At 50.3% G+C, this 67,884-nt stretch overlaps 8 protein-coding genes and 2 long non-coding RNA genes across 21 annotated transcripts in view; 6 read left to right on the top strand and 4 right to left on the bottom strand.

Moving 5' to 3' along the window:
- Positions 1-719: 719 nt before the first annotated feature.
- Positions 720-2,199, bottom strand: LOC6900769 (uncharacterized). Of its 4 annotated transcripts, none has more exons than XM_015187832.2 (3): positions 1,498-2,199; positions 1,307-1,428; positions 720-1,238 (listed from the first exon to the last, which is right to left on the bottom strand). In XM_015187832.2, exons 1-3 carry the CDS (start codon positions 1,592-1,594, stop codon positions 1,029-1,031), a joined length of 429 nt encoding a protein of 142 aa, XP_015043318.1. In that variant the 5' UTR covers positions 1,595-2,199; the 3' UTR covers positions 720-1,028. The 4 variants fall into 4 exon arrangements, with proteins under 4 accessions (XP_015043318.1, XP_002135128.2, XP_015043320.1 ...); XM_002135092.3 differs by having other exon boundaries at positions 1,506-2,199; XM_015187834.2 differs by having other exon boundaries at positions 1,307-1,447; positions 1,498-2,194.
- A 420-nt stretch (positions 2,200-2,619) lies between these two features.
- LOC6900768 (uncharacterized) lies at positions 2,620-3,919 on the top strand. Its single transcript, XM_002135091.3, has 3 exons — positions 2,620-2,988; positions 3,076-3,653; positions 3,720-3,919. Exons 1-3 carry the CDS (start codon positions 2,823-2,825, stop codon positions 3,849-3,851), a joined length of 876 nt encoding a protein of 291 aa, XP_002135127.2. The 5' UTR covers positions 2,620-2,822; the 3' UTR covers positions 3,852-3,919.
- A 10,944-nt stretch (positions 3,920-14,863) lies between these two features.
- Positions 14,864-16,503, bottom strand: LOC26533112 (uncharacterized). The gene is made up of 3 exons (XR_004470011.1): positions 16,313-16,503; positions 15,944-16,247; positions 14,864-15,849 (listed from the first exon to the last, which is right to left on the bottom strand). It is a non-coding gene; the product is annotated as an uncharacterized lncRNA (long non-coding RNA).
- Positions 16,504-16,580: 77 nt separating this feature from the next.
- Positions 16,581-25,443, top strand: LOC6900761 (ubiquitin-conjugating enzyme E2-17 kDa-like). Of its 5 annotated transcripts, none has more exons than XM_033382989.1 (3): positions 16,581-16,739; positions 16,797-16,930; positions 16,961-17,877. In XM_033382989.1, the coding sequence occupies exons 2-3, from the start codon at positions 16,800-16,802 to the stop codon at positions 17,709-17,711; spliced, it is 882 nt and encodes a 293-aa protein (XP_033238880.1). In that variant the 5' UTR covers positions 16,581-16,739; positions 16,797-16,799; the 3' UTR covers positions 17,712-17,877. The 5 variants fall into 5 exon arrangements, with proteins under 5 accessions (XP_033238880.1, XP_033238879.1, XP_033238878.1 ...); XM_033382988.1 differs by having other exon boundaries at positions 16,797-16,960; positions 16,991-17,877; XM_033382987.1 differs by having other exon boundaries at positions 16,797-17,877.
- On the bottom strand, positions 20,385-21,886 carry LOC6900764 (ketohexokinase). Its single transcript, XM_002135087.3, has one exon. The coding sequence runs from the start codon at positions 21,857-21,859 to the stop codon at positions 20,675-20,677; it is 1,185 nt and encodes a 394-aa protein (XP_002135123.1). The 5' UTR covers positions 21,860-21,886; the 3' UTR covers positions 20,385-20,674.
- LOC4813134 (ketohexokinase) lies at positions 22,016-26,819 on the top strand. 2 transcript variants are annotated; one of them, XM_015187837.2, is made up of 2 exons: positions 22,016-22,133; positions 25,886-26,819. In XM_015187837.2, the coding sequence occupies exons 1-2, from the start codon at positions 22,050-22,052 to the stop codon at positions 26,783-26,785; spliced, it is 984 nt and encodes a 327-aa protein (XP_015043323.2). In that variant the 5' UTR covers positions 22,016-22,049; the 3' UTR covers positions 26,786-26,819. The 2 variants fall into 2 exon arrangements, with proteins under 2 accessions (XP_015043323.2, XP_001353917.3); XM_001353881.4 differs by lacking the exon at positions 22,016-22,133 and having other exon boundaries at positions 25,726-26,819.
- On the top strand, positions 22,374-23,997 carry LOC6900763 (constitutive photomorphogenesis protein 10-like). Of its 3 annotated transcripts, none has more exons than XM_033382986.1 (3): positions 22,374-22,507; positions 22,565-22,698; positions 22,729-23,997. In XM_033382986.1, exons 2-3 carry the CDS (start codon positions 22,568-22,570, stop codon positions 23,477-23,479), a joined length of 882 nt encoding a protein of 293 aa, XP_033238877.1. In that variant the 5' UTR covers positions 22,374-22,507; positions 22,565-22,567; the 3' UTR covers positions 23,480-23,997. The 3 variants fall into 3 exon arrangements, with proteins under 3 accessions (XP_033238877.1, XP_033238876.1, XP_033238875.1); XM_033382985.1 differs by having other exon boundaries at positions 22,565-22,728; positions 22,759-23,997; XM_033382984.1 differs by having other exon boundaries at positions 22,565-23,997.
- Positions 26,820-31,225: 4,406 nt separating the features above from the next.
- On the top strand, positions 31,226-32,190 carry LOC6900759 (uncharacterized). Its single transcript, XM_033383015.1, has 4 exons — positions 31,226-31,404; positions 31,502-31,620; positions 31,676-31,757; positions 31,809-32,190. The coding sequence occupies exons 1-4, from the start codon at positions 31,227-31,229 to the stop codon at positions 31,904-31,906; spliced, it is 477 nt and encodes a 158-aa protein (XP_033238906.1). The 5' UTR covers position 31,226; the 3' UTR covers positions 31,907-32,190.
- Positions 32,191-60,242: 28,052 nt separating this feature from the next.
- chrb (charybde) overlaps positions 60,243-67,884 on the top strand; it is an 8,552-nt gene continuing 910 nt past the window's right edge. Inside the window, exons 1-4 of one of the 2 annotated variants that reach the window (XM_001353879.4) lie at positions 60,243-60,462; positions 65,044-65,656; positions 65,721-65,831; positions 65,896-67,884. The exon at positions 65,896-67,884 is cut by the window's right edge and continues 910 nt beyond it. In XM_001353879.4, the coding sequence (XP_001353915.1) occupies positions 60,396-60,462; positions 65,044-65,656; positions 65,721-65,831; positions 65,896-65,974 (870 nt within the window). In that variant the 5' untranslated portion in view covers positions 60,243-60,395 and the 3' untranslated portion in view covers positions 65,975-67,884. Of the gene's footprint in view, positions 60,463-61,535; positions 61,688-65,043; positions 65,657-65,720; positions 65,832-65,895 lie in introns of those variants that run through there. The other variant, XM_033381793.1, reaches the window with a different exon arrangement.
- Positions 60,670-61,404, bottom strand: LOC117184432 (uncharacterized). Its single transcript, XR_004469784.1, has 2 exons — positions 61,005-61,404; positions 60,670-60,922 (listed from the first exon to the last, which is right to left on the bottom strand). It is a non-coding gene; the product is annotated as an uncharacterized lncRNA (long non-coding RNA).

Genomic DNA, 67,884 nt, shown 5'->3' with positions numbered 1-67,884 from the left:
GACTTCTTCATGGATCAGATTTTTAGAAATGGAGCTTGCAAATAGTGTGATCTATTTTCCATATGATTCATGATGCATGATGAGCGGAATATCGGGCCTCTTACAGGCCGACGAAAGTAGGCCAGCCATCAAATGCATCCGAATGGTGCAAAAATTCCAGTTTCTGGGAGACCCCCCCGTCTAGACCCCCTCCCGAAAGCGAGGGGGAACGTTGTGAACTGCTGCTGCGACCGCACATTTATACCCGATACTTAGTCAGTATGGCTCTCCTCCGGCAGACGGCCCTAGTATTGAAGGACGACGAGGGCGTGCGAGAGAGGCAGAAAATGAGTCAGGAGGTGTCGTCGGGCGCTGCGTCGGGCGGTCTCTGCAAATCGATTTGTTCCTTTTTGACGATCTGATCTTTCGACACCAACAAAGCCTTCAAATTCTTGAGGAAGTTCCGCAATGCCTGCGCCAACTATAGTTGGAATCCTCAGGAGCTCGTCAAGAATGGCTCCGAGGTCATTCACTCACTCACTCCTTTCCAGAAGTCCTGGTTCGAGGAGGTAAGATGCTAGAGCTATGTTTCACTTCTTTGGCCCACAGAATCCACAAACAGGAGGTGCGTACGTGAGGACAAGACGAGCCCAGGCCCAAGGACGAAGCTTAACCGAAGTCCAATCCAAGACGTCCCAGGAAGACGTCGCAAAGGAAGCCAAGACCAAGCTGCCAGCCAATTACTACCAATTATGAATATTTTTATTGGTGAATTGGTAAAAATCAAGTGAAAAACTATACTACACTATAGTATATACCACCAATAATACACACAATGGCAACTGGCGTCCCTCGTGATTACGCACACCCATCCATTGGTGTGGGCAAAGGGGCATCAACAATCAAGACGTAGCCACGTTCGGGGGCGCCCCCCCGGGAGGGAAGGGAAGCCAACGAACGATGCTGTTTGGCGAATCCAGCCGAAATTATTAGCGATAATCGACTGAGGCCACTCGATAGTGTGACCAGGCTGGACTGATCTCACAGACCTATGAATAGGATCTCACAGTTCTCACAGGGCGGGTCCAGCGAGCAAGAACAGGTGGGTAGGTTATGTTTAGCGCAGCTCCCGGTACACCCTTGGCGTACGTCTCATCCTTTGACAGTGGACGGGAGGGTATCGATGTTTCATTGACAGCATTGACGAGCTGTTTCTGGAACAAAGAACGCATGGAAAACGGCACATCCTCTTTGGAGACCTGAAAGAGAAGAAACACAAATGTTATTTTAGACACTCTTTTGGATAATCTCTGATTTTAGGACCCACCTGCTTCGGTGCAGCCTCATATTCGGTGGCTAGCTCCACGATTGTATCCTGACCTACATGCATGCTTTGGCTCTGGCTGGGCATACCTTCACATAAGTCCGAATTCATTTTATCCATGGGATCTGATCACGGCAGGATCATCTGTGGTAAAATGTACACTGTCAAAGAGCTTTACATCTATATATATCTACTTTTATACTCGGCCAAGCCATTTTCCAAGCGTGTCAAGGTGACTCTTTGATCCAGAAACAGCCAATACAGTGTGTCAATACAGTCAATCATGAACATCGATACCCTCCCATTCAGTGTCAAAGGATGACACGTGCGCCAAGGGTGCCACCAGCACCTAGTTGCTTACATAGCTGTTTGTCCCAGGCACTGTCTTTGCACGCTGGACCCGCTGTGCGAGAACATGTGAGATCCTCTCCACGGGTCTGTCAGAGCAGTCCAGCCTGGTCACACCATCGCCTGGCCTCAGATCGCCAAGAATTTCGGCTGTATTCCCCAAACAGCATCGTTCGTTGGCTTCCCTTCCCTCCCGGGGCTTGGCTTCGTCGTCATCGATCCCGGTTTGGTCCCAGGCCATGCTCTCCCGGTAGCTGCCCACCGCAGATCCCCAGGAGGCTGCCCAGAGGCGCAACCGAGCGTGACTACGTCTTGATTGTTGATGCCCCTTTGCTGGTCGAAGATTTCACTCGCAAAAGTAATCACGAGGGACGCCACTCGCCATTATGAGCCGAGCAAGGGGAGAATATAGTTTTTCTATGACAATTTTCACTTGATTTTTACCAATTTGGTTTTTTTTCGTTTCGTTGCGTTGGTATTGGTGAGCTTCCGTCAAGTGACGTCGAAATCTAGGGATGGAGAGTGGGAGTGCTAAAAATTTCAGTGTAGGATAACCACACTTACACGCCCAGGGCTGCAATCGCATCATAAATAAACGAAATACCGATTTTCAAGTCTTAATTATGAACATTAATTGTGTTCCAATTTGAATACATTTATTTTGACGCTCGATTATTCGATTGCTCGGGGCAATGCTCGGAGTGAATGGAGTGTGAGACAATGGATGGGTACACTATCTAAGGTGGATAGGGGACTGGGTGGTATGAGTATTTTAGTAAACAATTTCGCATTATCTCAATTTACATGGGATGACAGGTTAATCCTTTCGCGATGGGCAGAGAGGAGAATTATATATAATTTTGGTGTGACCGAAGCGCATGTCTCGCGATTCGGTATATCTCAAATGAAAAGGGGGTGAGAGGGAAATGGAAAGGGGGCTCTTGAGCTTAAACTGAATCTAATCCCAATCGAATGGGAGGATTCTTTGTATACGAGAATTTTGTAATAGGTGCAATCGGAATGGCAATCGATTATTTGATATTGTTTCAACTTCACTTGCGATACACCTTCCGATACTATTGTTGAAGAACTGAAGAACAGCTGACGCCGCAGACATTCCTTATTGAAAAAAAAAGAAAAGCGGAAGAGAGAAAAATTGAAAATTGTCGAAATGTCGATCAAATTCGCGGAGGCGTTTGATAAGCTATTAGACAAAATACCCAATTTAGAGGAGTCTTGGTTGAAGGAGGAGGAAGAAATTACCCAGAAGATATATCAAGCATTCCACGATACAAACTCCATTTTCAAGGGGACACTGTCCCATTTGAAGGAAACCAGTAAGTATAATAGAGAAAAAAAGCACATGCATTTATGCTTTATATCCTTTACATACATATATGCTTTGTAATATGTATATCCCATAGATATTCAAAAGAAGAAGTATCAGACATGGATTCAGGTGACAATGCCATTCCCGATTTATCCGAATAAACTGTGGGAAAACACAGCCTCAGCCCTTTATAAGCTGAGGGCTCGCCGGAATCTACGCCATCCAGCTGTTAAAAATGCATATCTAGTGCCAGAGAGGTTGAGATCTTTGTTTGACACCGACCTGAAAAGAGCTGTTGGCGGCATTGGTGAGGTCACTTGCCAGAGTGGCAAGGTCTTCACTCTCAGTGCTGAATCGGAAAAGGGGGACATGGACCTTTATTCAATTGAAGCCACTGGGCCCGGCAATGGTCAGCTTAGCTACTATTTTCACCTTGCTCTCAAATTTTCGAATGATCCGAAAATCTACATCCCCTTTTTTGGAGAGCACCTTGTCAAGGGGGCACAGTTCATGGTACTAAAGGAGCAAATCCATCTTGATGAGTTCATCGGAAAAACGATGTCAGTCAAAAAATTCCTGAATCATTTGGGAGTAGACCACAACGAAGAGACCAAACAACCTTTCTTTCTAGAAAACATTGAAAATCAAACTGTCAGCGATGCAGTGCTTAAGGTAAGTGTACTTACAGATACAGATACAGATACAAGCATAAATAATCAACTTAAATCCATCTCTTAGACTCTGAAGTGCGTGATAATGCTCTCCGAGAATCCCGAACGGTTGTCCTTGATTTACAATAAGCTGCAGCATTTCAAGCAAGTGGACAGTGTGGAGCTCTCTGAACTTATGGCACTGATTGATCTCAATTAAATATTTAATACCCCTTCGAAAATGTGCTAATAGTTGTGCACCTTTCGTTTAATAAAGTGTGAGGACACACAAGGATAACTCGTATTTCTCGAATTAAGGCAAATATTCATGGACTCGATGGATTCGTGATGGATTCGTGATGGATTCGTGCCATGGATGGTTTGAGGCTTGAGGCTTGAGGCTTGAGCCTTGAGCCTTGAGGCCCCCCAAAAGCAAGCGAAGCGACAGCCACGACATACCAAAATTGGTAAATGGAACGGAATGGATTCCATTCCCGGCGACGAACAGAAGCCCCACGAGAGAGCGAAGGCATTGTACAAGTGCCGACAGCCGAGACGAAAATATTTCATCAACGAAAGTTAATCATAGAAACGCATTCAGTAGATTTTCGCCGGGAAGCCGAAGCCGACGACGACGACGACGATGACGCCGACGCTGAAACAGAAGCGGAAGCCCCACAGTGTCATCGGGCTGAAAGAATGGGGTGGGGTGGGTCGGGGTGGGGTGTTGTAAGATGGGCGCTCTCTTACTTTGTCAGCTGTGTGTTTTTTAAACAATTGAACAGAACAGCTCACAACGCCGATTGGAAGGCGTCCGGGGTGCGTTAATTGAATTAATTGTTGCGAGTCGCCACTGGCCTGCTCTACCAACAGGATGGGGGGGGGGGGGGGGGCATCTCTTGCAGGCATTGGCCAAGGAGATGGATGGTTCAATTAGGTGTCTACGTGTCGCCGATCTGCTCGAATGTGCTCTATGAAATGCATTGCAATGACAGCTCCGATGTCGATGTCGATGCCGCATAAATTAATCACAAACTAATTAAATGCGTTCAATTGAAGCTGAAGCTGAAGCCGCCGAGTAACCGTGTACACTGGCAATCGAGTTCCATCGAGTGGCCACAAATGCGCTTTCAAGTTTTGGGCCATTTCGATGCTGTGTCCAGGTCTAGGCTCTAGACTATAGAACGATGCCTCGGAGATCCTCCTGCCAGATGTGGTTCTGTTGATGCCTTTACCTAGTAGGTAGCTTTTGCTGCTCCTCCTCCTCCTCCGCATACATTTGTTTGCCCAAAATGTTTGCCTGTTGGACTTTACACTCGTTATTTGTATGCTCTACTGAAGAACGGGAGTAGAGTGGAGTGGAGTGGAGTGGAAATTTTCCATAAATGTTTCTCTTGCAAAAACCCCTTTCCGCCTTACCAACAATTATAACAGCTGACTCAGCAGCTGACTGACTGGCGATCCCAGACGATCCCAGACGAAACCAAAGCCCAACTTCAGCTCCAACTCCAACCATAGCCTGGCTATGGCTATGGCTATGGCTCTGCCGAACCGAACCGAACCGAACCCATCCAAATGTCTCTGCCTCCATGCCCCCCAAGCCCCCCCCTGGCCCTAGCCTACCTCAGCTGGGTAAAAGTCGCTTTTGAGGGCCAACAAACTCTTACCCTGGGCAGAGCTGTTGTTGTCGCTTGTGTCATGTCATGTCGAGAGTACCCGCATAATGACACACATATAGCCAGAGAGACAGAGAGGGAGTGGGAGAGGGAGTGAGAGAGGGAGAGGGGATGGATAATTACCGCTGAACCCAAGCGGACCGCAGCAGAGCTCAGAGCGATCTCCGCTTGACAGCTGACGCTGGTACCGAGAGCGTTGACTGATTTATGAAGACACTTTTGCAAGTCGCCCAACTTGATTTTTCACGAAACCGTTACACCGGCTCCCATAGTGTGGCACGGCCCGGCCGCCACCGGCGATTGGATGCCCTATCTATGGCCCCAACCCGTTGCTGGGCCACGATACGAGTGGAGTGGATACTGTACGGAGAGAGCACATCACGCCCACTTCTCCCCCGCTTCTCCGGCGGAAAGGGCATCTGCTGTTCGTTGTGGCACCTTTGGGGCGGTGGGGCGGTGGGGCGGTGGGGCGGAGGGGCTTCTGTGGCTCGGTTCGGTTCGGTTCGAGGTTCCCTCAATTTTGTCTATTACACGAATCCGAATTGAAGTGTCTTGTACTGTCTTTCGAGCTGGGCTGTGTTTGTTGCCAAGCGCCCAAATGACTGGCTGTCTGACTGGCCGACTGGCTGACTATCTGGCAGGCAGGCAGGCAGGCAGGCAGCAGGTTTGTCTTGTCTTGCCTTGGTCTGGCCCGGTCTGTCCGCTCGGCTGACTGGCTGGCTGGCTGCCTGGCTTGGCTTGGCTTGGTTTGGTAATCATGATCGCATGATCTTCCAGCTGCTTTTGCAGAGAGCTCTAGCTCTGGCTCTGGCCCAGTTGCTGGCTCCGGCACTGCCACTGGCACTGGCACTGGTTTGTGTGGCGGGGTTAATCGCCAGCGTAATGGTAATGGTCGTGTTTGTTGCGCCAAATCAGCTGATTGCTGATGCCTGATAATGATGAGTAAGCGCTTTCGATGCATGAACCCCACCATGCCTCTCCACACACTTTTCTGTATCTGGTGTATCTTCGTCTCCCCACCGACAGATTCACCGTCTATCGGGGGGGGGATAGTCCCCCCGAACAGATCACAGATCAGTGTCCAGTGTGGGGCATAGAACATGGAAGAATACCTCCCATTGTGGACCCAAATTCTGTCTATGGCGAAGACCTATCTGGGCATGCAATGCGGATAATTATTTCGGCATGGGCGCACACAAGACGCATAAATAAGAGCACTGCACCCATTTATCAGAACAGAAGGCCCACCGCTTTGCTGTGGAGCTCGTTGTGTCTTTTTGTCGCGTTGTTGGCGGAGTCCCTCTCGGGGGATTGGCTTCCCTGTGACACCATGTGCCAGAGATACAATGCAAAACGCACACGTTTTCGGCTTTGGATCCAACAGATACTCAAAGTGGACAGCCCCTGCCCCTGCCCCTGCCACTGACGGTGGGGTGGGGTGCCACAGAGGCACTGGCCACTGGCTACTGGCCACTGGCTACTGGCTACTGGGACACTGGCAATTGCAATGCAATGCAATGCAAAGCGAAACGAATTGCAGCCAGCGGCTTTTGTAGTTCATGAACGGCCAGCGAACCCCGAACAAGTACGAGCTGATAATACTCGCAAGGGGTGGGGAGGGTGGAGAGGGGGGGGGGGGGGGGACCAGCCACCATGCACCGGTAACTTTTTGGAGCTGCGCCTAGGATTTGAATCGGCCGTTCGGTCACGTAAGCAGCGATTCGGCCAGGCCACTGCTTTGTGGCAAGCTGGGATTGGGATTGGGGCTTGGGGTTGGGGCTGGTGTTGCTGCGGCTTACATAAGCCACCGTTTGGTATTGGCAACGCGGAAGATACGACTGCGAGTCGCTTTTCGGGAGCAAGTGTTGGGGCCTCAGTCGTCAATCGAGGCTCGCGGCGGCCACGGGGCACAGGAGCATCAATCAGAAAAGGATCAACGAACAAAGAAAGCGACTTCCAATCCCCCGCCCCCCCCCAAATGTTGGGAATGCCTCCACGAACGGAATGGAGTCGGAAATGGTTTCTTCTGGTTTCCACAAGGAAACCCCCTGCGAGGGGGATCCCTGCGAGCATACTGCATCTATTTGCTGGAACTATTTCGAATTCGTATTGGGGAGGGGAGGGGACTGTGCGCCAGCGGAAAGTGGAGCAAACGGTTTCCTTTATGGATGAGTATATAAAATTTTACGAACCATTTATGGCCATGGCTGAGAAAAGGCAAGCGAAATGAAATCAAAGAAAACCAGAGAGAGAGAGAGAGAGGAAGAGAGAGAAAATGTTGAAGCGGAATAATAATAATGGAATGACAGCACAGAGCCATACACTGGCCATACACTGACTGTTCCAGCTGCCGGAAAGCCAGCCAGCACTTGCAAAATTATTATTATGATTGCCACACAGCTCCAGCATGAGGCAGCAGCTCCAGCTCCAGCCCCAGCATCAGCTCCAGCTCCAGCTCCTTTGCTCCAGCCAGAAACTGCAGCTCAGCGGAAAGTGGCCCATGCATCCCATCCCATCCCATCCCATCCCAGCCATAGAACTGGGCATTGGGTCAGCATAAAGAATCACACGCTGAGTGCGTCGATGCCCCCCGCCCCGAGGAGAGTCTGGAGCCGCTACAATCATTTGAAACGAATGAAATAAATTGGAGGCTGCTGCCATCGAAATCGCACACATATTAACGGAGAGAGCCGGCCACAAAGTCAGCGGCGACCAAATGGAAAAGCGAACGATGTCATTGTGCTTACTCAGCTTCAGCTTCTGCTTCTGCCTTTGATTTAAGTGGAGGGGAGTGGAGGGGAGTGGGGAGTGAAGGGGAGGCAGTGAGGGAGGGAATGGAGTGGCTAGATATGTATATAAAGCGATAATACCCAAAATAATAAGAGATGTACGGATAAAAGATAATCTGGGACACATGGATAATATTTTAAAGTGCTTCAAAGTACAGTGGAAGCATCCCTCTCAAAGCCTCTCCTTCTGATCGATTGCTCCAGACCCCGAATCCCCCCCCTTGAGTCCCCCCCCTCAAAGTGCACCGAATGGGTCGCGGCTCAAATAAATTAAAGAAATGCAACAAGCCGACATTGTTGGCCGACTCTGGTGGCGACTCTGTGGCCAAGTCGCAAGTCGCATGAGGAGACAAAATAAATTAAAGACTCGCCGACAACGGGGACGCTGGCGAACAGGACGTCGACAACGGCAATGGCAACGGCAACGGCGACCACATGAAACGCCAATCGGCTCGAGCCCAGGCAGGCAGGCAGGCAGGCAGGCAAAGAGATACTTACTTTGAGAAATTAATGGCACGGCCAGGCAATTGATTTAAGGCGAGCGCGAGAGCGAGAGCTGGAGCCCAGCAGCAGCAGCAGCAGATACACACCACTGACCAGAGCACAGACCCCAGACCAGATCCGAGTAGACCTGGGCAGATCTGAGACCGGGAGGAGGAGCAGAGTAGAGCTCCAAACGGGTGATAGATACTGAGGCGCAGATAGCGAACATCAGCAGTCAAGAGATACGCGTCTCTGCACTGTGTTCTCGGTGCCGATGCCGATGCCGATGCCAGTGTCGGTGCCAGTGCCAGTGCCAGTGCTGGGAAGCTGCTGTCTGTCAGAGAAGGGAAAGCTGCTGCCGTGCACATCCGTATCCATGAGATACCCAAGCTATTTAGTCGCACAAAATGTTTCTAATCTGTGCCGCCAATAAATACGACTACTCGTACATCCCGAGAGCTACTGTCATTCCCGTTCCCGTTCCCGTGCCCGTGCCCGTGCCCGCATTCCCATTCCCATTTTCATGGCCGTTTGCCATTCCCATTCTGATCACATCGCAGCTCCAACTCCATCCCAGTCACCGTCACCGTCCCTCTCTCTCTCCCTCTCTCAGTCTCGGTTCGTGTTGGCTAGATTAAATTTCAATTAACACCGTAGATACTCGTACTCCGGCAACCGACACACGCACAACTATGGCAGACAAGGCAGACGAGGCAGACGAGGCAGACATGGCAGCCAAGAGGCGCAGTCCGCGTATCAGTTCTTCAATTAGATTTCGCATTAATTAAACGAACACACGGCAGTCGTCGAAGACAGCAACACGAAACGACGATGACGACGTTGCTGTCGCTGATAATGACGTTGGAAGGAATCTCGAATCGAAATTAGTAGCATCTCCTCTTCCTACGCAGTGCACGCGGAGCCTCCGCTAACAACTGAATCTGGATCTGCTACATCTCGCTCTCTGTCGCTCTCTCTCTCGCTCTTCTCCCACCAAGACCGACCGTTACATCCCGCTTCCCGCCGCCAGGGGGCACTCACGGCACTCGCGAAGAGTGAGCACTTCCAAGGGAAAACTGAATACCGAACTATCCCATCTTTTTTCTGGGTTATCTTGATTCCATAGTCGATGAACATCCCTTTTCGATGGCGTATTATCTGTTGATTGGCCCAATCGGACGAAACAATCTTCAAGCACTGGCCACTGGCCACTGGCCACTGGCAGGGCAAACAAGGGGGGGTAGGAGGTGTACAACTGGCACGCCCCCGTGCATAACTCAGGCCCTCCCTCTCAGCACAGCGGCTCAGGGCCGGTCATTAGTTGTTTTTTGCTTTAAATTTCTGCGGGGACAACTCTGCTACGTGGTCTACGATAAGTATCTTTCCCGCGTGGTCACCCCGAACGGGTGACAGCTCCGCCGCTGCGGTGTGTACTTCCGGCCAGCACACACACACACACACACACACTGGCACACGCACCGGGCATAATTTATATAGCATACTTATTGGCCGTGCCGTGCATTCTGCGACGAGCAGCAACACCCAGACCCCCAGCCACAGCCACAGCCCCAGCCCCAGTCGGGCGATCCGACCTGGCATTGTCATTAGAGCATAAAAACCGAAACGAGGATGGCCGTGGGTGCGGGTGGTGCGGGAAAGAGGTGGAAAACGGAAAAAGGAAAAAACGAAAATCGTTAAATTAACATGACAAATGACAAAAGGAGCGATAAAGGCTCCATGCATGCATGGAGGAATGGGCGTGGGGTGGTGGCGGTGGCGGTGGGGCGGTGATGGTGGGTTGCGGGGTGGTGCAGCGACTCGAAATGGCAGTCAACACTATAATAAATCCGTAAATATAATGGCTAAGGATACTTTGGTAATTGGGCGAGCTTATGCTTAACGGCGCTTTAATTTATGCCCAGGGCCCACGGCCCACGGCCCAGGGCCCACAACCCCCACTGTGCATCGTGGGACGGGTATTAGCCGCTATCCACACAGCCACAGGCACGGGCACAGGCACAGGCACAGGTCTAGCTATAAAATGTCGCGGTCGCCATCACTAGTTTACGATTATGACTGTGTCTGTGTCTGTGTCTGTGCCGGGCCTGTGTGTGTGTGTGTGTGCTCAGTGGGGCCTTCGAGTGGGCATGGGGCATGGGGGGCATGGCGTGTACGCTAAATTTTAACGGGTTTGTACATATAAAAATACCAGCATGGTCATACCCCGACCACGGCCCCGGCACAGTGGAACAGACTGACCGCAGAGTAGCCATAGAGAGCAGCAATCATCACTTTCGGATGAGCGAAAATCCCAGGAAAACGCGCTGCAGGGCCATGCCAAATCTGTGGAGATCTAACGTGGTCTCTGGTGCCCCAATGACCACTGTAGCCTCTGCGGGGGGCTGCGGGGGGCGACGGCATAGCCGTTGTCGATGGCCATGGCAATGGCGGAAGCGGAAGTTGGAACACATTTTGTTGTTGTTGGCTGTTTTTGGTGTTTTTTGGCTGTTTGCTGTTCTCTGTTTGGTGGGGCACTCGTGTTTTTATTGCAATATTTGCCGCTGCGCGTTTTATGATTATTTTGCATATCGTTAAATTGAATGTACGAAAAATGTTTACGTCCCTTCGGACTCTTTATAGCATTCCTCTTTTTCGGGGGTCTCTAATATCGCCAGCTAATTCGAGCCGAGAGCTTTAAAGTCCTTCCCACACACACGCACACATTTTCCCTTATCCCGAATCAATTAAAAGTCAACCACCAGCCGAAAAACTCATTAACTTGGTCAAGTGGTGCCCCCTCCGCCTTGGCAGCACTGGCGCACCGTTTCCACATTGTTCTGTTTGAGTGGCGGCAATTAAATGGGAGACGATTGCTTTATTACCTCCGCCCCCCCCACCCCCACCTGGCCGCCTGGCCGGAGCCCTGCAGCATGCAGCATGCGGCAGCGTCCAGTCCTCCGTCGGAGGGTAAGTGTGCTTAGTAGTTTCGTGTTCATACATAAATTATGTTAATACCATTCCAACGAGAGAGTAACTAGCCATAAAAACACTAAAATACGGAAAGGTGAGCGAACAGGACCAACAGGTTGTGGCGGAGGGAGGCGGGGGGAGGCACCACTGCTTTACGAGGTCATTAAAAGGTCCCAGGTACAGACCCTTAAAACCCATGAACAAAATGAAGTCCCCTACCCGGGGACACGGCGACCTGGAGACACTTTAGACTTGCAACACTTGAGGACGATGGCCAGGATGGCCAGGATGTCCAGCACGGACTCGAATCGATGCGTGGAATTAGTCATCTTGCATGATTGATATCCTTGTTAGCGGCGAGCGTCAAATTAAAGCCTCAAAAAGTTCACTTTAATGCATTTAAATGGCTTTTCTTTCGGGGAGCACGCACCAGCACACTCCGCCCCACAGTCCTCCAGCACACTCCGCCCCACAGCCCTCCAGCACACTCCGCCCAACAGCCGATACCTTCATCAATCATTTCCTGTGAAAGCAAACACTGTCACACCGGGGTCCTGTGGGGGTCCTCTGGGGCTCGGGTCGCGACTGCAGTGGATTAGGCAACAGCAAAGGACGGAGACGGAGATGGAGATGGAGATGGAGACGGTGACGGCGTCGGAGACGGAGTGACAGACAGCTTCGTCGTAGTCGTCGTCGTCGTCGTCATCCTTTCCGGGTTAACAAATGAATTTCGCGCGTTTTCTCGGGGTTTGCCGGGGACTTGAAAAGATTTCAACGGATTGAGCAGCAGTGGGGGGTGGGGGGTGGGCCATGACTTTTACCCCACGTGAGTCCCCCCGGCCCGCGGCCCCCGCCGTACTCCGTCCTGTATTCGTTTCCGTCGAACTGTGAAAAGGCACCGAAGCACAAAAATAATAACAAATCCTGGCCGAAGGGGGGGAATGGGGGGATGGGGGGAAAACTGAGGTGCACTCGTAGTGCGGGCACAGGATAATGTGAGCTGGAATGTGGAATGTTTTCCCATTTAATGAGCGTAATAATCAGAGAGAAACATGCGGAAGGACTCTCCACCGATTCCGCTGATTGATTTCACCCCAAACCCCATCCCCACCCCACCCCCATCCCCAACGCGATCCAATCCGCACAGACAGTACTTCCTTACGGGTTAACTCTTTCTTTCGCTGAATCAAAGGAAAGCCAGCTCCCTCCCGATTATTGGTTTCGTTTAACTCTCGAAACTCCCAGGCCTTCCCTTCGACCCTTCGGGAGGGCATTGCAGAGCCCTCAGAAAAGTAAAGTAAACTTGCTGCGTGTTATTTATGGAAAGGTTAATCTTCCCTTCCTGGTCTCCACTCTGAACCACTCATGTGATGGTGCTGCTGTTGCTGCTGCTGCTGCGCCATAGATAAATAAGAATAATGTGCGATCCAGGGTCCCGAGGAGGAAGCCTCCATAATGACCATGAAAGAACAGTTTATGGTTAAATAGAGGCGCAGCGGCAAAACTCCATTTTCTAGACACTAGACACAGCGGCAGCCATTCCCGGTCTCCTGCCCCTCTGCCCCCCTTCGCATCCGCACAGCTGGAGACCCTCTCGGTCTGGTTATGCAAAGTAATGCAAAATTGGCGACGGCCAACAGCAGCAGTAGAAGCAGCAGCAGCGGTTCCATTGCAAGTGGTCCACTTACACACACCAGTCCCGCACAGTGGGGCAGAAGCCATGGAAAGAGCAACAGGAACGATCCAAGACTATTCCCAGAAAGAAGCGCCAAAGAGCAGGCACGATGGATAGCTATGGCCCAGATGGTGACTATTCAGATGGTCTCCCAGTCTCCCAGATGGAGACTCCTTTAGACTCCTTGCAAGAACCAGGTCTAAAAAGGCCTATAAGGCCTTGTATATAAGTAGATCGCCAGCCCAAAGGCCCTGCCTCTTGGTAGTACAATTACCAGCTATCTGAGAGTGTATATCCTTCCAAGCCTGCGCCCGAGCAGATGATGGTGTGGCACCACGGTGCAGCATCGCTGTTTCTCCAGCTGTGCGCCCGGCTCGAGTGTGTGTGTCTGCCTTTGTGTCCGTCCGCATGTGCATGTGTGTGTGGCAGTGTGTGTGTGTGTTTTTTTTTATTGGCCCAGCTTGATAACGCATATTTTTGGCTTATTTTGCAGCTTACTGCTGCGGCAGCAGTTTTGCCCGGCTGCCTTCTCCATCACGGCGACACTGAGGATGAGAGGGGCCTATTCCATGCCCTTACCGAAAACGAGTGGCACCGATCCTTGGCCAGGTGGGAGAGCCGTCTCGTCTCGCCGAGGGGCCTGGGCCTGGGCCACATGTAGAGCATACCGCATTCGACCTGCAACCGGCTATTGGTTCGACACACAATCATTTTTTGTCGCTGCGGTTTTGCCCTTCGCTGCTGCCCGTCTGCCGATAATCACGCCATTGCCCCATCAGCCGGAAACGGGCGCGCCGCCATCTTGTGTCTGTGCCCATGTGTGTGTCCCGATGTGTGTGTGTGTGTGTCAGCCAAGCCAAGCGAAATATGCGTGCAAGTGGCATAAAGTGGCAGCCAGGCGGAGGCCAGGCGGAGGCCATCTTTGGGCCAGGATCCGGGTGATGGGGACTGGGGGACTGGGGATGGGCTGTCGAAATTGCAGTCGCTGCGGTCTGTGCTGCCAATCTGCCTGCCTTGCTGCCTGCCTGCCAAAGTGCACAGCGTATATTGGATTTGCCAATCATAAACTGAAGCCAACTGCATAATCTATGCACCAATGCAGTCGCCGCACAGGCCCAGCCTTTGGATTGGATTGAACCATTTCCGATGATGGCTGGAGCGGGCTCCAGCTTCAACGTGAGATCCATCTCTGAGGTGGAAGGGAAGAAGCCTACCCCTTCGATGGGGTCCGGGTTCGGCTCCCACCCGCAGCTTCATTGCTTCCGGCTTGCTGACTGCTTCGACGGTTCCCGGGTTCCCGGGCTCCCGGCTTCCCGGGTTCCAGCTCCGTTCTTGCATATCTCCGGCGCTGCATTGCATTCCGCTCTTCCGTTTCTGGTGCTGCTTCTGCTTCTGCTCCTGCCACATAGTCGTCGAGGCCCGGGCCCCCGAAATAATAACAATAACTATCTACTATATCTGCTTAACAGCCAATGTAGTTAAAAAAGCAAATGTTTCTCCCCATTGCCCATTGCCACTGCCACTGCCACTGCCATTGCCATTGCCATGAATGTGTGGCAGTGGCAGTGTGGCTGGCTCTTGTTTTTGTGGCTCTCGTGCTGCCCTGCTGCCTTGCCGGTTGCCAAAAACAATTTCCCTCTGAATTTTTACAGCCGAAATAATTTGTAATTTACATAAATGCCGGTCGCCCGAGTGTGTGCCTCGTTGGCCCGTTGGCCCGTTGCTCTTCGCTCTTTTTGCTCGACTTCTTGCATGCAGTCGAGGAGGAAGAGGAGGAGGAGGAGGTTCTGCTGCTCTCCCACCGGAAGTCCCATCCCTGGCCCTGCCTCTGTCCCTGTCCCTGGCTGGTTCTTTATGTGGGCGGGAGTGCGGGTCTGGGTGGGCCAGGGCTTTATTCAGTTGGCAGCTGCACATTTTCGACGCATAATACCGGCTCATACGAGTATACGGGCGGCAGCAGCTCCAAGTGTCCAAGCCGATGTCTTTATGGCGGAGGCGGAGGCGGAGGCGGGGACTCTGGACTCCGGAACAAGTTTTTGTGCGTCCCCGCAGAAGACTCGAACACTTATCGATTTGTTGGACACGGAACTGGCTCCTCGTCCTCGTCCTCGTCATCGCTGGTAATCCTCTTCTAGAGCTCGCCAAAATTGTCGTCATCGCTCATACGCCGTGTGGCCCATGGAAATGTATGAAAATTGTCACTTATATTCGTGGTAATTGTTGTTGTTGTTGTTGTTGTTTTTGTTGTTGTTGCCGCCGCCTGTTGTCCGAAATGATAAATGACCGAAGCACCAACCGCCTTCCTCAGCTATGCACAACATTTGCCCAGCGTCCTGGAAACGGTCGCCATCGCCATCGCCTGCGCCCCGTCCCCGCCTTCAGCCTCATAAATGTATATCTATTAGCATTTATCTTGGTCTTGGTCTTGGTCTTGGTCTTGGTCCTGGTCTCCGTCTGACTTCAGAATTAATCATGTGGCAATTATGCTGTGGCAACAGGGCCCCGTCCAGTGCTCCTTCCGCCCATCGACCGAATACATAAATACAGATATTTTCTCTGGCCAATTCGTCCCTGGGGTGAGGTCCCTCCGGTGCCATACATATTTCGGAATGGTCTGACGCCTCTCTGAAAATATCAAATAAATCAGTGCAAGGCGCAAAATCGGCAACAACAACAGCAACAGCAACAGCAATGGATAGCCAAGGCTTTAAACATTTACCGAAGGTTCTTCTTCCGTCGGAGGCTACTTCATTGGAATTGGAACCTCGTTCATGGAGAGGTCCGGTTGGGGCTACTACTACTTCTTGGAACTGTTCGATATCGCCGCACACCACGCTGTGCCCGTCCATCCCAGGGCGTCGGGAATGGGGACCAGCATTGGCCGTGGAGGGGAACGATACGGTAATGTATCGAGCCCTGGTAACCGTAAGCCCTTCTCTCGCGGAGTTCTCGGCGTAGCTTCTCCTCGCCAACGCAAGCGTCGAGGAAAACACGTGACAGCTGCAGTTTCAGGCTCAATTTTCCTGGAATAAACCTGATATTGTAGTAAATCCCATTGGCATACACAGAGCTGATGCTGATACGATACCCATTGCTTAGGAGAAGCTCAACATCTGCCCAAGGGACTGTGCAGATCCCTGGAGAAAAAAGATTCGTTCGTTCTGCAGAATATCTCGACCATGATGTAATTATATAATCCACACAAAACTTAAAAGAGCTCCCAATTCCAATCCTGTGTATTATTGCTGGGGCTATACAGTACAATATAATTATTTGACTGTATTCAATAAAGAATCGCATACGGCGGGGGAAACGTGAAAGTTCAAATCAGAGAAACGGCAAACGGCTGGGAAAAATGTAGTGTTGGAAACCGAGTCAAAGCAAGCCGTGCTGCAGTGCTGGAAACCGAGTCGAAAGAAACTGCTGGAAAACATACCTCTCTCTCTCTTTCATTTCGTGTGCGACGTTGTAAGTCGTTCTGGCAAAATAAAAATCACATTTTCAATAATCTGAACGTAAGAAATTATTGTATTCTCCGTAAAACTGTTTCTAAGCTCTTTGCCGTCTTGCAGGTAATGGCGCCCCGCAGAAGTGATCGAATTTTGGCGGCCAACCCGGCGTCCCCTGCCGCCCCGCCCTTGACCCGACGCGCTGCGTTCCTCCGCGCAGTGGAGGCCATATCCATATCCGTTCACGGGCGCCGCAGGACCACCACCACTGCCAGCCAGCGCCGCAGGACCACCACCACTGCTAGCCGGCGCCGCAGGACCACCACCGCTGCCAGCCGGCGCCGTGCAATCCAGATCGCTCCCAACCAGCCGCCCGCTGAGGACCCTCCCGTTGTCAACCGCCGCGAGACTAACAGCGCCCGCGTCAACGTGTATTTGGATGGTGCCTGGCACCTCATAGCCCGTGGGAACTTCGAGATGTTATTCCAACAGCGTGCCGATCTTGAAATGCCGGATGCTATGACCGCTGGCCGTGGAGCTGCGGCGCCAGAAAATGTACTGGAAATGGGCACTGAATTAGGCGTACGCCGCCTCCGCACGGAGATGGCGAAAATGACGAGCGATCCGACGGACGGGTGCACGGTGGAGTTAGTGGACGACTGTATCTACGTCTGGAAGGCCGTTATTCTCGGGCCCTTGGGCACGCCCTACGAGGGCGGCCACTTTGAACTACGCCTTCACTTTCCGCAGACGTACCCGGCTCGACCACCGGCTATACTGTTCCGTACAAGGGTGTACCACTGCAATATTTACCGCCAAGATATCTGCGTGGATATTCTTCACTCGGCTTGGTCGCCCGCCCTGACCGTGGAGAAGATACTTTTGTCCATCCGGTCGCTGCTGTCGGACCCCAACCCCGAGAGCCCCTTGAACGGCGCCGCTGCCCAGCTGTACAAGACGAACCGCGAGCAGCACGACCGCAGGGCACAGGAGTGGACCGCCCGCTACGCCCAGCCAGTGGACTCAACGTCTGAATAATCCCAAACATCTCATCCACGGATACACAGCGTTTTCCAAATTCTTTGAGCATCTTTGTTGGTATCTGTCACTAAACACACATGAACATGAGCTACATGGTAACATATACATACAATCATTTTTTGACTGAAATAAAGACGTAGGCTGTGAAAATGTTTCGTAGAAATTTCGTGGAAATTGCAAAATACTTTCGTCATATCATCCGCGAGTTCGTCAAGACGGGGAGCAGTCGGACGGAAGATCGCCGGCCATGATCACTGAGAATCTTATTGTGTTCATCAGACGTCTATCGCTGCCGGCGGACCCCAATCCCAAGGCACGACAGTGGACCGCTCGTTACACCCGTTACATATTTCTTTAGAATATGGATCCAGCACTTTAATCGAATGTATCCAATAGAAACACACACAAACACGTGTATGGCTGCTCGGACTAATTCCCCATTGAGCGTTCGTCCAGCAGCAACTACCATCATTATTTTCCACTTTTTGTTGCTATTCAAATGTTGACTTAAAACTTTATTTTTCAAGCAAGATGTGTTTCAGCATGTACACGATTTGAATTTGTGCTATGTGCCCGCCGTATCGCATCGTTCCCATTTCAGGCGCAAAACTTTTGAAAATAAAGCAGTTATTGTGCCAGTGGGATTTATAATCCACACAAAACTTAAAAGAGCTCCCAATTCCAATCTTGTGTATTATTGCTGGGGCTATACAGTACAATATAATTATTTGACTGTATTCAATACAGAATCGCATACGGCGGGGGAAACGTGAAAGTTCAAATCAGAGAAACGGCAAACGGCTGGGAAAAATGTAGTGTTGGAAACCGAGTCAAAGCAAGCCGTGCTGGAAACCGAGTCAAAGGAAGCAGTGCTGGAAACCGAGTCGAAAGAAACTGCTGGAAAACATACCTCTCTCTCTCTTTCATTTCGTGTGCGACATTTTGAGTCATTCTGGGAAATTAAAATCAAATTTTCAATAATCTGAACGTAAGAAATTATCGTATTCCCCGTAAAAGTGTTTTCTAAGCTGTTTGCCGTCTTGCAGGTAATGGCGCCCCGCAGAACTGCTCGTGTTTTGGCGGTCCCTGCCGCCACGCCCTTGATCCGACGCGCTGCGTTCCGCCGCGCAGTGGAGGTCATTCCCGGGCGCGTCAGGATCACCACCACTGCCAGCCAGCGCCGCAGGACCACCACCACTGCCAGCCGGCGCCGTGCAATCCAGAGCGCTGCCAACCAGCCGCCCGCTGAGGACCCTCCCGTTACCAACCGTCGCGGGATCAATAGCCGCGGGACCAATCGCCGCCGTACCAACCGTCTTCCTGTGCAGGACACCGCACCGATCGTGACGCTCCTCCAGAATCCCGACCGACAACGTGGCACCAGTAGCCAGGCCGAATTTGGCACTAAATTAGGCCTGCGCCGCCTCCGCATAGAGTTGGCGAGAATGACGAGCAATCCGACGGACGGGTGCACGGTGGAGTTAGTGGACGACTGTATCTACGACTGGAAGGCCGTTATTCTCGGGCCCTTGGGCACGCCCTACGAGGGCGGCCACTTTAAACTACGCCTTCACTTTCCGCAGTTGTACCCGGCTCGACCACCGTTTTTGATGTTCCTTACAGAGGTCTACCATTGCAACATACGCAACGGCGCTATCTGCGTGGATATTCTTTACTCGGCTTGGTCGCCCGCCTTGACCGTGGAGAAGATACTTTTGTCCATACGGTCGCTGCTGTCGGACCCCAACCCCGAGAGCCCCATGAACGGCGCAGCTGCCGAGCTGTACAAGACGGACCGCGAGGAGTACAACTACATGGCACGGCAGTGGACCCGCCGCTTCGCCCAGCCTGAATAATCCCACACTTTCCGAATTCTTCGTGCACCATGAGAACATACTAGCATAATATACAATTTATATTTGACTGAAATAAAGGCCCAGGCTGTGAGTTGTTTGCCTCGCACAATGATAACAGACTTTACTGCGCAAAATTAGTGTTATCAGTCGAAGAACTGACCAAACGATGAGACAACCTGGTATAATTGCATCATGATCTCGACTTTTTGTTTTGATTTTTTTGCATTTTTGAGGTACAGAAATCTCGCAGAGTCTGGCAACACTATTCCTGACGATATTTTGTAAGAATGCTGCTGTGGGCACACTTGTATCACTAACCATACAGTATATGTATGGTTAGTGCTTGTATGCAAGAAACGTTTATAGGGAAGGGTATCTTCAAGAATATATCGATATTGATCATATATCGAACATGTCGGTCTATCTATCGAGAAAATATATTAGACATGCACAAATATCGCAACAAAGCGTACTTATGAATGCATAATTTAAGCACGCACCAAGCATAGCGACGATTACATGAAGATGAAGTATTTTCTCTCATCGATACCCAAATATGGGATGAGTCAATGGTTTGCGATAGATCGTAAGAATAATCGATGCATTCATCCAACAAATATCTTTTAAACCAGGAATATCTCATTCCCATATCGATATAGTATCGATGCCATTCCATTTTCTCTTTTGGAAGCTCTTTTCTGAGACGCGCCAGTGAGAAATTCGTGCTGGCGTTTTCCAGCACTGGCCGAAAATCAGCTGTGCCAAAAGCAGATTTCTTTGAAAGCTATTTTGCAAAACAAGAGAACAGACTCTGGTTAAGTTAAAGTTCAATTACAACTCATTATATTCGAGGAGGCACATGCTACTCCCTAAATATCGTGTCCCACTGGAGGGCACAAGGCAAAGACGAGTCTCCTCCCTCCTCCTCCAGCCACGACTGGCACCATCGCATACTGGAGACTGGAGAGTGGAGTCTGTAGAGTGGATCATCAATGTGCTGGCCTGTGCAGAGGAAAGCCCCATCGACTTATGCAGTGGAGAGGAAAACTGTGAGTATCCCAAACGTACAGTCCTGGACTAGTTCCCCCTCTCGAGTCTTTGCCTTTAATAGGCCGTCTTGCTCAAACGTTCCCAGGCAGCCTTCACAGTATCTTCCGACATTGGCTCCGACTCTGGCTCGGGGCCTACGACGGCCTCGTGGATGGAGCTGTTGTGTGGCTCCAGGGTATAGAAGGGTCGGTTCAGGTACTTGCGGCAGGTGCGCTGCTCGTTGGTGAGGTCCTCGGACTCTGAGGACCTTTCGCTGTCCTCAACGGGCGGCGGCTCGAGCTTCTGCGGACTGATCTGGAGGTTGGCGATGTCGTCGAAGCCGACGCTGGCGATCTTGTGGCTGGCCACGAGGTTGGCAAAGTCCACGGCCCCGCTCAGGCCGCGCCTGCGCACGAAGGTGGCGTAGATGAAGCCGGCCGTGAAGCACTCGCCGTCGCCCATCCTGTCCACGATGCTCTTCGGCGTGTGGGCGGGCAGCTCGTAGAAGTTGCCCTGGGCGTCCATGCAGACCGCCCCCTGCTTGCCCCACGGGCAGATGATGCACGGCCGGCGCGTGCGTATGGACCGGGGCGTCCGGAGGGCGCTGTTCAACTGCTCGCAGGCCACGTGCGCCGAGCTCCAGCCCACCTCGAGGGCCAGCTGCCGGCCGAACAGCACATAGTCGCAGAGGCTGAGCAGATCCAGGTTGTCCTCGAGGGCATCGTACACCAGCAGCGACACCACAATGCGATCCTCCTGGGCCAGCCCGTTGTTGTGGTCCAGGACGCGGCGCATCATCAGGACAGTCTCCCGGGCGCTGCGCGCCTCGAAGTGCACCCAGCCGTAGAGGGATAGGTCCAGCTTCTCGAACTCCCTGGCCGTCACGTAGGGGAACGCCTTGGTGCAGCGCACCACCGTGCAGGTGCCCGTCCTTCTCTCCCGGATGATCGTCGAGAACTTGGGGCTCTCGTCCGTCCAGGAGCAGTTGCTGATGACGATATCCCGGCGGCGCAGATCGTCCAGCACCATGCGGAAGGTGCCCAGCCTGCTGAGCATCCCGAAGAGCTCCACGCGGGCGCCCAGCAGGCGCAGGGCCGTGCACACGTTGGAGGTCCTGCCGTTGCGCTGCATGAAGGCGCTCTGGCACTGCACCCGCGAGCCCTTCTCGGGGAACCGCTCCACATTCGTCACGTACGCCACCTCCGTGCAGCCGACGCACAGCACGGCCTTCATCACGCTGGGGGCACACAGATGGCTCATTGTTTGTTTTCTTTGTTGAATTTCGAATAATTTTGATGGTTTCAGTGTCGAGATCGAAAAGTTATTCGGAGATGTTTCAATGCTCGTCTCCCAGAAAAGGAGGCTGTTCCACACCCGAGTACGCCGTAGATTTCAAATATTATCCCCGTTGGAACTTGTATGAAACTGTATTCAAAATTGCGGAGAGGAGATGTCTAAGCAGAGGGGCAGCATTCAGAGCTGGGCGGCCGGCAAGAAGACCGTGCTGTGCACCGGCACCACCGCCATGGACTACATGTCGGCGTAAAACTTTTGCAAATAAAGCAGTTTGTTAAGCCAGTGGGATTTATAATCCACACAAAACTTAAAAGAGCTCCCAATTCCAATCCTGTGTATTATTGCTGGGGCTATACAGTACAATATAATTATTTGACTGTATTCAATACAGAATCGTATACGGCGGGGGAAACTTGAAAGTTCAAATCAGAGAAACGGAAAACGGCTGGGCAAAATGTAGTGTTGGAAACCGAGTCAAAGGAAGCCGTGCTGCAGTGCTGGAAACCGAGTCGAAAGAAACTGCTGGAAAACATACCTCTCTCTCTTTCATTTCATGTGCGACGCTGTAAGTCGTTCTGGCAAAATAAAAATCACATTTTCAATAATCTGAACGTAAGAAATTATTGTATTCTCCGTAAAACTGTTTCTAAGCTCTTTGCCGTCTTGCAGGTAATGGCGCCCCGCAGAAGTGATCGAATTTTGGCGGCCAACCCGGCGTCCCCTGCCGCCCCGCCCTTGACCCGACGCGCTGCGTTCCTCCGCGCAGTGGAGGCCATATCCATATCCGTTCACGGGCGCCGCAGGACCACCACCACTGCCAGCCAGCGCCGCAGGACCACCACCACTGCTAGCCGGCGCCGCAGGACCACCACCGCTGCCAGCCGGCGCCGTGCAATCCAGATCGCTCCCAACCAGCCGCCCGCTGAGGACCCTCCCGTTGTCAACCGCCGCGAGACTAACAGCGCCCGCGTCAACGTGTATTTGGATGGTGCCTGGCACCTCATAGACCGTGGGAACTTCGAGATGTTATTCCAACAGCGTGCCGATCTTGAAATGCCGGATGCTATGACCGCTGGCCGTGGAGCTGCGGCGCCAGAAAATGTACTGGAAATGGGCACTGAATTAGGCGTACGCCGCCTCCGCACGGAGATGGCGAAAATGACGAGCGATCCGACGGACGGGTGCACGGTGGAGTTAGTGGACGACTGTATCTACGTCTGGAAGGCCGTTATTCTCGGGCCCTTGGGCACGCCCTACGAGGGCGGCCACTTTGAACTACGCCTTCACTTTCCGCAGACGTACCCGGCTCGACCACCGGCTATACTGTTCCGTACAAGGGTGTACCACTGCAATATTTACCGCCAAGATATCTGCGTGGATATTCTTCACTCGGCTTGGTCGCCCGCCCTGACCGTGGAGAAGATACTTTTGTCCATCCGGTCGCTGCTGTCGGACCCCAACCCCGAGAGCCCCTTGAACGGCGCCGCTGCCCAGCTGTACAAGACGAACCGCGAGCAGCACGACCGCAGGGCACAGGAGTGGACCGCCCGCTACGCCCAGCCAGTGGACTCAACGTCTGAATAATCCCAAACATCTCATCCACGGATACACAGCGTTTTCCAAATTCTTTGAGCATCTTTGTTGGTATCTGTCACTAAACACACATGAACATGAGCTGCATGGTAACATATACATACAATCATTTTTTGACTGAAATAAAGACGTAGGCTGTGAAAATGTTTCGTAGAAATTGCAAAATACTTTCGTCATATCATCCGCGAGTTCGTCAAGACGGGGAGCAGTCGGACGGAAGATCGCCGGCCATGATCACTGAGAATCTTATTGTGTTCATCAGACGTCTATCGCTGCCGGCGGACCCCAATCCCAAGGCACGACAGTGGACCGCTCGTTACACCCGTTACATATTTCTTTAGAATATGGATCCAGCACTTTAATCGAATGTATCCAATAGAAACACACACAAACACGTGTATGGCTGCTCGGACTAGTTCCCCATTGAGCGTTCGTCCAGCAGCAACTACCATCATTATTTTCCACTTTTTGTTGCTATTCAAATGTTGATTTAAAACTTTATTTTTCAAGCAAGATGTGTTTCAGCATGTACACGATTTGAATTTGTGCTATGTGCCCGCCGTATCGCATCGTTCCCATTTCAGGCGCAAAACTTTTGAAAATAAAGCAGTTTGTTAGGCCAGTGGGATTTATAATCCACACAAAACTTAAAAGAGCTCCCAATTCCAATCCTGTGTATTATTGCTGGGGCTATACAGTACAATAAAATTATTTGACTGTATTCAATACAGAATCAATACGGCGGGGGAAACTTGAAAGTTCAAATCAGAGAAACGGCAAACAGCTGGGCAAAATGCAGTGTTGGAAACCGAGTCAAAGCAAGCCGTGCTGGAAACCGAGTCAAAGGAAGCAGTGCTGGAAACCGAGTCGAAAGAAACTGCTGGAAAACATACCTCTCTCTCTCATTCATTTCGTGTGCGACATTTTGAGTCATTCTGGGAAATTAAAATCAAATTTTCAATAATCTGAACGTAAGAAATTATCGTATTCCCCGTAAAAGTGTTTTCTAAGCTGTTTGCCGTCTTGCAGGTAATGGCGCCCCGCAGAAGTCCTCGTGTTTTGGCGGTCCCTGCCGCCACGCCCTTGATCCGACGCGCTGCGTTCCGCCGCGCAGTGGAGGTCATTCCCGGGCGCGTCAGGATCAAAACCACTGCCAGCCAGCGCCGCAGGACCACCACCACTGCCAGACGGCGCCGTGCAATCCAGAGCGCTGCCAACCAGCCGCCCGCTGAGGACCCTCCCGTTACCAACCGTCGCGGGATCAATAGCCGCGGGACCAATCGCCGCCGTACCAACCGTCTTCCTGTGCAGGACACCGCACCGATCGTGACGCTCCTCCAGAATCCCGACCGACAACGTGGCACCGGTAGCCAGGCCGAATTTGGCACTAAATTGGGCCTGCGCCGCCTCCGCATAGAGTTGGCGAGAATGACGAGCAATCCGACGGACGGGTGCACGGTGGAGTTAGTGGACGACTGTATCTACGACTGGAAGGCCGTTATTCTCGGGCCCTTGGGCACGCCCTACGAGGGCGGCCACTTTAAACTACGCCTTCACTTTCCGCAGTTGTACCCGGCTCGACCACCGTTTTTGATGTTCCTTACAGAGGTCTACCATTGCAACATACGCAACGGCGCTATCTGCGTGGATATTCTTTACTCGGCTTGGTCGCCCGCCTTGACCGTGGAGAAGATACTTTTGTCCATACGGTCGCTGTTGTCGGACCCCAACCCCGAGAACCCCATGAACGGCGCCGCTGCCGAGCTGTACAAGACGGACCGCGCGGAGTACGACTACATGGCACGGCAGTGGACCCGCCGCTTCGCCCAGCCTGAATAATCCCACACTTTCCGAATTCTTCGGGCACCATGAGAACATACTAACATAATATACAATTTATATTTGACTGAAATAAAGGCCCAGGCTGTGAGTTGTTTGCCTCGCACAATGATAACGATGCTCTTCGGCGTGTGGGCGGGCAGCTCGTAGAAGAAGCTCGTAGAAGTTGCCCCACGGGCAGATGATGCACGGCCGGCGCGTGCGTATGGACCGGGGCGTCCGGAGGGCGCTGTTCAACTGCTCGCAGGCCACGTGCGCCGAGCTCCAGCCCACCTCGAGGGCCAGCTGCCGGCCGAACAGCACATAGTCGCAGAGGCTGAGCAGATCCAGTGTCGGGTCGGAAAGTTATTCGGAGATGTTTCAATGCTCGTCTCCCAGAAAAGGAGGCTGTTCCACACCCGAGTACGCCGTAGACTTCAAATATTATCCCCGTTGGAACTTGTATGAAACTGTATTCAAAATTGCGGAGAGGAGATGTCTAAGCAGAGGGGCAGCATTCAGAGCTGGGCGGCCGGCAAGAAGACCGTGCTGTGCACCGGCACCACCGCCATGGACTACATGTCGGTGGTGCGGCGCTTCCCCGCGGCCGGGGCGGACCCGTGCGCGCAGTGCCTGCGCGGCTACTGGCAGCGCTGCGGCAGTGCGTCCAACAACTGCACGGTGCTGCGGCGGCTGGGGGTCCAGTGCGAGTTCTTCGGGATGCTGAGCAGCCTGCAGATGTTCCGCATGCTGGCGGACGACATGCGGGCCCGCGGCATCGTCGTCGAGAACTGCCCCACCTGCGAGCAGGCGCCGCCCTTCGCCTCGGTGGTGCTCGCCAAGTCGCCGAGGACGCGCAACGTCATTAACTGCCGCAGCGCCGCGTTTCCCCACGTCTCGATCGAGGACTTCCGCAGGCTGGACCTGAGCCGCTACGGCTGGATGCACATGCCGAGCATGTCCTTCGAGACCACCCTGGCCATGGTGGAGGACGTGGCGGCCTTCAATGCCGCCAGCCATGCGGACAAGATCACCGTCTCGCTGGAGCTCAGCAAGGACCTGCCCGAGATGTGGCCCCTGGTCGACTACTGCGACTACGTGATCTTCTCCAAGAGGCTCGCCCGCGAGCAGGGCTGGCCCACGCCCGAGATCGCCTGCTCCAGAATCGACGAGAGGCTGCGCTCGCGCTGGGGCTTCAACCTGAAGCGCCCCACGGTGGTCTTCCGGTGGGGCGACCTGGGCGCCGGCGTGCTGGACGAGTCGGGGGCCATCACCCTGGCGCCGGCGTTCAAGCCGCGCAAAATGGTCGACTCCCTGGGCGCGGGCGACACCTTCACGGCGGCCTTCATCTACGCCGTCTACGTGCGGGAGCGGTCCGTGCCCGTGGCCGTGGAGTTTGCCAATCGCCTGGCCAGCCACAAGTGCACCAAAAGGGGCTTCGATCACGTCGCCGACATCCTCGTAGCCCCCGTTCTATAAAGAGAGAGAGTTTCGGCGTCTCCAGCGCACAGAAGCGTCGTATTTTGTTGGGAAAACTAGCAACTTTTCAGATACAGAACAAAGACAGATACCAGATGCCAGATTCCAGATACTAGATACAGTCCAAGCCCGTAGAATGGCAACCCCGGGACACTTTCGGGGGGAGGGCATTATCCGCCATCTTTGGACGACCCTTTTCTCAGGGTTTCCTCTTTTGTGTGTGTGTGTGTCGGTGTGTGTGTGTGTGTGTGTGGGCTGTTGAAAAGTGAAATTGAAAAGGGATTTTTTAATTCGGGTTGAGTGGTCGCTGGCCCGCTTTGCCGTAATATAAACGATAAGACGGAGACGGCAGGGGCCGCCGATAAGAGAGACAAAGCCGGCCTAAAGGGGTGGGCAACGGGGAGGGGGTGGCCGAGAGTCTCTGGCCCGAACAAATGTCAATTTATGTCACATAAATTCAACGATTTTCGTTTGTTTTACGTTTTGGGTCAGCCGGCGCCCAGGATCCATAAATTGTGGGCCAAATACGAGACATGCAAAGTGAAAATGAAAATTGTTTCGAATCAGTGGCGGACGGGCAGAGGGGGGCGGAGGAGGGGGTGCTGGGGGGTAGGCGATGGCCAGTTGTCGCATAACCTTAAACCGTTAAAGCCGGCCATTTATTACGTATGCGCACCGTGTGCCAAGAGATAATAATTACCTTGCCAGACGCTCGGACAAGGAGCAAGCGGGCAATAAATTATCGGATATCGGATATATGGATACACTCGGCTATGCTCGGGTGGTGGCCAGCCTTCATCGGGCTCGGGCCGCATCTCTTGGCCCCCCCCCCCCCCTCCCCAATTGATTGCAAAACGGTTTCATTTTTTTGCTCTGCGGAAAAAGGGCTAAAAAGGTTTTTCCCCACCATTTATTTATGATACTCTCTCTTTTTGTCAGCGTTTCGTTGAAATATTACCAGATTATTTAAACAAACGACAACGAAGCAGGTGGAATGCCTTCCCCTGGACCGTCGCCTCCTCTTGGACTGCCGCCTCCTCCTGGACTGCCGCCTCCTCCTCGACCTCCTCCCCCTTCCAGCATTTCCCTCGGTCCCTGTTTATCGCCTCTGCTCGAACGGATTATGCAAATATGCTTCGACAGAAATAATTAATTGGAAACGGCGCACAAAAAATGCACATTCCAAATTCGACTCGAAATTAATATTGTTTCTGTATTTTTTCTTATCAAAAACCATTGGCGCAGCCCAGCACGAAAATCAAAAGCCAAAATCCCCCCAAAAATAATTCATAAATATTCAAAGAAAGTCCCCCCCCTGCCCCCTGCCCACCGCCCACCGCCTAGGAGTCATATACAAAAAAATCTCTGCACAGATGAGGGAGGAGGAGGCCCACTGGCCCACTGGCCGCCCGTCAACTCCACTTTTGCCGCTTGATTGAAACTCATTTATCATCATAAATTAGAGAGCGGGAAGGGGGGGTGTGCGGTGTGCGGTGTGGGGTGTGTGGGGGGGGGGGAGGAAGAGATTCATCATGCGCCCTTGCTGGGCGTGGTCAGCAGCGGCCTGTAATCTGGCTCAGATTGAAAATTAATGAGGTCATCACGCTGCACGCTGAGCGACGGCCGTGGAGGTGGGCGGGAGGGGTGGCAAGGGGGGGGGGGGGGGGGTGGCAAGGGCAGGAAATTTACTTCTTAAAATTCTTAAAAAAAAAATGGTGTGTTTTTATTGCTATTTTGTGCCTTTTGTTGCTATTTTATATTCACTTTGCCAGAGAACAGGAGATGACAATCAGCCAGGACGCAGGACGGGGGACGCAGGACGGGGGACGCAGGACCCTCGCCCAGCACAGCTCCATCCCCACGCTAATGATGTCCATTGGTCGTGGTGCCCCCATATCTGGCCGGTTTCGAGGCTCGGTTATCGCCCGCCACTTATGCCCCAGTTGTCACATCCCCCCCGCCCCCCGCCCCCCCTCTGAGGGCAGGAAGAAAAGGAGCGGCGTCCAGGTCGGGCAGGAGATAAAAGTTGAGCGCAAAAGATGTACAAAGTTCGCCCCTAAATGAAGCCGGAAATGAATCCAGGACTTCGTTTTGCATATCCGGTTGCGGGATTTAATGGGTATTTCCAGGAAGCACAACAGAGCTACGTACAGATGATGCCCTGCCCCCTCCGCCACGCTAACCCACCAATCAATCAATCAATCATTCAATCGTTCATTCAGGGGAGTATCCGATGCAGTCGCCCATTGACCATTTGGCGTTGCTTGAGCTCGAAGGAGACTCCAGGACGCGGCTTCTAGTGATGCGGCCTGGCCCGATCCCCGGATGGGGTCCCTGATTGGATGCAGCCCGCAATTGTTTTGACATTTAATCAGGACACAGGACCCACTCCTGTCCTGCCACTCGTGGTAATTGAGTAACTTGTCCGCTCGGCTGCCAGTGCACCACCTCCGTCACCCTCCGTCAGGGCCCTCCGGAGGCTCCTGGGGGGCCGCAGATCAAAGTGCGCTCGGCTGCTTCTGGGCGAAATGTTTTCATTTCCTCTCGAATGTCTGCTGCCCTCCAACAAATCCTTCGATTATGTCAGACAAAAAGACAGCAATTTGGATTTAAAGGGCGACCTTGCCCCACCCCAGAACACCCCACCCCTGCCCACAACGGGGGACTGTGTGGTCTTCAATGGTACTTCAATTTACTTGCCACATTTCCGCCAAGACTTTCCCGAAAACTTTTCCCATTTCGGCTGCTGTTGTTGTCATTCCAATTGCTGTTCCAATTGCTAAATCAAAAGAACGACATCCGCTTCCGCCTTCGAAGCTCTGCAGCTCTGAAGCCCAGAGCCCAGGGCCCAGGGCCCAGCGCCCTCAGCTGGAGCCCAAGATTGTGTCTAGAAACTGTTTCTACTCCTAATCGCACGCTGATTTGCGACAAGTTCCGTGATTGCCAGCAGTAGAGGAGGTTTGTCCTGCCCCAAAACTCTTCTGTGGACACTTCTTGGTGTCCTCCAGGGGCCAGCGAGTATGCAGCGAAATGTATCCTTTGAGGATCGTTGAGGACCCTTCCTAGCTGCTCTTCCAAGCAAAAACGAAAGCAAAAAGGTCTGGCCATTCCAAGGAGCCTGATTCCTGCATTTTTTCGCTGAGGAATCCTTAAAGGAATTTCCAGCAAGGAAAAACAGGCGAGTCCTTTTCTACCCCCTTTTCAGAGCAGAGCCAGGCATTGAATAGGTCCGAGTGGAGGGGGTGGGGGTGTGGTGGGGGAGCAACGCACTTCCGCTGTCCCGCTGCGCGTTTCCTTTAATTTGCTTCTAAGAGGCACCTCCCCCCCCCCCCCCCCCCCCCCCCTCCTCGTGGGGAAAAGTTTCCGGCAAAGTTTATCGAGTGCTCGCATGCGTAATCAAAGGTTCTCTTGGCGGTCAGAAAGTCAACAAGATATCGAGCCCTAATTTGCATGCACGACGCCCGAGCTAACCGAGCGAGAAACTTTTCCCCACCGCCCACCGCCCCACTCCTTTGCGGTGGCGTGGTGGCGTATACGTAATTAATGCCCGGTAGCTCTCGATAAACATGCGTGGAAGGTACAACAACCTCAACCCTTCCGCCATCGCCATCGCCATCGCAGAGTTTATCCGCCGCTGCTGCTGGCTCCTTGACAGTCCGCTCAGGACTCTCCAGGAATTCGGCCAGAGTTTCCAACTTTCATTTAAATTGCAATAGTTTCGGGTTTCGGGCTGTTTACTTATTTGTTTGGGGCTCCAGTTGTCTGCAAACGCCACACATTTACGAGTATTCCTAAGCTGGACCGTGAGCGCCTTTTGGGCTTGCGTGCAGGGCTCCAAGTCGCCGACGACCTGCGAAGAGCCGCTGTCCTGGTGGCCTGGAGGTGCACTCACGGCTCTGGCCAATGGAGACAAGGAGGGTGTCCTCAATGCATCAATAGATCCCTATTTCGAGGGGGCACTTTTATTGACAGGCAAGGGATTCTGTTGTACCGTCAGGGGATATTCGGTCCCAGTATTCCGAGCAACACACTCCTCCCCGTCCACTTGGACTCTCCTTTACTAATTTGGTTTTATTCCTGGGATGCTGGGGAACATTAACACACATGCCTAATGGATTTAGGCCGCCTTCAAGGGCAGGCTATCACTTGCTTGTGAGTGGAAAAGAAGCGAAGGCTTCAGGGCTAGAGGATGAACTGCTTTAAGGATAAAGTCCAGGTAGAACGCGCCAAACCTTCAGGTTTCAGCAGGGCACTGCTTGAACCAAAGCTTCAGGTCTAACGGATGAACTGCTTACAAGGCAAAACTCGCCCAGCCTTCAGGTTTCAGCAGGGCACTGCTTGGCCAAGGAGCCAAGGCTTCAGGTTTAGAGGATGCCCTGCTTGTGTGTTTCCACAGCTTGAGCCACCTTCGAGCTTCGCTTCATCGCTGAACCCGACTCCGATGTCAGAATATATTTCGTTCAATGTGAGAATATTTGAGTTTCCAGATTTGTTCGACGAGTTCTTGGCAATCATGTGCTTTGCGTGTCCCTGCCTGAGATGGCTGTGCAGGTGCTCCAGCTTCAGGGCCAGCATCCTCTGGGCCTGCTGGAACATCGTCTTTGGACTCGTTTTAATTGGTGCGTGGAGCGGGAGGGAGGAATATGTCCCTCGGGGGTCCGGAAGCTTCCCCGTCCGGCCTAATCTCGAATCCTTATCCCCTCCGATTACGCCTAGATTTAGTCCTGGACTTTGTGCGAGAGCAGAAGCTGGCGGCCGCCATCAAGGTAATCGGCTGTCTGTCCGGAGCGGGCTTCACGCTGTCTGGCGCCATGCTGCTGGCTGGCATTCTGAAGGTAAATTTTGATCATCCGAGAAGATCTCTGTTTCTCAAGTCGCGTCGATCCCCAGGGATCGCGGTGCTTGGTCTGCTCCTCCATAATTGTCTGCGGTCTGAGCACACTCGCCATCCACTGGATGATCATCCCGTTGGGTAGGTATTGCGAGTATCCCCCAGGAAATAATCGCATCTTCTGCCCCTTAGCGCTGTACATCATCTTCTCAATAGCCGTTTATACCTATCTCAAAACCGAAATGGATGCGGACAGGGAACACTACGAGGACTTGGATCCGAGGGTATAGTTCTGCCTTCCCCCTGGGAGAAAGGTGAAAGATATACAATAGCAAATTCCACCGAGTGGAAACCACACACAAATTGTTTGAGCAGCAGAACGCTTGAAATTCCTTGGAAAATACAATTCAAAGACTCAAAAATGATAATAGTTTCCTGTCTTTACAGTAGAGGTTACAGAGGCTGCCAAAAAGCCTGTGGATTCAAGCACAAAGCTCGTCAGTGGACGTCGGATAACGAAGAGGTGCGTGTGAGCACTCAAAGGGAAGCAAATAAAGCAAACAATTGATCTAAATGTGGACGCTTTTCCTTGAATATTTGTGCCTCTACCCCGAAACCTAGCCTCTGGGCAAACTGTCTCTAGTCGACCCGCATAATCAGACATTGTAGAGCTCTCATTACTCGGTGCGTCTCGTGTCGAATGGATCGATCTGTTGAGGGTAGCTATCAGGGAAATGTGCCCTGCGAGTATCATTCGATTAGATTACGGGTAATCGACCCCTAATTCCGCAGTATTCTGCGAATAGGTCACACAGTCGGCCGGGCTTCAACCCCTGGATAATGGCCAGTCCACGGGACACGGATGCGATGACGGTTGGGCTACCTGGCATATTATTGCAGACAATTGCCAGGCTATTGACATTTCAATTGTCTCTCATTACAGCCGAAGGACCGAGGACCGAGACACGACCCTACGACCCTCATTTAAATTACAAAAAAAACAAAGAGAAGAAGAGGAAGAGGAAGGGGAGGCGACAGGCAGGGGGACACGCATGCAATGAAGGCAGTGAAATTTGCATAATAATAGCACAATTGCACACGCTTCAGGTATTAAACAGTCCGCCCCGATCCGAGCCATCCGCCACTCGATTTGGCCAAAATGGAAAATGAGCAAGGAGCGAAAGGGAGAGTCAAAGCCGAAGCCAGAGCCAAGGCAAAATGTAAAGAATCCAATTTTCACTTAATTCTCTCTGCGATGCTGGGAGGTTAGGGAGACCCCGTCCGAAGGGCTCTCCAGGCCACCGGGGTCCCCGGGCTGTCCCCTTTTTGGTGTGTCATGGAAACCACTCCCCTGCCGCTGCCCCTGCCCCTGCCGCTGCCCCTGCCCCTGCCGCTGCCTCCTGCAGTCGAAAGTGCTGCGAGCAATTTCCATTTGGTTTGTTATTTTGTTTCAAAGTATCAATTTGTGTATCATTAAAATAATTTGATTTCCACTCGACCAAGCCCGACCCAGGGCCAGAGTCAGAGCCGGGCCTGCAGCCCGCGGGGCCGGGTCCTTCCTCGACACGGCCGGGGGCTGTAATTAGGCCCCGCCGCACACGGCCCAGGGGATCCAATGAAGAGATTCGATTTTTCGCCAATCACATATCGCATTTCGACTCGATTCGATTACTTTGGAGGGCACTTTCCTTTGCTTGGATTGCATGGAGCTAAATTTAAATAAAACCCCCAGGAAGGGGTGGGGGAAAGCCACTTTAAGGCAGGGAAGGGGACACATCGACATCTTTACTCAATTAGTGATTCGATCAATTCGAAAGTAAATCTGATTCTGAGGGCCTCAAGGTGCCACATGCCTCGTGTGTGTGGCAGCTGTGGCAGCTACCAGGGGTGGTCGTGCGGCCGCAAACAACTTGTCGGCATTCGGGCGGCATTCATTAACGGAATCAGCCACTCGATGCGGATGGGAGCCGATGCCAGGACACCCTCCATCCCTCCCAGCCAGCCAGCCAGCCAGCCAGCCGGCAGATAGGGATGACAGCCGGAAAGAATTTCCAGCCGTCACCCGTCCAAGGATACGACGGAGTCGGCGACAGCGACAGCGACAGCGGGACTGTGCCTCCTTCCGCTTCCGAGTGCATGCCACCGCTGCCGCTGGTTCCCATCGCTGCATGTGGCACATGCCAGAAACTGTCATGCCATTGATGATATCCGCATGATTTAGGAGCCATTTGCGCCTGGCTAGAGTCGCAGCCAGCCACCCCTCCACCCTCCACCCTCCACCCTCCGCATGGGGCATTCTACATCCTGCGTCCTGCATCCTGCATCCTGCATCCTGCATCCGCATCTGCATATGCATAAATAAATAGACTGACTCGCTTGGACAGTGATTTGGTTTTGGCCATGCAAATGGAAGTGGAAATGGAAGTGGAAATGGAAATGGAAAAGTCTGCAGCTGATGGGCTTCCCCTGGCCGAGAGAGGAATACAAAGCAGGGGCCTGCCCCCAAACGTGGCCAACAGTTTCCAGTTTCACTCAAAAATCACAGTCTCTTCGGGTGCGCTGCTATCTCCATAGCTTTCGATTGATTCATGGCTCCCTCGAATGCTTTTGATTGGGTTTGCCCATAATTCTGCCTAATTTACAAGCCGGGTGCCCCCCTCCCCCCTGCCCCCCTGCCACCCCCGGCATGATTCACCGATGAGTAATAGAACAGGCCAAGAAAGTCGGCCAAGTTTGCCGATGCCGCCGCAACGCACTCTTCGAATGGGTTTCGCATTCAGTGGCCTGGAATTTATGGCCCAAGTAGATCACATAACGCTCTCGCTCCTTGGCTCCTGCGAGGGAGAGATGTTGTATGTGTCACACTTCGGGCTCATTACGTTTGCTTTCAAGTCGAAACTAGGAGCAGTACCGCAGGGGGAAGGGGGGGACTAGGGGCATGGGGGTGTACACTGTACACCATTTTCCATCAAAGTCAAACAAAACGTAAAGAATAAGGAATAAAATTATGCACACTTGACGACAAAAATCAACATCCACAAACATTGGCAAAGGGGGCAAGGGGTAGGGCGGTGGGCAGGGGGCAGGGGGCAGGGGGGGGGGAGGGCAGGGGAAGGACATATTGACAGTAAGCTGACAGTTCGTCAGTGGAGCCACAATCACCACAAGGACCATAGATGATGGCTGGAGACAGGGAGTGGGGAGCGGGGCGCGGGGAGCGGGGCGTGGGGAGTGGGGAGCGGGGAGCGGGACCACAACCGCGACGCCTTGTCTGACGTGACGTGACGTGACGTGTCGGGATCCGTTGTGGTCTCTTGTATTATGGCGACGTACGGCTTAATGTGTGGCCACCAATATCCAACATGAACTCATAAACCAAACCATGAACAAGGGCACCCGCCCGCCCCCTCTCCCCCTCTCCTACTTCTGCCCCTTTCGCCCCCTTTTGCCTCCTTTTTGGGAGGTATATTAAAATTGATTACTGCAGCCCAGCCCAAGCTCATGTTCGGGGGCATTGACATGGGTGGGTGGCTGCCCCCCACTCCTACCAGGCCCCCCCCCCCCTTCCTGCTAGACCAATGACGTGACAGCAGCCCATTTACTGGCGACAAGTTGGCCATTCGAAGGGGGGCTCTGTGGTGCGTACGAAATTACTGCTTGCTGGGAAGCGCGGAATCATTTGGCTAACCAAAAAAGGATACACTAAACAGGACACACACACACACGCACACACATATGCCAGAAGATGGATGAGCTCCAGTTGTGTGGCACTGATTCATTTCAATTAGAAAGAACAGATGTGCTCCAACCCTGGCGGAGATCCCTGGAGATCCTTTCAACCCATTAAGAACTCGATAATTCGAGATACCAGATACCAGAGATTACAGATGGATCATCTTTCGCCGCTCCCTGCAGCCTCCTCTTGCCCTCCTCTGCCCCTCCCCCCCCCTGCTTGACAGTCGCTGGCAGCACCTACAAAAACAGTCGCTGGAACTAACCGAAAAAGTTGCGTAAACTTCGAGTGCCCGGAACTTCGAGGGAACGTGGCCACGCCAAGGAGCACCAAGTAAATATCCTCGGAGCCGGCACAATTCAATTTAACTTTTTTCATTTCTTTTGCCGAGAGCTCTGTTTTATTTTTATTTATTTATTTATGTAGCTGGTGGGCTGGGGGCTGGCCCTCTGCAAGTGTGATATGTGGCTGTTGCTGGCAATTTCCAAGAGCCTCTCAAAAATTAAAATGTTCCTCATGCACGAGAGACTTCTGATGGAACGAATCGAAATGAAAGCTAACGGCCCGGACAGACCAGGACCCCCGCGACACAATGCTGTCCTGAGGCCGGAGCCCAGGGCTCAGGGGGGGTCAGGTGTGCCACCCGCACCACTCGTACCGGCAGTGGAGGGGGGGGGGGGGGGGGGGGGGGGGGGGTTGTGACCTTTTGTGGGGCGTGTAAGCGAGGAGATGCAAGCGGGCATCGATAAGTATCTGTATCTACAAGATACACAGTCGTATCTTTAATAATAACAACACTGGGCAAGGCCTCAACAAAATCTGTATAAAAAGAACTATTTTCAGACCAAAAAAGCAAAAAAAATCAAAGGAAGGAAGCCAAGGAAGGCCACAAATGCAAAACCGAAGAAAACCGTGAGGCAAGGGCCGCGGCTCTACTTTGAAGCCCGTTAGGCAGTTGGTAGATGAAATCGTGCGATATGTGTGCCTTATACGATATATATTGAAGAGGGAAAGAGCATGGAATACTTCCATTCTCGGTATAATAAGGAGCAGAACGGCAGTCTCTCTCCATGTCTTCCCTATGAATAGCTCTAAAGTTGTGGATGCCACAGAAAGGCGAAGGAAATACAACTTTTGGTTGCTCTTTCTAGACAGAAGGACAGCCAGACAGACATGGCTCAATGGACTCGTCTAGGGATGCTGATCAGGGGTCTACAAATATACTCTATGGAGTCGGAAGCACTTCTCAGAGGGAAAACTAGCATACCCCCAGACTCTTCGAGTGCGGGGTATGAAAACGATGATTGCTCAAGTGTGGGAGTGTTTTTAAGGAGCCAGTTGTTCATTATGCATGCACTCGTGTCCTGAGAGCTGACTGGCAGTCCATCCCGGTGACGGAATGGAATGCACACACTCGTATGCCCCCCACAAATGTCCTCCTGTCCTGACCAAACACCAAACAATATTCGGGACAGAGCAGCGAACCAATCTGTTGGCAAAGCCAAAGCCAAAGCCAGGAGGAACTGCTGTCGGCCAAAGGCACTTGACTCGAGTTTCTGTGGAAGCGGGAGGCCTCGGGGTGGAGGCGAACCGCAGAGTGCAGAGCGCTTTGAGGGGAAGCGAATCCACACATGTCCGACACGAGTCCAGGACTTCTTCTGGGGGCCCAGGCAAAGACGTGTCTCTGTCTCATTTCACTCGCAGGCAGGCGGGCCATAAATCTCCGTAAACTAGCGCTCAGCGAGCCAAAGAGGGGGGCAGGGGGCGGAGGGGGGATGCGGGGGAGACCGAAACACGAAATCACATTCGCAAAAAATAATTAATATTTATTACCCGAGAATGAAGTATTATCAAATTGCATAATTGCTGTGTTTCTCATTCGACACGACAGGCGGGACAGGCAGGGGGGGGGACAGGCAGGGGGGGGCAGGTCTCCATTCCCTGCTCTCCCTGCTCTGCCCCCTCTGTTTCGGTTTCCGCTGCCTATCCATTCCCGATCCCGAGGAGTGACCACCCGCACAGCACACCCGCCCCGAGAAGGCACCTCCTCGGACCTCCACCAAGTGTGTGTGTACAATATATTACACGACTGGCTGCTACTTGGGTCTTGGCCTGGCTCGTGGTGGGCCTGGCCATCGCATCGGACCCTGGCTACTTGCGCGCAAATTGCTACTCTCGTCCACCGCTCGTCCACCGCTCGTCCACCGCTCGGTCCGGCAAACTTTTTGATATATGAATTAAGTTTCCTTTCGGCTGGATAGCCCTTGTGCCCCGTGCCCCCTTGCCCCCCCTTGTGCCCCTTGTGCCCTCTGCGAGTGTGCAACGGCTGTGCGGCGCTGAGACATTTTGGATTTACGTTGTAATTACAGGATTTTGGATTTCTTCTCTGGCCTGGACGGCCGACCAACTGGCCCCCGGGTCGCTTGAAGGTTATTTATTATGACATGTTATTTAGGTTTCATTTCAAAACTTGATTGGACACTTTAGACCGGCCCAGGCTGCAGTCCAGGCCCCAGACCCGGGCCCAGGGCGAGTCAGCGGAAACATTGCGTGCCCATGTGATATTCCCCAAAAGCACACACGGCCCCCCCCCTGCCCTTCGTCCCTCCCCCCTCCTCAGGTGGGGTGGCGGGGGAGGCGATGGGTGTGAAATTTCGAGCTGCTCCCTCGCACGCGATCCGCCGCGACGGGTCGCCCGGCGGGGTCCAGCGGGGTCCAGCGGGGTCCAGCGGGGTCCAGCGGGGTCCAGCGGAAGGGCTGCGTAACAACATTGTGTAATCCATTCTTATCGCGAGTCGACTCTCGTCTTACAAACCTTTTCGAATACTTTCCACACGGCTGCATCTGCATTCTTGGATCAATAATCCCGCCCGAGGGGCAGGACTTCCCTCCAAGACTTCCAAGGGGTACACGATTTGACCCGTAGAACAGATTCAAGACCCGTAGGGCCCGAGAGACGGCGACTCGCATCACGATGATTTGCCTGATTTGCGGGGTTCTCTTGGTGCAGAGAAAATAAAAGAAAACCAGAGCCCAAATGTGAATTCATTTAAATAATTAAACCGGAGCGTATGTGTACGTACACCTTCGACCTCCAGAGGCACAAACGGGGGACGGGGCGGGGGCGGGGGAGCTGGCGAGTTAATAGCTCTCAAATTATAGCAGACAAAGAAGAGAATAATTAAAATGAAACGAAATTAATTTGTTCCACTTCAGCCACCCGCCTAACAATGATAAGACGTTTTTTTGCTGCTGCCGCTCTCCAGGCCAAGGCCCGATTGCCAGACCACATGGGACCCGGACGGACCCATCGAAAGACGCTACCCACACACACACACACACACACACGGAATTACGGCTAATTTATCTAATGTGCAGACGTGGCCAGTCGGCCGTGAGACGGTGACTGGCCAAAACCCAGCGACAGTTGGGAAAATGGGATGGAAGCCTGCAGCCGCGGCAGAGACGGAAGAGGCGGAAGAGACGGAAGACTGGAATGCAGTCTCACTTTCATCACTTTCGCCGAGACCCCTGGCTCCTGGTTGGACTCCTGCCTGGGCTCCTGCTTACCCTAATCAATGTCATCGGCTTCACGCTTCCATTTTCCATTTTCCACTTTCCACTTTCCCATCAGGACTTGTCGTCGGAGCCGCCACCTGTGCTGCAGGCCCCTCAATCCTGTCGCTCATAAAGCGGCTAAATTATTGGCTCATCTTATCGCTGGCCCGCAGATGTCAAAGATCGGAGGGCATAGAGCCCCTGGAGTCCCTCCTAGGGAGGCCCGAGGAGGCCTTTTGCCTCCAAATAGTATCTAATTTCATTAGGCTAATGCACCAGGAATCGCCGTATGTTTTCTCAACAAAAAATATATATATTTATCGGCAAGTACGAAATAAAAGTAAAACTGAGAAATGACGAAATCTCATAACATAAAAAGGCCATAAGAAGAAGGTCAGGGAAAACGAAAGTAAGTGAAAGACCAGCAACGCCCAAAAATGGGCAAAATTAAATGGGGAAAATGGGGAAAATGCGGAAAATGGGGGGAGAAAAAAACAATAGAGCTGCGGCGGGGCGGTATACGTATAAATACAATAAAATGGCAACATTATATTGCCATACAAAAATCGTGAATAGATTTCGTTAGGCCATCCAGCAGTTCCCCCCGAGTTCCCCCGAGTTCCCCCGATTTCCCCGATTTCCTAGTTCCTAGTTCCAGGCCCTGTCTGTGGCTCCCAGTTCCAGTTTGTGTGTCAGTGATGCGTCGTTAAACTGTAAAAGACCGTAAAAAAAGCGAACCCATAAAAAAATGAGTGAGTAGTCGTACGTAGAGCCGGGGGGGGAGGGGCGGGGTGACTGCCACAAATGAACGGGGAACAGGCGAGTAAATCATTTTACAATGGCCCATTGGCCGTCGCCGCCGCCCTACCGCCCCTGCCCCCCTCCCCCGCCAGGCCGAGAAAAGTGCCAACGGCTTTATGGCTCCCATGGAAGGACAATCAAGTAATAGCCGACGATTTTTACGATGACACAGAACTACATAATAAAAGATATATCAGCCACTGTCCGTCCAGCCCCCCAGCCCCCCCGCCCCCCAGGACCCCCTCCTCCCCTGGAAGTCAACAAGCAGCTCCTCCTAATACCCAAATCGTTACCCATTTGGCACGCCAATCCCGCGATGCATGTCCCCAATCACTCTCCGGCCTGTTTGGTGACAATTTCAATTTTTTGTTCGCTCCTCTCTTGTCTCTTGTCTGTTGTCTCTTGTCTGTTGTCTGTTGTGTTCTGTGTATTTCGTTCTCATATCAGAATGGACGCAAAACACGCGAGCGAATCCTCAAACACATTCTGTATAGAATCGTATCTGTTTGCCTTCAAATACGGTTGGTTCCAGGCCCCCCCCCTTCCAAGGATCGGACAAATGCATTCCATACCAATATTTTCCATAGCATCACTACATTTAGGGGCTCCATGGACTGGCACCAGAAGCGAGTCCTTCGATCGGTTACAGTCTGAACAAAATCTGATCCGAAAAATTTCTATTTTTCCTTCTCGCTCACTCTATTTGGCGATTAGGGGCTTAGGGGCAGAGGGGCTTAATATCTATATCTGATGGCCACAGAATAGCCGACATTTTTGGTGGCATTTCAGAGAAAACCCAAAGAAATTTGCATCAATTCCATTCCGTATCCGACTGAAGGAAGGAACTTCATACTGGACATCGAAATACCGCGGATTCATAGGCAGGACTTCGGATGTACTCCTTAAATAAGTCTGTGGCTTCAATCGCAGAACCCCTAGATCGTATGCGAGTGGCCCATCCATACGGAACAGATGCTCCAAGAGAAGCAAGGGAGGAATGAAATAGTTCCAAGAAGACTTCAGTTTTTGCTGAGAGACAGCGTCATATGCTTTGACAATCTGTTGGCTGAATTGTTGGCCAAAAAAATGGCTTCAATTTTGGATGAAGTTTTCAATTTGTCACTTCGCTGGGCAGAACGAACGGCTTTAATGCTCTTGGTTTCGGGGAAAACCTTTGGCTTTGCCGTTGCCTCTGCCTCTGCCTTTGCCCCGACTTGATTGACAGTAATGACATTTTCACAATTCGCTGGGCGGAAAACACTGAAAAGCTGCGAGCTGGCACGACACTCGACAGCGACAGTCGACAGTCGACGGTCGGCAACCGACAGTCAATAATAAAAATTGCATGTTGAAAACACATTTGGGACTCCAGAAGTCACACACAGTCGGCAGTCACTGTCGGGCGGCAGTCGTCTCCATCGCAGCGGAAGCAACGCAGTGGGGCCCTCGAGCGTAAAGCGACGCGAGCGGAGCGGAGCGGAGCAGTTGACACCCGGAGTCGGTGCCGGAGCCGGAGACGGTGCCGGAGCCAGTGGAGTCCTGAAACCCTTTTGGCCTTGGAGGGACAGGGACTGGGACTGGGACAGGGACTGGGACTGGGACTGGTGCTGGGGCTTCCAGTTAATTTATTTTTGGTTAATTTCTTTCGTTAGTTATGTTACTGCCGCCTGCCCCGGCAAACCAGGGCCTCTCATTTATTGCACATTGGCAGGAACTTTGTGATTTACTTAAATAAAGAGCCAAGGCTGGTGCGGGACGGGACGGGACGGCAGTTACGGGGAGGACTAATTGTTGTGGAACTATGTCGGATACGGGTATGGCATGTGGGTTAGCCAGGTCATGGCATCTCTCCCCCCAGCTCGATCGATCCTATGCCATCGTTCCTGTGCCAGCTATAGGATTCAGTCATTCCAGATCCCAGATTCCCCATCCCAATCCCAGGCGGCCCTCTACGGGGGTTGCGAGGTCGATGCTTCGGTAGAGAGAGCTCTAAAAACTGGAAGATTCGCTCTTGAAATTTTTACTCTGTAAAATGCGATAAAACGAAAAACAAACATCATAAACTGATGGCTCCCCGGAAAGGGGGGGAGGGCAAACAACAAGAAAAAAAGAAAAAGCGAAATATATATTAGCAATAATTCGAAACATCAATTTTTTATTGCCGCTCGCAATCATTTAATCATCTCGAGTCATCAGCTCCCTCTAGTAGATTCTGGAGTGGAATGGGGACGGGGGAGGGGGACGGGGGAGGGGGACCGGGACGGAGTAAGGGGTGTTGAAGCATTCCGTATCCCGGGATTCGGATCCCCATCGACCATTTGACACATGTGTCACTTGCAACCGTTCCGCTCGTTCCGCTGTGGCTGTGGCAGAGACTCGACTCTCGACTCTGGTGCTGGAGCTGTCGCTGTCGCTGTCGCCGTCGCTGTCGCCGTCGCCTGAGCCTTCGGTTGACAGCTGTCAGTGTCAGTTTACATAATTTATAGATTTCAGCGCATAAAAAAGTCATAAAATTTACAATGTTGCTTTCGGGCAGCGCCTCGCCCCGTCTCCCCGTCTCCCTGTCTCTCACTCGCTGATGCCTTATTTTTATGAGCAAAGACATCAATTTTTCGCACAGCACAGCAGAGCACAGCAGAGCAGAGCAGAGCACAGTCTAGCCTGGCTAGCAACAACCCGGCCACGGCAGCAAGCAGCACTATTCGTATTCTTCTCGGTCCCAGAGTGTCGGTCCCAGAGCTGGCGAGGATTTCCATTGGCATTGCCATTCGAAATGCTTTTGATTTATTTGTATTTGTATTTGTAGTTGTGTTTGTATTTGTATTTGTGTGATTCTTTTCTCATATTCAGCTCTGGCGATAAATCCTCGCACTCAACAAAATACATCAACGATTTATAGTGGCCCAAGCGGTACAGAACGACCCGAACAATAACTAACAAAACGCACCAGCAGCAGCGGCGTCGGCAGCGGCGGCAGCAGCGACAGCGGCAGCGGCAGTAGCAACAATGGATATGAGCCGAAAGGAGCCAAGTCCCTCAACGCGACATAAATCTTCAATAGAAAACATCTCCGGAGTACAGACCTATTGGAGGAGTGGCCACTCCACGCCTTTCGCCAAAACTCTTTTGGCTTCCAGAAATCGAATTTCTCTTTATTTTCCTGCGGCTGCAGCGCATCATCACCGATTGCCCTATAAAGCACATACATACATATGTATGTATGTATGTATGTAAGAGTCAATTGAAATAAAATGTACATATATTACTGTTTAAAGTAATGCGGCTGATAAAACACTAAGTTCTAGAAGAAACTCTTTAAAGACCCACATCAGTGGGTTCCCCCCACAATCGGAGTCCCCAAGCATCCCAACCCGTCTAATAAGAAGAATTATTGAGGAAAAAGGAGAAAATAATAGAAAATATACTCGAAAAAACGGCATAAAGGATAAAACGAAACAAAAGCACTCACCAATCGTACCATAAGGCTTGTTGTAGTTGTGCATAATTATTCCCGTTTCCTTTTATTGCATTTCGTTGCTGTCTTTGTTGTTTTGAATGTTCTTTTCACTCATTTGGCGTCATTAATTTCGTTTTGCTGCCATTGCGCTCAATAGTCTTGCTGTTTATTTAGTCATTGCGCTTTTTTCTCACTCCCATTTAACACTTTCACTCAGCTTTTGCCCAAATGCCGCCTTGTGGACTGAATTCACTCTCACAGAAAAAAAAAACCAAAAAAATAATACACATTTGGTTCCGTTTCGTATGCTGTAATGCATTGCACTTAATATTTCCGCACTTTCTAGACCATAGTTCTACAGGTGAATTATTTTATTCGCACTTTTACACACTTTCCGCCTTTGTTGAATTGCATTTGGACGCCCGATTTAATTGAACGCTTTGAATCACCGACTGAGGGGGAGGGGGAACTGAAAATACTGTGACCAGAGTGCAAGAGTGCAAGCTCTGCTTAGAAATCTGACTTCGTTTCTGCTCTGCTTATCGCTCTCCATCTCACAGCAAGAACGAGAGCAAACGTTTGCGGCCGAACCATAATGAAATTAGAGTAGGTGGTTCGCTCTCTTTTCTTGTGACATTTTACGGTTTTCTCTCTCTCATCAAACAAAACGGGCCGAACTAGGTAGTAGTGCATATGTTTGTATGGATGTGTAGGTGCGTCTGCATTTCGGAGCGAGTGCATATTCCAAAACAGACGATTTAATTGATCACTTTGAATGAGAGACCGGGAGAAACTGATAAAACCGCGATAGAATGCAGCAGCGTGGGCGGTCCAAGCTTCTTACTCTCCCAGCAAAAGCGAGCCAAAGCTGCTGGCCGAACAAGAGCATAGCGCATACTATGTGTGTGTAAAGTCACTAAAGCGAAGGTGAGAGCGGTGCAGCAGAGCAGCATAGGCCTTTGTTTCTCTCCCCTCCCTATATCCCAGCAAAGAACGAAATCGAAAGTTCGTGGCAGAGCAAGAGCATCGCTGTGCAGATAACAGAGAAAAAATGTAATTCTCGTTTTCTTTCGCTGTTGGCTCGCCGCTAAATTAACATGCCTCTGTAAACGGCTGCATCGGTAACATACCGGTGACATCACATGTTTTTCTATGAGGTGTTTTCTGATCTTTGCCAAAGCTGTGGCCATCTATGTACATACATATGTAACTGTACACCAAGTAAAACAGGCCTCATTCTTACACGTTGGATTCCCGTGGTTGACTGTAAAATAATGCAAATATTGATCGGAAAATCGAGAAATGCTTTTTAGAGCCTCTCGAAGGTCTTTTGTGGCCCCGGGAGAGCTGCTCTTAGAATTTGTATCAAAGTGCCAGGCGTCCCCAGGCAGGGACTGAGGGACGAGCATGAACTAGGAGCAATTGAAACCCCACAAACAATTTGTCCAACCGCCTGGTCCTGGTCCTGGTCCTGGCCCTGGTCCTGGTCCCGGTCCCACCAGCGATGCCAACAAATTTCCATTTCAAGCAGACACTGGAGAGAGAGAGCGGAAAAGCGGAAAAGCGGAAGCGGGAGTGTCCCCATTTTTACGCTCGAGAACGATTCGGGTTCATATTTTCCAATTTGTTTAATTGAAACAAGTGGCGGTGGGAGCGGCAGCGGCAGCGGAAGCGGGAGAAGGGCCTTGGGGAAAAACCACTCAAGAGCATACAAGAAACCGCAGCATCGATTTTCAATACAGAAAATGGTCTTATGGCCCTCCCCTTCGAAAAACCGCACGGCTCCGGCTCCGGTTCGGGGGCCATTAATTTCCAGCAACTCTGGGAGGAAGTAACCCAAAGAGAACTTTCATGAATTTGTAAACATATTTAGAATCTCAAATGACCAACTTTAACCTTTGATCGCGGCACACTGAAGGAGGAAATCCCTTCAGAAACCTTCAGAATATCTGGCAATATCTATCGAATCTTGTACCGTACGTAACCCCATATTAAGACGCTGGCCTGCCCGAGACCTGCCCGCCGTATGCGATCTTTCTGGGGAGTGTTTGGGGCCGCTTCTGGGGGCCTTATCAACCAGGACTCAGCCTCCCCGATGGCCACATTCCCATCGGCGATGGCCTGGGGATGCTTGATGCTTTCTCGGCTTTAGACTGGCCATCATCTCTGTCCAAGTCCTGGGTCTCTACGGACGGATTGTTGCCATTTATTTGCACACGAAGATGTAGCCATGGCCATCCCGTGGGACTGCTCATTATTGCTCTTATTAATACCCCAATGAAAGTGTCTAATAATAGAATTTTCTAAGAATGGTTATAAGAACTAAGGCAGTCCTTGGGAGTTCCCCTTTAGGTGTTCAGGCTTCAAGTGAAAGAGCGTTCATTTATTTTCAAAATATTTTACCATTAGTCAACTTTTTGTATGCTTCTCAAAGCCACACCCAAAGCGGTTACACTTAAAGGAAGCTAGTGGTGGCAGGAATCTTCCTATCTAGTGATGGCTGGTACTCAAAGAGTATCGGAATAGTCAGACTTGGGACATTGCGTTCTTTCAACAGAATAAACCTTAAAGAACCAGCCAGGTTTGAGCCCAAATGAAGCCACGAGGATCTAAACAAGACCCGAATGCCGCATGAAAGGTTATTCCGTATGGAATAGACGGACTAATTGGTGCAAGGATCTTAGCTTATCATCACTCTATCTATCTTTTAGATCTATCCTATCCAAGGAGTGACTTAAAGTGACTCTGTTCTATCCATTGCAGGTGAATCATCGATAGAGTAATATATCTAATGGCATTCCTTCTTTCTGTACCTGCGAGTACATATATAAAGTAAATAGGATTATCTAGGAGGCTTACCATCCTTCCATTCTGCCATCTGGAATGAGAGAAATGTCCAAAATTCAAAACACTTTTGATTTCTCAGGTAATGTTAATATAGTTTACGATAATTGAAGCGATGTGGCAATGGCAATGGCTGCTGTCCTGATTACACACAGTCCTGATGTGTGTGTGTGTGTGTGTGTGGCAGTCATCGGAAGAGCAGGAAGACACTTCTCGATGTTCAATTCAATACCAATCACACTTGAGGGCCGGGCAGAGAGCAAAATACATTTCATCCCGGCCTCAGAGCCCATCCCCGTAGGTGTAGGTGGGTTTCTATGGCTTTTTCCGTATTTCCATTTGCCCCGGTGCCTGTGCGTAGGGGGGAGGATGGGGGGTGGAGGGTGGAGGGTGGAGGGATTTTGCGGTTGGGTTCTTTGGGCGCGTGTGTCATTTTTGGCAACTCAACACCAATTGGCATTTCGGTGCGGCAGTCGGCGTGGAGTGGGGAGTGTGGAGTGGAGTGTGTTTGCATAATAAATATGATAACACAGAATATCGATTCGATTTAACCGCAAAAATCTCCCCCTCGGCTCTGGGGCAGGGACAGGGTGCAGGGGGCAGGGGCAGGGTGACACACACAGAAAGCAATAAACGAAAATTTGCAATTTACTTTCGGATCCGAGGATTTATGTTTCACCTTCCTGGAGATAATTGTTTTCACTTCCTCTGCCACTCAATGAACTTTTAATGCTGGAATAACAGTTAAATGCGTGTGGCAACGAGTGGTGGCAGGGACGGTGGCAGCGGCACAAAACGGAAGCAGTGGGAGCAGACAGAGGCTTAGCGAAATGGGTTTATTAAGTGCAAACACTTTGTACAAATGGCAGGGAGGCATAAATAAATATGTATTTAGGCCGGCCGGGGGGGGCGGAACGGATGTGTGGCAGCCAGCCAGCCAGCCTCCTACTGTGGGGCACGCGCGCTCCCCGACGCAGCATCTGAGGCGAAACTTTTCTTTTAGGAAATCTTCGATGCCTCACACATGAACCTCCCAGAGCCAGTCGGAAGATAATCCCCAAACAAAACTCAAAAATAATCCAAATATGGAGTAATCTTCTATCGATTGTTTCCTCCGACAACTAATCCCTTTTAAACAAATTACAGTTTGGGCAGAACGAATCGGAGGCTGCAGGCAGGAGGCTGGAGGCTGGAGGCTGGAGTCAAACAAATGTTGCATGACCTGCTCCGAAATCAAATATAAATCAAAGGTTGTTTGTCAGTCCCGGCTGTGAGCCGAGCCTATGGAGTGTCATACATCAAACGTCCATGGGTCCATGGGTCCACGAGGAAACCCATTTGTACGACCCTTGGGTTATGGGTGGGTTATGCTTGATGGACGCTGGCCAGTGGCCCGATTCGTTATTGCCGAAAACTCTGTGGTGTGCTGTCCATTAAAACCGCACGCATCAATTGTGGGCTGACAGGCATGCCCAGAAGGCATTCCGACTCTAATTTTAATGTCTCTGGCAGATTTCCCCATTCTCCATTCCCTTCGAAATCTTTATTCAGTGGTGCAGGGCACTCCACTCGTTGACCGACTCCGTTCAAGATCAGGATCATATGATTTTCAGCTTCAGGGCTTCTGTTTGGCTCTATCCTTTCTGGCATCGGGCATGCCAGCTGTTCGACAAGGTTCGCTCTTGAAGGGGCAAAGGAGGAGCCCTACATCCTGGGAATATCCAATCAGGACTACAGCTGATCGCCTCTCCTGTTAGTCCCCCGTCTTGGGATCGCCACAAAATCCCTTGGAGTCCATCTGCTGACCGCCTTAAGGGTAGCCAGAGTTCGGGTTGCCTTTTCCTCCGTTGGACTTAATTTCATTTTCGTATTTCTGTGGCTGGGTATCCAATGATTTGGAAACAATTTATATATTGTGTGCGACGAGTATATGCGGAAAAGGAGGGGAAGGAGGAGAGGGAGAAGGAGAGGGCGACGGAGACGGAGGGTTGCTGCTGTGCGACAAGGACATTTATTTCTTGCTGATTTCATTCCCGGTCTCCTGATTCCCGGCCCGGCTCTCAATAAATGCGAAATAAACACTAAATGTGTAGTTGCTCTCCCCATCCGCCCCATCTTTTTTTGCTGATTGAAGCTTTTCCTGTTGGCAACACCTCAGAGAGCCCCCCCTCCCCCCTCCCACCCCCACTGCCTGTGACCTTTGTCCTCTGCCCCTGGCGTGTTTGTCCTTTGCGTTTCCGTTTCTACGCGCTTCCTGCGACCTCCGTCACCAGCCCCAGCCCCTGCCCCAGCCCCCTCTTCCTTCGCCAATCCGCAGTCCCCATTGCCAGTCCTTCTATTTCCCCTCCCACTCCATTTATCAGCGCGTGCTTGCGCCGCGTTGTTTCCTTTTGCATTGAATTATTCTTTGCCTTCGCTGCCCCTGCCCCTGCCCCAGCCCCTGCCCCTCGCCTGGGCCCTATCTCTATTTCTGGCCCTGTTCCTGTTCCGGTTTCTGCTCCCACTCGTGCTCCCACTCGTGCTCCCACTCCTCCTCCCACTCCTGCTCCTGCTCCTGCCTTTGGCTCCTGGTGCTGGTGCTGGGGCGAGTGTTAAACATCTGTCAAATGAACGTTCCGGCCAGTCTAACGCTCTCTTCCTCGTTTATTTAGAAGATCCCGAATGTATATAGATATGTGGGAGTATGCCCCAGCACATCCCTCGGCAGAAGAGAACATAATTAAAATCTTTGCCCAACTTTCGCGGAATTCTCATCAAAGTATTAATATTTCTTCGGCTTTCAGCACTTTCACACAAAAGGCGGGCGGAAGGAAGACCAATAAAGCCACGACTAGCGGAAAGTCAAAGAAAAAGGAAAAATAATAAGAAAACAGCACTATTCAAATGAAATATTCAGTTTTCAGTTGCAAAAATAGTAAAATTAAATAGAATTTGCTTTGATTTGTGCACAAATTTATTAGCAAGAATATTTAGTATTTAATCCAAATATAAAAAACTTTTAAATAAGTATTGAATTAGCATCGAATAATGTAATAATATATTACATTTTGTGGGAAATATATTTATTCTAAATATAAAAAAATATTTATTTAAAAAAATAATAACATAAAAAAATATATATAATTTATGAAAGATATGTGTGTATATTTGTTCTAAATATGGCAAGAATAGAGTAAAAATAATTAATAATTAATAATGCAAAATAAAATTAAATTAAAAATAAAAATACAAAAAAAATATAAGCTTACTATAATATACATTGTATGCATTTGTAGGACATACATATATTTAATCAAACATGAAAATATTAAAATATTTATTTTGAAAAATTTGAAAAAAAATATATATATATATTTAATTTATGAAATATATATTTGATCTAAATATTAAGAGAAAAGAGTAAGAAATTTAATAATGCAAAAAAAATAGAAACACAGTATAATATATTACATTTGTAGAAAATATATTTAATTTAAAAATGAAAATACTTAATCTAAATATTAAAATATTTATTTTGAATACGTAATGAGCATATGTATTTAAAGCAAATATTTTTATGATTAAACAATGTCCACTCCCGGTGCAAGTCTATGGGTTACACATTTTCAGATCTTAGTGAAAATATGAATAATTCAGAGCCTATTCCTTTGGATTTACAGGATTTACTGTCCAGCTTCATGTAAAGTGGGGCTCTGAATGGGGGATAAGACTTTAACAAGCGCTTTCTTGCCAGAGAATTGGGGCAAACAAAAAAAAAGCTCTTTATATGGGCATCGGTTATTATTTGGGGATTTTTCCTTTGATTTCTGCAATCCAAGAATATCTGTTCTGTATATAAATTATTATGGCAATACGGTTTCAATTTCCCTTTTGTGTGTGTGTGTGTGTGGGTGGGTGTGGGTGGGTGTGGGGGCCCCGCAGGCGTCGGGGGTCGCGCGCTGGATCTTCTCTTCAATGGAGAAGGTCAACGAACAGCTCCCCTCGAGGGGTGTGAGGGGTGTGGGGAGGTATAATCGAGCCGAGCTCAGCAGAAAGCGGAAAACGAATTCCTTTCTCCAATGTGTGGGGGGGTGGGGTATGGGGGTAGGGGGGGTCGGTTGCCAGGAGCTGCCAGCGAGTGCCAGTACGTACAACGGGAGTTAACTTCCATTCGCAGTGAGAGCGAGTCAATCTACGGCAATTCGCTCAAAATCAAATTTATTTGCCAACCGCACAGAAATTATGAGGCGTACGGGGGGGAGGCGGAGATGGAGATGGAGGATGGATGGAGGATGGATGGATGGAGGGAAACACATGTGCGTTTTATTGCACTCGATGATGCCGGGGGAACGATGTATGCGTTCCAATTGCGAAGGTCCTGGGAGCAGCACGCCCCAGCCCCACACATATCCTCTATAACTATTAAGGTTGTCAACGCCACCGCCCTCCCCCGCCCTGGTTCGCAGCACCCAAGGGGGTGGCTTGGCTTCGGCCAGACAATGGCCTGGGCGCTGTGTCAGTTTGGCGCTGCCTTTTGTACGTTCGAGTATTTTTATTCATTCTATTCCCTGGCTTTCTTTTTTTTTTTTTTATTTATTTATTTCGCTCGCCCCGCTGTGACCCCGCGTCCTGCTCCGTTCTGGCCCGTTCTGCTCCGTTCCCCCCCTCTATTCGTTCGCTCGCATTTGAACAAAAATAAGATTTTTATTTTATGCTCACAGTATGTTGTAAATCTTGTCGCTGCTGCCTGTCGCTGCCGCTGCTGCTGATGATGAAACGAAACGAAATTAAGAAATTTTTTATTTTCTCTTCGCAATTTCTGTAATGAAAGAAATGCCAGCCCGGGACGAGGGCGGGCAGGGACCACCCTGGTCCTTTGGCATGTCAGTCAGCCAGTCACCCAGTCAGTCAGGCAGTCCCGTCTCTAGGCAAACGAAATGCCTTCCTGCCCGGCCTGGCATTCATTATGGAATCATTTGATATTTATTATTTCGTTTATGTGGTTCCCATTTGAGATATTGCCTTCATTTGCTCCGTTGTTAGTGCCGACTGGAATCGTCTGTGGGACCCCCCGAGAGAGCACTTTTCATGGTATGGCGAATTCCAACATTACTTTCCGATGTGGCTTTCACTCTCGCCCCGAAGTAGTGCTGTGCTGTGATGCGATCCTTCGAAACCTTCGAGCCGGAACAGGCTTCAAGCCCGCCCCAAGAAGGCGGCAACTAATTGGTAGAAAGCTAGTAAGCCCTGTCTGTGACATTTGCCACATCCATCGGATCGGTGCGACGTCCCAGGGGAGTTCTCATCATTGCCTTTGTCCATGTCAATCCTTTCTCCGACTGTCCCAGTCGCAGTCGCAGTCGCAGTGCCAGTCCCAGTCCCAGTCTTAGTCCCTCTGCTCAACCCTTGCCTCATCCATTAACCCACATTCAAAGACCCTGCGCTACGTCTATCTCTGGATCAGTCTAAATGTTTTTGTGTAAACACGAGGAGCAGCCCCTGTCCCTCCCCCTGCCCCGGTTCCCGTCCTGGGGAGGACACAGTGCTTGGTAATTGTGTGCGCCTTTGTTGCCGTTGCAGCTTTTGCACTTTACTTCCTTCCTGGCGCTTTGTTTTTCGCACAGTGAGCAGAATAAATGCACAGCCCTGCCACTGCCACCGCCAGTGCCGCCGCCGCCTCCACCTCCGCCTCCGCCGCCGCCGCACACGGCCGACAGGGTCGAATGGCCCCCGCTTGGTCCGTTGGTCCGTTGGCCCGTTGGTCGGTCGGTCCGTGGAACGGTTCATCGTCGGGTGTTTGAATGGCGGACAGCTTCAGCTTGCTACTTGTCCGGGCTTTGCTTTGCTTGCTTTCCGTTTCCCTGGCATTCGTTCCCTTTGTTGCTGACTGCCTCATACAATGACTTAAGCTGAAATGTCAATTGGATGTGCATGGCACGACCACGACCACGAGACCGAGGAGCCAGGAGCGGGGAACCGGGAGCCAGGAGCCAGAGAGCCGTAGGAGGAGCCGGAGCCGGAGTCGGAGCCAAAGCCAAAGCCAGAACTCAGGCAAGCCCCAGAAATGAAAATGATGAAAATACACCCCCGGGGTAAATGACAAACGTAACGCAGGAGGCGAACGGACCAGAACCCGGACCCGGACCCGGACCCGGACCTGTTCTGGGGCCTGGGGGCCAAGAGGGGGCCACACTGAAAAAGTGCTTATGACAGCAGCCTGTCCCAGAGAAGAGAAAATCCTTTCTGGAGCTAATAGAATTCAAACGCACGGAGGCTTTGAATGGGTTCGTTTTCGAAGGACGACGCATTGCCGCCAAGCCCTGGTCCTGGCCATTTGCTTTGACGGGGATGGGGATAGGGATATGGATGGGGTAAGAGGAGAAAAGTGAAAGTACGTGACATTACAGGGCATTGCAATTGTGTGTGTTTGTGTGTGTGTGTGTGGAATCTGCGAGGGTTTCTTCATAATTGCATCGCTCTTCTCTTTGTTATCCTAAAATCCTCATAACAAAAGCCTCTTCTCAGAAAATAATGATACCATATAATTTGTATACCCGGTACTCAAAGAGGTAAGGGATATATTAGCCCACAGGGAGGCGATTCCGACCCCTCAAAGCAGATATATTCCTGATCAGCATCAATATCCAAGTCGCAATATCTATCAGATCAGATCGGATCATTCCAGAAGGAACAAATCAAATGGCAGTGGCTCATTCCCTCTCTCTCTCACACACACACTCTTCCTCGTGCAGTGTGCGTCTTCGGAAGGGCAGAGGAGAGCGAGTACGAGTGTAGAGCCGCGGCCTTGCTTATACGACATGAGAACTGCAATCGATTGAAGAATTCCATTAAGTCCAAACTGTAAGAAGATCTAGCCTCATTGCAACTACTGGAGCAGCCCTCTTTCGGTACTTTTCGCCCCTTAGCAGCCATGTCACACCGGACCCTGGACTGGTCCTGTGCGGCGGAGTGGACCCGCCCCGTACATAGTTTGTTTCATAAGTTTCGCAAAAACCATTAACGACGCTCCATGGCACTCCACTCCACTTCACTTCGCTCTCCTCCCCAAGGCTCTCCTTCTTTCGATACAGCTTCTTCGCCTAAATTGAAAAGAAAAAAGTGAAAAGCTGAAAACTTTTAAAAGTTTGAATCCATCCCCCCATCCACCATCCTCTTTCCCGTGCCCATCCGTTCGATGGAAAGTTGGATGTACCTTAAGGGCGGCTATGGCGGTGCTCATTTGGTCAACAACAGCACGGTCCGGGCTTTCAGGCTCGGGCTGGCTGTCCACTCCGTTTCTAGACGTGACACCGGCAAGAAAATGGCAAGAATAAAAAGCGGAATTCGCTTTTCTCATCGCTGTGCTGCTCTCGGGCATTCTTGTGCCGTGCCCCAGCTAATGGCTGTGTAAATGACAAAGTGAATTTCCATCGGTGGCCGAGTATTCCGTAAGCCTACGGCGGGGGTCAGGGGTCCCTAATAGCATTAAAAGGCAACTAATGCCACATAAAATTCCCATTTTCCTTTTTCCAAAAACTTAAAACTTCTGACTTTCGTGCATATTTTCGTAACTTTTTCGTATAATTTATATCGTGCTGAAATGCCGGTCCATTTTTCCATTTTCATCTCACTTCGATCCGGCGGCTCAATCACTTTTCCGAGATTTAAAAGCCCCATCTGTCCGCCCTTTTGTGAACCCATTATGTAACTCGTTTAAGTCCCGGGATACAAGAGCCTTAGAGTAGATTTAAGGAAGGAAATTGCCAACTTTTTCATACAAAGAATTTCACAATAGGCTTACAAAACGATTCATATTTGCATTCTATCGAATGTTCAAGGAAAGTCGGCGAAAATACAAGATGATTCCTTATGGAACAGTATTTCTGTCAAGCAGCAGAGTACATTTTGAAGACCTTCCAATTGCATATCATTAACGGACTTTCCACTCGACTGTCATTCGATTTTCTTGTTGGTGGAGGGAAATTATTTGATTGTGATCCGTAATTTTGAAGGCAATGTCTTATGGGAACCCGCCAGAATGGTAGCTTGGATAGTGCCTTGTTTCATGTCTCTGGTTTCTTTATTATTCAGGTAAACAGCTCCATTAAAGGGGCGTCTTGGGCCAGGCCCCAGCCTTGTCATTAGCTTCTCGCCTGCAATTGCATATCGATTCTCTGCTGAGGCTGAAGTTGGGTGCACTTGCAAGCCTGGAGAGATCGATATATGAATAAGTCAAGGCCCGCTTTTATTTGTATTTATTGAATTAATGAATACCCACCATACAGAGTCCTTGTTTCCATCGAATCAGCATAGAAATACCGTCTAGCCCATGAGGGTAATAGCAAGTGAGTCCCACGCCACCTCGGCAAGTAGTTCGTGGTACCCAAAAATATTTAAATACATTTGTAATTCAAAGAGCGCGCAATAAATTTCGACACCCCGCAAAACACACACCCACACACACACCAAAAGAATCTCCAGGATCCCAGCAATATAAATAGGTTGTGGTATGGTCTGGAAGGGCGGAGACTGGGATTGGGGACTGGGGACTGGGGCCGCTGGCTGATGTGTGCTTGTCGTCGGCTTGAAGCAAAGTACTTGAAGAATTACACACAATGCATGCATTATTCATGCTTACTTCAGAATTTGCGTTACAAAGTAAAAAAAAAAGAAGAAAAAAGTGCTGTGAGGACACTTGTGCCTGCCGCCTGCCATGTCCTCGAAGTAGCGAAAGGAGCCGAAACACGAAAAAGGAAGTGTGAATGAGAGCGAGAATGCCTGGGCTAAGGAGCTCTTGTCGCGCCAAGAGGAAAAGTGCAAGAATTCGACGGTAAACGCTGATAGATTAGAGCTGCCGGTCGTCGGGGTCACCACCACACCACACACCACCCTATCCAGCCATCCGCAGTGTTTCTTGGGCTTTGGCTTGGGTTTGAGTTCGGGTTCGGGGTTTGCAAATTACGTCAGCTTTTCGCGGTGCCACCGGGGGACAAATGTACATAATCATGTCAAATGTCAGCCATACCGAAACGAAATGAGTAACGAGCGCGCCAACTGGCAGCCAGCACCAGCCCGGACCCGGGCCAGGGCCCCAGTGGGCTCCAGAAATGCCAGGCACTTTGATTGCCCCCAGCTACAGCCGTTGCCCCCAAATTGATGGGCCACCATCAACCATTGGCAATGGCATATCTTATTCCCGGCCTGCGCCAGCGAATACGTACTACATCCCAATCCAATTGTCGTGCAACAAGACAAGACAGGACAGGACACTTACACTTACACTTACACTTACACAGGATAGGCTGGTCCTGTGCCAGTGCCTCTGACTGTGACACTGCCGAGGCCTAATTTCAATTCCCATCGATATATTTATCAAATCCTGAGACGAGTGCTCTTGCAGCTCGCGACCATTGGGCACTTCGAAGTCTTTAAAAGTGTGCTCCCAGAGAATAAGCCCTGAGAATCGAATGTTAGGGCTTGGCAATATTTCCCGCGTGTTTTTCATTTTTCGCTGAGTGTAGATTCTATACGTCTTTCCAGACTTGTGGTTGCGGGATCTATACATCTATTAGATGTTAATTCAAAAAGATAGTAGCACAAAGATATGGTATATCGACTTTCAGAGGTCCGTCAGTTGGTATCTATATTTCTACAGCATAGACATCCCTCGTTATGGGTGTATTATATTACGGTTTAAAACGAGAAACTTTCAAGCAGCGCCTTTTCGGTTTAAAATAAAAAGACATTTTCCTCAACCTGATGCCTGATGCCTGATGCCCGACTCCCAACTAGGCTGTCAAAAAATAAGTATTCCCCGGGGGATAGCCGATGGAAGAAGCCAAACCAAATTGAGCCGAATTGCTGGCGAGGAGGAAGGAGTCTTATCAAGCCGCACACGCGCCCATCTTCTACAGCACACACCGCCCACCCCGCCCCGATGATGGTGCAGGAAAGGAAACAGAGACCTACTACATCATAAACTAGAATCATGTTGTGGCTGGTGTTGGGGGGTGGAGCAGAGTGGAGTGGCAGAGGGAGGCTGGTGCGGATGGTTGGGTTTTGGAAATTATGTTGATAACCTCGCATGATCCTGACATTAGAGCCGCTTGCTTGCTTGCTTCCTCGGTAGGGATGCCATGGGATGCTTGGTCTTGGGTTGAGATGGGACCGGGGATGGGATGGGGACCGATTGCGAATTGCGAATGCGGATGGAAATGTGCACGTACTGGCTTAAGTATATTTAAGCATATGGAGAGAATCAAGTGAAAATCAATAAAACCCAAACACGTCTACACAAATCACATGAAAATCGATGTTCATGGCAGTTGGCTCCTTGCTTAGAAGGCGAGAACCAGCTTGAAAGGAGACCATTGCGACTACAAGATATCTAATAGTGCTCGATGGTAAGCTTTCATCAATGTTGGCCTGTTCTGACTTCAGAAATGATCCGAAAGTGATGATCGATATGGGAACCAACCCCTGATATATACTCCATGGTGTCTGCCATTATAATAATGATTAATAGTTATATTAATAGTGGCGATACTGAATCGAATGTGGCATTCCCGCTCGCACTCTGTAAGAATAAAAGGGTATCAGAACCGGCTCTCTCCACTGCCTTTCGCTCCGCTCCGCTCCACTCAGATGTATCGAAGAACTTAAAGGATTGTTGCCAATGTAGCTGTAGCTGTAGCTGTTGCTGTTGCTATTTTATTGGAAAAACGTGCTGCGCATTAAAAGAGGCAAGGCACAGCCACACTGGTTGTCCTCCGCTCCTGCTCCGGCAGCCGCTCCCGCTGCCGCTGCCGCAAAGGCGTCCTAAGTGGTCCATTCGCCGGTGGATACGGGTATAGGCATTCCTTCGAATCCTCTTTGGAAGCGCCCTGGATCCGGGGGAAGCTTGTGTGTAGTTTCATCGGCTCTCGCCATAGCCATAGCCATCGCCATCGCCATCTCCATCCAGGTAGTAGCTGGCCGGAGACCCTGCCTAGAATTTTGATTTTGGCAAAGAAAGGATTGCCAGCCTAAGTGCCTGGCCGGGGCTTTGGTTAGGGCTTTTAGCGGAACCCGGAGCCCACCCCCCAACACCACACTCCCGCACATTGAATCCCGTTCCGCACTCCCGAAGTGCATTTGTGTGTCTAGCGGACCCGGTAAATGTGCAGACGTGTTGCCCATTCCCCATTGCCACGTGTCCAGAGAGACCCATCGTGGAGGTGAGTGGAACCACCAGATGACACAGGCAAATGGATTTGCTATATCAAATCCGTGGCTCTTACTGTTTTATTTATTTACTAGTAACCAGAATGATTCCAATGCAAAATCCACGCACTCTATCGATATATTGTATGGGGTCGGTAGTGACTGAAAGCCCTAGCCAGAAGACTGCGATGGTAGATTCGAATCATAGAATATATTGTAAAGTTAAGTGCCGCGTGTACAGGAGATCGAGGACTGGTACCGGAAATTGGGAATACGAGGCGTCTGGAAATATGTAACGGCCCACTTGGATGAATCCCTGGATGCTTGTTATATATATCATCCTGAGGAGATAACCGATTCGGTGCTAGAGAGCAATTAGAAGCTGCAAGATATGTGAAATATGGCCTTCAGAGCAGTCATCGCAGAATGTTGAATGCTTACGGGAATATCTTTTACATAGTATTCGTTGGACCACACTGTCAGCAGTGCCTCTTCATACGTCATAGTCCCCCCTCCGGGAAGACTTCGAATTTTGTACTATTTTGCAATCCTCTTTCCTATTTTTTGAGGTGCGCGTTTTCTTGAAAGTTAAATTATACCCGGGCTCCTTGTCCGGTCTTTGCCTGTACGGGACGGAGTTGCCAGTAAGTTGTTCCCGCCCCGACATCTCATTTGACAGGATCCGGCCCAGCGGGACGTATTTAGGTTAGACTTGAATGAAGGCTAGAGGAATATAAATCATGCATTTGATTAATTGTACGCCACTGACTTTTATCCTGTTCGACAACGACCCCGCTGCAGCGACCCCCAGCTGCCCCCAGCTACCCCACAGCACACACACACACACACACGCACACGAACACGCACAAAAAACTAAACTAAGATGATGGAAAACTGGCCTTTAAAAGTTTTGGCATCGGTGTCCGCAACCCCCTGCTGGGGCCCACCACCCCACCCCCAACCCCCGGCGTATGGCAATTGTGTTGTGTAAACATTTTTTCAGCATTAACTGACATGTGTAAGTCCCCCCCATCACTGGCGGTCGACAAGAGCAGAAGAAACCAAACAGGAACTTTACAAAAAAGTCTTCGAGTGGCGACTATGGGATACCCCTTGGTCGGGCTTATCATCGGGCTGGAAGTCCATTCGGTTTTCGTATTCTGGCGGCACCCAGTATAGCCCCATGTACCGGACGACTACCACGTATAAGCCCCCCAAAAGCAACAACGTGACAACAAGGAAATACGGAGAGAAAGCTTCTGTCGGAGGGGCTGATGCTGATCCACTGCAACAGCGCCAGAGCCAGAACCAGAGCCAGAGCGCCCACTGCCACACACAACGAACCAGTGACAAATAGCAAAAGCTGGACAAAGGGGAGGAGTGGCGATGGGAGGCAATGGGTGGAGTGGTCTGGTGGCGGGGAGGCGGGGAGGCGAGCCGAGGCGAGGCGGACGGGCCGGACTGTCCAACGCCAGCGGCGCCATTTTTTATTTCTATTAAGATGAATTGTTAAAACAGTGACAGGCCCTGTGTCGGAGAAGCATTTTCATCCATTTTCTTCCGTTTTCTATCTCGCCTCACGCCCCCCACACCCCGCACCCCACACCCCACAATGGGCCTGGAGACGGTCTGTCGGTTGGTGGGGTGGGGGGAGGTTTGATTTGGATCGGAAGGCGGTACAATGGCATTGTCAATCATGGCTTGGCCGATAAGTGCAAATGTATGACCAGGTTTGCGATATCAAAAATACCCAAAAATACCCAAAAAATATTGGGTAAACACAAGAGCGGATTAAGTCTCTGAAAAATACTATTTTGATATTTTTTTCTAGCTTATGCAGAAAAATATTACTTATATTTTTAAAACGAACATAAAAACCCATTTGGATCGCCAGATATGGTTTGAAAAGGGAGAATTTTGTCAGTTACTGAGTGGAATAGATTGCACTCCGAAACGCCACTCGAACAACCACCCGTTACTGTCGCATGGATTCAAAAAACACTCAAGAGCAACACACGACTTTTTCTCTTGAGCGCACTCAAGAGTGCTCTCTTAAATACTCTCTTGAGCACTCTCTGCTCACTCAAAGAGTAATTACGCCATGCCGCTCTCTCGAGATGAGCCACAACAGCTGATAGCAACATATGTTTGGCCGCAGCTGGAGAGAGAAATATGCTCAAGAGAGCCCGCTGAGAGTTCACTGCCAAGGGAAAAGCCACTCACTGGCACGACGCGACTGCGACGCCGACCGCACTGCCGGGCCGGGAAATTCCTATAAAAGCCGCAGCGCACACCGCCGGACAGTAGCTTTGGAAATTGAAAACTGCTCCGCTCCGCCAAGCCACAGAAGTTGCCCGTCGTCCCAAGCTCTCCTTCAGCGGCAGCAGAAGCACAGCTGAGCCGTGAGAGCCGCCGAGCGTTTGAGTGGAGCCGAAAGTCTCTCCCGAACAGCGGAACAGAACAGAACAGCACCGAACCGAACCGAAGCGAACCGAACAGAAAACAGCAGACGGCAGATAGCAGAAGGCAGAGAAACGGCAAAAGCTAAAAACAGAGCTCCAACGGACGCCACACGCACCACATCCACCGGGCAGCACGCGGATGCAGCACCCCCACACACAAGCCATATGTAGCACCTCCCCGAACAACAACTACAACTCCGACAAGAATCAGAAACTGAAAAAGAAAAAGAACAAAACGGAACAGAACCATGTGCTGTGCGTGAATGAACAAGAACGACGAAGGCAGACACCGAGAGCGAGAGGCAGTGAGGAAGAGAGGAAGAGCGAGAGTGTGGCAGGCAGCGGGACGGGACGGGCGGCAATTTCCGTTGACTTTTAGAATGTATTAAATTTAAACGTTTAACTAGAATAACAAATTTAGTTGTTGATACTTTTTCCAATTGTTTGTTGAGCGGCGCGACAGACGCGGGCAGCCAAGTGAAAATCCGAATCGCATCCGTATATCCGTGAAACCCCGTGGAATCCCTTAACGGAATTCAATTCAAATCAAATCAAATCAAATCAAACATTTTTTTTATTTGTGATTAAAGTGCATTTCTAGAAGAACACACACACACACACAAAAACACCCCACTAGTGTGTACTTTACACACACGCACACAAACCCGCACTCGAGCAGCAAACGGCACGCAACGAAAAGCAACGGTAAAGCAGACGGTTGCGGCAGACCAAACGGCGATTCTATGAAGATGGAAGTGCTCTCAGTACAAAATCACATTCAGGGAAAATTCGGTGTTAACAAAATCAAAGGTGAGTACCATCCAAACCCTAATATTCGTGCCCTCTTTATCGTTGATCCTCCCGCGAGTGTTTTCGAAATTTGCGTTCTGTTCAATTTTAGTTTGTGTTTTAACTGTAGAATGTGCACTAAAAAATAGTTCCAACGCTTCTTGGCTATAATTCAAAAAATTCAAATAAAAAATACCAGGTTTTTAAATGAGAGACGACAAAATCGCATAGGTTTCTATCGGTAGGTCGGTCGGACAGACCGATAATTTATTCCCATTGTTGGGGCTTGGACAAACAAAGTTGGGAACATCGTTTGTTAAAACCCAGTTTGGCTGGCAGTCCGTATTTGTATGCGTTTATAAATAGTTTCGGTAGAGAAAATAATTTCTATTATTCCGCTATTGAGTTGATCGGCGAACAGAGTAGCTCTACCCTGGCAAAAAAAAATCAATTACAGTCTGAATCAAAAATCTGATGTTTGCTGAATCAAAAGGGGGGAAAAAAAACTTGGTTAATTTAAATATTCGGTACGCATTAAATTGGAACTTAAGGTCAGTGTATACCTTGGGAGCCGCCACCGCCGCTGCCGCTGCCGCAGCCGCAGCCACCGCCGCAATATCCATTCGGGCAGTTTCTTTAGAGAATGAAAAGAAGTAGGGCCATTTCGGATATTTTTAATGTGCCACGAACGTTTTTATTTTTCATGTTTATGGCCCATTTTTTGATTCAATTAATTTTACGGCTGTACGGGAACATTTCATTTGATGTTTTCAGCAAATTTTCCAGGGATTATAAAATACATTTATTCAAGTGTTTTCTTAACGAACGGAAAATTTTGATGGATTTTTCTTGTGCTTCGGTTTGGAATGCTTCTTCGAGTGATTTTGATTTGATTAGGTCCATTCTTCGAGGTAGTTCTCTGACCCTGTGGATTGCGTTGTAAGCCCACAGAAACTGGAGCACTGAACAGACTCTTGATTCCAGTGTTCGGCCTTCAGAATAATCTTCAAATCTAGTTTTGCTTGCCTTTACCAACATTGTTTGATCGAATGATTTTTCATCGATTCCAGTTGAATATTTTTTTTGTGTCTTAGCTTGGATTGTCAGAATTTAGAAAAGTATCGGTATATGTACATATTTAGTTTCACTTTGCGAAGATTTCTTTTGAATATTGTTTTGACGCTGTGGAAAACGCCGGAGGGAATAAATATTTTCATGCAGTCTAAGCAGTTTTTGGACAAGCCGGGTATGTAAATGGGCACCGTACCACATAAGTATTTATATGTATGTTTATTCCTACGTTCCGTTCGTATGTAAATCCTGCGAAAGCTTTTCGGAGGGTTGAAAATGTGTAATTTGCATTATGCATTTTTTGTGTGCCGTGAAAGAACGCCGTGCTCCGTCCTGTCCTGTTTCTGTTCCTGTTCCTGTCTGGGCCATGCAGGCATATCCTGTTCATGTGTCTGACGGTCGGATTATGCAACATCCTGTTAATCCTGTCACTTTAAACTTTGCCAAGGCAGCGGCGAAAGAAAAGAGTTGTGCAAATTAGATGGTCCGTCCCTCCGTCTCTGGGGAAAATGTAAAATCAGCCAAAAGCGAGCACAAGAACTCTCTGTGGCAACGACGACGACATGCAACAACATGTCGCACACAGAGACACACACACACACACACACGCATACACACAGAAGAGCATTCACAGTTATGTATATGCTGGCTGGATGGCTGGCTGGCTGGCTGGCTCGCTCTCTCGCTTCCTCCGGCTGGAATCCCCTCCCTGCCTCCCTCGCGCTGTATTTGCAGTCAATTTAATTTCATGACTGACTGAGCGCATGCAATTTTATTTTCGAAGGACATCCGAGAGCCAGCCAGCTTCTCTCACACTAACACTCACACTTGCAATTGCAATTGCACACTCTCACCCGTGTCTGTGGCTGTGCCTCTGTCTGTGTCTGTGTCTCTGCTGCCGCCGACATGGACATGCATATTCATGTTTTAGTCAAATGTTGGAGCCCCATGGGTGGCTCAGGGGAGAGGTCTCCATCATCTGTGTGTCCGTGTCCGTGTGTGTGTGTGTGTGTGTGTGTGTGGGGCCAGTGGCAATAATGTTGTTTAATTAATTACTTAATTTCTTTGAATAAACATTAGTTATGCCCATGACCATATCACTCTCTCGCTCTCGCTCTCTCTCTCTCTCCCCCCTCCCCCTGTGCAAGGGATTTCGGGCAACTGGAAAAAGGGTTTTCCGGAAGTCAACTCTAGATACATATGTACTCTGTACACTGGGTACCAAAAACTTTCGTACACCCTTGACAGCAAAGATTATTCTTCTGGTAGTTTTGTGCCTATATATTAGTTATATATGGCTCATTTTCGATTCTGTTGCCTTTGGTTGTATTCCACTTAAAGGTTGGTGGGGCCAGTTGGAAACCCTACGGGAAAAGAAGCCAGTGTGAGTGATAAAAGTATATGAACCATGAATTAATAAAGATAATCATAATAATATTTTTGAATGAATTTGACGGTTTTTTTTTTGTTTCTATTTTGTAAGATTTATGACTTTTTTATATGGCAATCGTGATTGTAGATAGTAGAATTCCATTGAAATACAAACAAATGTTTTTATTAATATTAAATTTTGTAGTGTATTCGAATCTGAAAGGGAAACCAGGTTAAATTACAGTATTTTAGTGAAAATGTTCTAGATTATCCACTATATTTATTTAGTTTACGAATAGTTGTTGGGGCGAGTGTTTAGATGTTTTTGTGGAACACTGCCGGAGATACCAATCAGGGGCGAATGACTGCCAAAATTGGTTTTAATGAATAATTTATAAACTTGATTATTGATTCACAAGCTAACATGTACACATACACGTGAATGTGTGGGGGCCGTCGGGTCTGTATGTATGTATGTATGTGCATATCTTCCCACCAATTAAACCGCTGATTAGCGTGTTTTCTTTACCCGTATACTACTCGTATGTACATATGTATGTATATCAAAGATCTGCGAAAGCAACACTCTTCTTCGGAGGAACGTAATGCGCGCGTAGTGAGCAGCAAAGCCGATGTACCTGACGTAGCTTTCCTACAGCCATCGCCCTGACGCTCACTCACTCACTCTCTTTTCCGTTTGCCGGCTCTGACAAGAACAAAGTATGTTTATCAAAGGTGATGCCTACCCAAAAAGCTCTCTCACCACAGACGCACACAACGAATGTACTCTGTGTGATAGGGAGAGAGAGAGAAAGAAAGAGACCGACCAACTAAATATGCGACTCGGTCTCGGATGAGTACTTTGCAATTAAATGTGTATTGGTGGTCGCTTGTCTCTGTTTCATTCCCGTTCCTTTCGGCTTTCGCTTTCCTGACTTTGCACGAGCGAACCCTTTGCCCCGCTCCTCTCCCATGGACAGGGACTTGACAAAATCCAATAACACACGCCGAAGGTGGAAGAGGGACAGACGCACACATGTGGACACATGGAGAGCCGCAAACATGTGCCGTTAATTTCTTAATTACGCGGGTGTATGTTGTGTGTATGCTCTGCTATGCCATGCCATGCCATGCCATGCAGTGCGAGGGAGACGGACAGCGGGCGGAGAACCTGAGCGTGGATGGGGTGAGAGAGATACGAAGCTAACGAGAGAGCAAATTGTCCATTCAACAGCAGCTACGTTGCAATGATTGTGTACAATGGCCGGCGTCGGCGGGGGGTGGCACGGCGTGGCTCTTTAAAGAGTTTCCGCGCTAATTACAAGACGTTCGTCGAGACGTCGAGGCAAAGCAGTTAATTTGTACTCGCGCACACACATTCGAACCCCTACAATGTAGAGGGCCAGTGTAACTGCTTTTTATGCACGCATACACAAGTACACACATTAAAGGAGAGACGAAAGACGAACGACGACAAACGACAGACGACAGACAGTGGGATGAAACGGGAGTTCGGCTTAAGATGTACAAATTAAATGACAGTGCCCTCTCCCTGTCCGACTCCAGAATTACATATTCATTATCCGCAGCAGCAATACTTCTTCTTCGCTTCTCTCGCTTGTGCGTCCCACTGTACGGTTCTCTGGCGGGGTAATAAAACAAAGCAAAAGAAATAACAAAAAATACTGTGCAGTAAAGGCAAAATGAGGAAGACGTCATATAACGCCTGATGTGTCGAGGGGGGTGATGAGGGCAGAAAGGGGAATGGCACAAACTGCTGACTGCGAGAGGGGTTGGTGCGGGGGGATAGGGGGAAGCGTCGTCAGCTGGAAACGCAGAGGCAGCGCCAGAAGCAGCGGCAGAGAGTGCAGGGCAAACGGCTGATTTCCAGCTGTTGTTGCCAGGTGATTTCGTGCCGCCGCGTGCTCCCGCTCCCTGGAAGACACTCGAGTGGAGTCTGCGCAGTAGCTTGAGTGGAAATTCGAGTGAAATTCCGTGTGGGTCTCCAAGCCGCAGACATCAGCTGATTTTTTTTTGTGTTCTCTTCTTCTTTATTATTGCTCCTTGTGCCTTTTCTCTTGCCCTTTTGCCGGTCGATGAACGAGTCAGTAATTTGAACCCCATTCTCTTCTCTTCTCCCCTTTCCCTTCTCCCTGGCAGACTGGCCGAGTTCGGGCGTTGCATCCACCGCGCCGCATCCGCTGGAGGAGGAGGAGGAGAACGCGGTCGACGTCAACGCCGCACTGGACGCAGACGTTGTGGACGGGCATCCCGCTTCCGTGCTGCACATGCGACAGCACCAGGCGCTCAACACGCGGTCGACGGTGCCGATGGCACCCCCGGTGGCCGGCTCCGGGAAGCAGTCCGCGGTTGCCGCCAGCTTCGACGTGGTCAACGGCAGCTCCGCTGCCTACCACCACGCTTACATGACCAACGTGCTGGCCAGCACCGCCCACCATCCGGGGCATGGCCACGGACCCGGGCCCAGCCCCATGCCCGCATCGCCCCTGCAGTCGACGGCCGGGGCCCGCTTCGGGGCGGCCGACAACATGGACGACGTGAGCGCCAGCGCCGTGCGGGACCTTTCGCAGCAGCTGCAGTTCCAGCTGCGTGACGCCAAGCAGCGCCACCTGGCCTGCACTGAGGTGAACCTGCCCGCCGACCTCACGGAGCGCATCGCCGCCGAGATCATCCGCATGTCGGACCGTGAGCCGTGTGGCGAGCGCGCCTGCACGCTCTTCATCGAGTTCGAGAGCGAGCCGAACAACGTCAGGTGAGTGATCCGATGGCTTGCCTCCGTTGGAGCAATCGCTAACTGTTCCATTCTGCCATCCCAGGCGCATCGCCTCGTTCAAAGTGGACCCGGACACTGTGTCGATCTTCGAGCTGTATTTGACATTGAAGCAGGACAAGAGCGGCTGGACCTCGCTGCTGCCGCAGTTTATCAAGTGAGTAGAGTCCCGTGTCCCTGGGAGAGACCCTATTAATCCATGTTATTCCCTTGGCGCGCAGAAATCTCACCCGTAGCAACACCATCAACATCAGTCCCGACTTCACACTGACCAAGAACAAGCTATACTCATCCGAGTGAGGCCCTGTGCCGAGCAGGCACACGGACGGGGACGTGGGTGCGGGCGTGGATGTGGATGTGGCTGTGGACGCAGAGGCGCTACTCAATACTCAATCCCTCCGAACAACAGTAACAGCAGCAGCAGCAGCAGCACCAGCAGAAAGCCGTAGTAGCAGCACTGGCCGCCCCGTCCACCTTCGCCTCCAAGTCCACGTCCCTGTGCCTGTGCCTGTGCCGGTTCCCACTGGGAGCTGGAACGGGAACGCCAACACGAACCGGTGCGTTCCATCAACGATCTTCATCCTGTAACCAGGAAACGTTTAACCGTAGAGGCAACAACTTTGGACCACAACTATCAACCAATCAACCAATCCTGCAAGCAACAAATCAACAAAACAACTCAACTCTAACCAACAATTATTTTGAAAACCTCCTCTAGAGGAAGAAAACCCAACAAACAAATCAACTGCAGTTGCAGGCAACTCAAAACTCTTATTGGACTGACTTTTGGCTTAAAAAAAGGTACTTTTTGGAAAATATAAATCGAAAAATTATAAAAAAGAGGAGGAACGGCCGCATACAAGGCGAAACACAAACGATAAGAAATATTCAAAATATTGTAAAATGTAAAATGTCGGGCGAGCGACAAATAAACTTCTTCACTCAGTGAGCGGTTGTCGGGGACCCGTTTCGAGCATAACAAAAAGCATAAGGAAGGGCAACAAAACTCCCCCCCACACGTAGACGGATCATAGAGTATTCGGTGTACGGATGTGCCATCATCAGGATGTGATGTTCAGGCATGCAACCCGGTGGGATAGACAACCGTATACGGGCAGACGACCGATCCTTATAAACCAGAATGAGAGAAAAACAACAATAAGCAGTAGGCAGTGGGACCCCCCGCGGAGAGGAGGGGCCGAGCAAGAAGAGGAAGAGGAATACATAATAACAAATGAAAAAAACAAAGTTGATGTGATATTATATAATAATTATGAATATTGAAAAACGCATACAAACACACGAACATTTAACATGAACCCAAACACGTACACACAGAAACCAACTAGAGATTCGGAAATCATAGTTTGGAGAGTATTACAAACAAGTATCCGATGGACGCCCAAGTGGCAGATCCCAATCCCAATCCCCCCCAGATCTATCTATCTATCTATCGGATGGACAGAGAAAGAGAGAGACAAACAACAACAACAACAAGTGAAATCCAAACCAACAATAGAACCAACTGGAATTCTCAAAAATATTTCCACCAATTACGATTAATCTTTGTATTATTATTTTAATCAACACTATAATAATTTAATTTTTCTTTGCGCGCAGAGTTTCAAACTTTGCTATAGAGATCGCAGCCCCGTAGAGGGGCTGCATATAACAAAAATATATATAGATATATATGGAAGATACAATATTTCTAATATTATTCGATGTGTTTCTAGTGTAAGGTTTTAATATTAAACAAGCAAAGGCGAAAATCCAGCAGAAAATTCATTCAATGTGCGTAGCTGTGTGTTTATCCGTAGTATAGTTAATAAACCAATTGCAACAACAACAACAAACAAACAACAACAACAACAAACAACACGACGAAGCGATCAATATCGGTTCAAACACACACCCAGATATTAACCTGTATACATGTATGGATATCTTTCGGCTAGATAGTTGGCAAACGAATTGTTTTTTTGTTCTTTTGGATTACGAACGATCGATCTGAGCAGTGAAATTATTTATAAAAAAAAAGGAAGCAAAAAAGCAAACAAAAAACTATTGACAAAAAAAAAATGGGTAACAAAAGTGGAAAAGGAGGAATAGAGGAGAAAAGAAGAGAACTTTCGGAAAATATAAAGTCATCTGTGTTAATAAATTTTAAAATAATTTTTAGCGTAGAATAACGAAGAAAAGTGAAAATG

Source organism: Drosophila pseudoobscura, chromosome X (genome assembly GCF_009870125.1).
Source record: "Drosophila pseudoobscura strain MV-25-SWS-2005 chromosome X, UCI_Dpse_MV25, whole genome shotgun sequence".
Lineage (NCBI taxonomy): Eukaryota > Metazoa > Arthropoda > Insecta > Diptera > Drosophilidae > Drosophila > Drosophila pseudoobscura.
The sequence above is the reverse complement of the archived record's forward strand: the minus strand, read 5'-3'. Positions and strand labels throughout refer to the sequence as shown.

Coding starts and splice junctions, on each gene's coding strand:
- LOC6900769 (XM_015187832.2), bottom strand. CDS start 1,594: ATGTTCATGATTGACTGTATTGACACACTGTATTGGCTGTTTCTGGAT. Junction 1,429..1,497: donor TGGCTTGGCCGAGTATAAAA/GTAGATATATAT, acceptor TGCCGTGATCAG/ATCCCATGGATAAAATGAAT. Junction 1,239..1,306: donor ATGAGGCTGCACCGAAGCAG/GTGGGTCCTAAA, acceptor CTTCTCTTTCAG/GTCTCCAAAGAGGATGTGCC.
- LOC6900768 (XM_002135091.3), top strand. CDS start 2,823: ATGTCGATCAAATTCGCGGAGGCGTTTGATAAGCTATTAGACAAAATA. Junction 2,989..3,075: donor GTCCCATTTGAAGGAAACCA/GTAAGTATAATA, acceptor TATATCCCATAG/ATATTCAAAAGAAGAAGTAT. Junction 3,654..3,719: donor TCAGCGATGCAGTGCTTAAG/GTAAGTGTACTT, acceptor TCCATCTCTTAG/ACTCTGAAGTGCGTGATAAT.
- LOC6900761 (XM_033382987.1), top strand. CDS start 16,800: ATGGCGCCCCGCAGAAGTGATCGAATTTTGGCGGCCAACCCGGCGTCC.
- LOC6900764 (XM_002135087.3), bottom strand. CDS start 21,859: ATGAGCCATCTGTGTGCCCCCAGCGTGATGAAGGCCGTGCTGTGCGTC.
- LOC4813134 (XM_015187837.2), top strand. CDS start 22,050: ATGTCTAAGCAGAGGGGCAGCATTCAGAGCTGGGCGGCCGGCAAGAAG. Junction 22,134..25,885: donor GCACCACCGCCATGGACTAC/ATGTCGGCGTAA, acceptor GCCATGGACTAC/ATGTCGGTGGTGCGGCGCTT.
- LOC6900763 (XM_033382984.1), top strand. CDS start 22,568: ATGGCGCCCCGCAGAAGTGATCGAATTTTGGCGGCCAACCCGGCGTCC.
- LOC6900759 (XM_033383015.1), top strand. CDS start 31,227: ATGTCAGAATATATTTCGTTCAATGTGAGAATATTTGAGTTTCCAGAT. Junction 31,405..31,501: donor CTTTGGACTCGTTTTAATTG/GTGCGTGGAGCG, acceptor GATTACGCCTAG/ATTTAGTCCTGGACTTTGTG. Junction 31,621..31,675: donor TGCTGGCTGGCATTCTGAAG/GTAAATTTTGAT, acceptor GTCGATCCCCAG/GGATCGCGGTGCTTGGTCTG.